At 38.5% G+C, this 72,089-nt stretch overlaps 1 protein-coding gene across 1 annotated transcript; it reads left to right on the forward strand.

The window, feature by feature from the left end:
• Positions 1 to 23,997: 23,997 nt before the first annotated feature.
• Positions 23,998 to 48,882, forward strand: LOC118834525 (carbonic anhydrase 2-like). Its single transcript, XM_036741968.1, has 7 exons — positions 23,998 to 24,568; positions 25,766 to 25,963; positions 36,668 to 36,786; positions 38,673 to 38,765; positions 41,881 to 41,943; positions 42,512 to 42,667; positions 48,078 to 48,882. Exons 1-7 carry the CDS (start codon positions 24,532 to 24,534, stop codon positions 48,198 to 48,200), a joined length of 789 nt encoding a protein of 262 aa, XP_036597863.1. The 5' UTR covers positions 23,998 to 24,531; the 3' UTR covers positions 48,201 to 48,882.
• The last annotated feature ends 23,207 nt before the right edge of the window (positions 48,883 to 72,089 follow it).

Consider the following 72,089-nt stretch of genomic DNA (forward strand, 5'->3'; position numbering starts at 1 on the left):
TAACAGGTTAGAAAATTCAGCTTCTAAGAATACTTAAAGTTTTTAAATTGAGTTTTTAAGTGAGACTTTTTATATTTACTTCATTTTCAGCAACAAAAACTTAGTTTCTAGATGTCTTATAATTTTGAGGCCTATATAATGTCATCAGCTAATACCTCAAGGTACAATATATATGTAGGGTAAAGTTTATTGTTAATGATAGTAAATGCATATTTGAGATAATATTGATCATCTTAGAATTTTATGACTCACTTCTAGATCAAATTAGATCATCACTGTTTTTACCCTGTAATGTAACTGATAAAGAATTTGCACCAGGAGGAGAAGCAGGGTCAGGTCTGCCATTTCTTATTATTTGATTGTCCTCATGTTATTGGTATTATCTCCCATCTGTGTTTTCTTTGTGGAAATTCTTTAATTCCACTTGCCTATTTTGTGGAGCATTACAGTTTAGTTAAAGCAGGGGTTCTTAACCTGGGGTCCATGAACTTAAAACTTTTTTTATAACTGCATTTGGATAAAATTGCTTTCCTCTGTAAGCATGATTTAAAATCATCTATTTTATGCCTTTATTCTATGTATTTAAAAACATTATTCTCAGAAGCCGTCCACAGGCTTTGCCAGACTGCTATAGGGGTCCATCACACAAAAAAGGTAAGAACCCCTGAATAAAGTATGAGAATATAATCTGTATTTTCATTTAAACAGGACGTGCTAACTATAATTCATAGCAATATGCTGAAAGTGGATGTGAGGGTGTTGCTATCAACTCCTACTGTCAGCTTCCACTGGTATTCTCACTTTTTCTTCATTAATGCCTTACCTACCACATATAACCCTTCTTCATATAATGTATGGACAAAGTGAAGACACCAATGTCAATCCTTACTGAGTTACCAAAAGTCCCAGTTACTTAAAACAGCACCAAGAGTTTTGGGATACCCTGCATAAGTAAAGCTTAATTCCTTCTTTAAAAAAAAAGTCAGTAGAAGTTCTAGTATCTTTTTCCTATACTCCAGCAGATAATCCTGCACTTTAGAAATTACTGATCTAACTGAGACTGAAAGATCCAGTGATGTTCCAGAATTTAACCCAATGTTGCAGTAAATGTATTTTTTTTAGTGAACTCTTCTTAAATTATTGGTGGTGTCACTTGTGTAGGGACTCCCCTCCATTTACTTCCCTATCTCATAATCTTTTAGCATCTTTCTAGCTGGTATTCAAGAATTCCTGAGGCTAAAAAACTCAACCCCTTGTAGTCAGCCCTGGTGCTGAACCTGTCCTCACTTACCTAGACTGGTCCTTGGACAATAGACATATCCTTGGTCACTGAGTCCATACTTGAAGGCTTTCTAGCTTGGTAGCTAGTACAAGAGCTTGTACTTCCCTGACATAGCCTTTGAGAACTGAGAGTTGCCTTAACATCATGATGAGTAATCAGTGCAAGACAAATGTAATGAAGTTTGCGTATCATATGTTATATAAAATGGCACTTCTATGTTTTACATACAAGGATATACTTGGGATATATACCTACTTGAACCCCCATGAAAGTTACATTAGATTTGAGTCATATACCGCCTCGAAACCATTGCTCATGAGCTGCCAATGAGGCATTTATTTTGCCAGGTAACCAGGAGATACATTAGTCAAAGCAAAAGAGACAAGCAGAATAGCAAAATTCATGATGGAAATGTTCCTGCCATAACCCATAGGAATATATTTTCTCACATGTTATTAAATGTAGGGAAGCTACATGTGGGAGCACCTCCTGCTTCTAAGGTACTATACCTGATAGAACACTTCTCTGCTTCCAGTGCTGCAGCTTGTTTTCCTGAAGAGCTACTGAGGTCTTCTGGTGATTTCATGAGGCAATGAACTAATTCTTCCACTTGACTGGTGTCTTCTTTTTTCTGCTGCTCTTTCCACGCGCAGTATCTACACTGAGCTTTTTTCTGCTGCCATCTTCTGGTCTCTTTATTAAATGCAGCTGCTAGGATTTCAGCTATGTTAGTGCATAGTCCTTTCTCATTCCTTTCTCTCCCGTCCCACCCAATTCCAGACCCCCAAACAGTAGTTCCTAGTTAGCTGACAAAAACACACCTTAGGCAGCATATTCATCATTTTAAAAAACTGAAATACCCTGCTACCATGGGATTCTTTAATTTTATATCTATAATGTACACACACATATACATACATGCATATCTATTTAGTTATGATCGGAATATATATACTTACATATGTTAATTTATTTATTTTTAGTTTTCAACATTCACTTCCATAAGTTTTAAATTTTCTCCCCCTCCCTCCCCTCCTCCCTTCCCTAGACGGCATGCAATCTGATATAGGTCTATATATACATTCCTGTTAAAAGTATTTTCACATTAGTCATATTGTACAGAAGAATTAGACCGAATGGGAGTAACCATGAGAAAGAAAAAAAAAACATAACAAAACAAAACAAAAGAAAATAGTCTGCTTCAAACTGCATTCAGACTCCGTATTTCTTTTTCTGGATCTGGATGGCATTTTCCATCGTGAGTCCTTTGGAATAGTTTTAGGTCCATGCATTGCTGAGAAGGGGTAAGTCTATCAAAGTCAGTCATTGCATTTTGTGGCTTTTACTGTGTATAACGTTCTCTTGGTTCTGCTCATTTCAGTCAGCATCAGTTCATATAAATCTTCCCAGGTTTTTCTGAAGTCTGCCTGTTCATTATTTCTTATTGCACAACAGTATTCTATTACAGTCATATACCACAATCTGTTCAGCCATAATTGATGGGCATCCCCTCCATTTCCAGTTCGTGGCCACCACAAAAAGAGCTGTTATAGAGAATATATTTTTAAATTCTTATTATATTTTTGGTCTTAGTCTGTGTTCCTGCAAATTCTCTCCCTGCCCGCAAAGTTCCAGAGTTCCACAAAACATAACTGCAAAGGAAATGGAAGAGTGTGTGATAAAAACATTCGATTGAACTCACCTCGTGATACATGCCCATACCAATCACCTTAGGCGCAAGACTAAAAATGGTCTATGTGGAACTGGGAGGGTTGGTCACTTTGCCTCATTTCTCCTAGAAACTAGATGTTGTTCTCCATGTATCATTTGACCAGAATTTAAACAAAAAAAAAATTCATTGAAACAACATTGGTGAGAATGAAGAACCAGGTTAGAGGGAAAAGAAGAATGATAAGAAATTATGATCAGATAAAGGAATTTCAGAGTCCGTTTATGTGGAAATAGAACATTTGTGGGTTATGGCAAGATCAAGGGTGTGAATAGTTTTTGTGTGTAGCTGTGGCAGAGTGAAGGGGTGGTCATGGGAAATGAGTAAATTGAGGAACTGGGAGGTTAAGATGTTGAGGGAATGTCACCATGTATATTAAAGATCCCTAGTAATGCCCATCAATTGGGGAATGGCTGAACAAGTTGTGGTATATGAATGTAATGGAATACTATTGTGTTATAGGAAATGATGAACAGGTAAACTTCAGAATAACCTGGAAAGACTTATATGAACTGATGCTGAGTGAGGGGAGTAGAACCAAGAGAACATTGTACACAGTAACAGCCACAATGTGCGATGACTGACTTTGATAGACTTGGCTCTTCTCAGCAATGCAAGGTTCTAAGATAACTCCAAAGGACTCATGATGGAAAAAGCTATCCACATCCAGAGAAAGAATTATGGAGTCTGAATGCAGATGGAAGCATACTATTTGCTCTCTCTGTGTTTTGTTTTGTTTTGTTTTGTTTCTTCTTTCTTGTGGTTCATTCCATTGGTTATAATTATTCTTTACAACATGACTAATGTGAAAATATGTTTAATATGAATGTGTATGTGGAGCCTATATCATTGCACGCCATCTTGGGGAGGGAGGCGGAGAAAATTTAAAACTCAAAAGCTTGTGGGACTGAATGTTGTAAAATAAAAATAAGTAAATTTAAAAAAAAATAAAGACCCCTAGAATCAGGCCAGGAGTTGGGGAGGAGAGAAGACCATGAGCAAGACACTGAACTCATTGAGGAAGGCAAGGAAGGGCCCTGGAAATAGGTAGGTAACAGCCATCAGAATCTTGATTGGGTGATGAATATGGATTAAATAAACCTCAAAGGAGGAGAAATTACTAAGAAATTACTAAGGGAGAGCCTGGAAATGGCCATAGAGAGCAAGGAATATTCCAGCTCTCCCCACCATGACCAGCAAGTCAGGATAAGGGGAATAAGAGTGAAAGTACAATAAAAATTCTGGAAAGGGTGGCCATGGATGCTGGCCAGAGGAAGCCAGGTGTCAATGAGTACAGGAGGATGAAAGGAGTTAGAAAGGAAAAAGATTTATAGTGAAAACAAGTTTATTACTTAGAATAAACTGGAGATGTTTAGCTTAAGGAAGAAAACTTATCTTGAAGGGAGATACATATTTGAGGGATTCACAAGTGAGAGAGGGCAAAGAGGTAAGTTAAGGCTTGATTTTAGGAAAAACTTACCAATAATTGGTTTTCCCTTTATTGGACACATTCAAACAAAGCCTGGATTACCCATTTTTTTATATACAGGGTGTCACAAGAGTCTTAGTGTAGTTTTAAGCTATTAAAATCTAAAGCTACATTAAGATTTTGGGGACATCGTTTTAGAGAAGATTATTGGTCAAGTATAATTTTGAAGTTGTAAGCCTTTGAGGTCCTACCTATTACTAGCTCTGCTCTTTGGGGCCAAGCTTAATAACAAAATTTGAGATTCTATGCCTTGGGGAGCAATAGAATGAAATGTGGATAGTTCATGTAGGAAACTGTCAGATACAAATCATGAGAAATAGATGATTTTTGAAAACTTTCCCAATGTTGTATTTACATACCAAGAGAAAGGATAAGGTTTTTTTGCCTTTGCATGTTGTTTTCACATAGGACAGTAGATGGCAGCAAAGTAATTTTGAATTGACTATTCATGCCCTTACAGTTGAAATTACAGCTCCAAAACAATGAATCCACCTTAAAAAAACCCAAAAAACCCAAGCCCCACCAAATCAACCCCCAAACTAAAAACAATATATTTATATACATATATACATACACATATACATACATGCACACAAATATATACAATAAATACAAGGTAGAAGGGGGAAGGTAAAGAGGAGAGGAGCAGGCATCTGGAAAGCTCACAAAAGGCTTCATGTATGAAGTAGTGCCTGGAATGAGTTTTGAAGGAAACAAGATAGAGTTGGTTAATCTATAAAACTTTCCTCCTTAATCTTTGTGCTTTCCCTCTGAGTCTGCCCCAATATCTATTCTGTACGCATCTGGTTTGCACATGGTTGTTTGCATGTCCACTGGACTGTGAGTTCCTCGAGAGCAGGATCACTCACTTTTCCTTGTGTCCCCTTGTTCAGCACAGCATTTGGCACATAGTAAGGACTTAATGAATGCTAGCTTACTGACTGGCTAGTTGTTTGGACTTTTATCAATGGCTTCAGTGAAGACATGGATATATTGCTTGTTACATATACAGATGCCATGAAGTTGGGAGGCATGTCATAACTGGTATCTAAGACAATTTGTTCAGGTGGGGCAATGTATTAAGTCTAATAAGGAAAGGGATAGGGACTGGAACTGTGACTTCATAGGTGCAGGAAACTCCCAGGTAGGGACATTTTCTCTTCCAATGCCTGTTGGCATCTTAGAGTTGCGCCAGGCAGTAAGAGGGTAAGTGGCCTGCACAGGATCACATAACCACTATGTGTCATAATGGGGACTTGAACTCAAATCTTTCTAGAGCTGAAGCTAGCTCTACTCACTATGGCATACTGCCTCTGCAAGTCTAATAAGGTTAAATTTAATAGGGATAAATATAATGCCATGTAGTCAGCTTTAAAAAAAAAATCAGCCATCTAAGTATTACCCCGAGGAAGGCTATTATTGTGTTGGTTAGATCTGCCAGAAAGGCTCTATGGAAAGACATAGACAAGAATTACAAGGATGAGTAGGCATGAGTAGGTTGTGAGCTATTCCCATATCAGTAAGATCAGGGATCCAACAAGATATCAAATTATCACAAAAAATTCCCAAACAATCAGAGCAGAATGAAATATCTCACAAGACACTAGACTACCTGTCTTTAAGTGGTGCCTGAATGGCTACTTGTGGGGCATGTTGTACCCTCTGGGATTCCTGCTTAAGGCCTAGGTTAAAGCAGATGACCTCACAGTCCCTTCCTACTCTGAGGCTCTATGATTGTAGTTCTATTTTAAACTTTTCCCTCCATTCAGGCATACGATATTCTATTCCTTACAAGTTTTAGATGGCAGCTAAGTGGCTAAGTGGTGAGCTAAGTGACCTGAGCTCAAATCCAGCCTCATACCCTTACTTAGCTGTGTGACCCTGGGCAAGTCACAACCTCTGTTTGCCTCAGTTTTCCCATCTGAAAATGAGGACGATAATAGTTGCAGAAACTTCACAGGGTTGCTGTGAGAATCAAATGAGAGAATATATGTAAAGTGCTTGGCAAACGTTAACACACTCTGTAGATGTTAACTATTATCATTATCCCCAAATGGGAAGAAGGGAAAAGACATTTACAAACTTAATGAGGCCTAATTGTCATAAATCCCAAGTAAACAAATTTCATGGAAGACTTAAAATAGAGAAACAAGCCAGGAAATGTAATGTAACATCATGGGAGGTATGATAAATATGGAATCAGAAGGTATCATTTCAAGTCCTTTCTTTGTGATTTATTACCTGTAACCTTGGGCTGACATAGTCACCTCTTCTCTCTGGGCCTCAGTTTCCTCATCTGTAAAGCAAAGGAGATGGACCAGATGATCTGTAAGATCTCTTCTAGTTTCGAACCCTATGACTATATTTATAGCTCTTTGCTAAATGTGACATTTCTCATGCTACAGTTAAAGTTTTCGTGTATTGTGGGACCAGGAACAATGGCTGGAAGTTGCAGGTGAAGAGTTTGGCTTGATATGTGAAAAAATGCTCTAACAATGAGAAGGATTTAAAATTCAAATGGGTGGGGCTACCTTGGAACATCTTGTGTCCCCATCGTAGTAGCTCTTCATGTAGAGGTTGGAGAACTCCATGTCAGGAATGTTACAGAGGAAATTCTTCCACAGGTAGAGGATGAGAAGACCTTCAAGGTCCTTTCTAACTTTGAAGGCCAGAATTCTCTCTTCTTAAATCAAAAAGGGGAATAACCTCTCAAACATATACACGGAATCTCACTCTGTTCTTTAAACTCAAATAAAGTGAGAGCTGTCATTCTGTAGGATGGATAAGTGCTACAGAACTTTGTTTGGAAGGAAAGCATAGGTCATAACACTCATCACTCTGCTGGAGGAAGTATACCTTAGTCAAGCATTCACAAAATGGATAAACTTAGTAGGAGAGGTAAGGGGACTATAAATATTTATACTCTTTTTTTATCAGCTCCTAATTATCATCATGACAAAATCATTGGGCTCTCTTATGATGTGAAATGGAAAATCTATTATATTGGTAAACTCAGTGATGCAGAAGGTTTCCTGTCATGTGACTAGTCTGGAACTTGACTGGACCTGTCATGAGATCACACCCTTGAACAAGATAGGCAAGAATGGGCAAAGGAGAAGAGAGCCAGGCAACTATGTGTGTGAGACAGCCTTGCTGGGGGTTCCATAGATAACTTCTAAGGTTATTTCTAACTCTAAATCTATGCTCCTGTTCTTTCTTTCAAACTGGATCATGTCCCTTCCTTTGGGAAAACTTGAATCTGGGGCAGCTAGGTGGCACAGTGAGTGGAGCACTGGCCCTGGAGTCAGGAGGTCCTGAGTTCAAATCTGGCCTCAGACACTTGACACACTTACTAGCTGTGTAACCTTGGGCAAGTCACTTAACCCCAATTGCCCTGCCTTCCCCCCTCAAAAAAAACAACAACTTGAATCCCATCTATATATACAAGGATATTTCATGTACACATTTGCATTTGTGTCAAATGAGTCTTCTCCTTTGCTCATTCTGACTTATCTTTGGATCACCACCAATCATCTTGACTTATGTCTTGCCACTGGACTCCAATGACTCTAGAGGAGAGAGTGAGGCTGATCACTTTGTGCAGCTCTGCCTCACTTAAATACAATTCACTTGTATTCTCATCACCCTCCTGATGTCATTGATCCTCTCTGAGAACAAAGCATGAACAACAGTCTTCTAACTTGTCTCATTCAAAATCTGACTTGATGGACTTGATTGTCTCTTCTGTCTCCAAATTTATGACTCCATGAACCCAGGTCCTTTGAAGCTACATCCAGTCTTCTTTCCACTCTACTCCGGTGGACATTCTAATCTTAGAACTTGCAGGATTTTGTCCATTCACATGGCACGACCAAGGGTAAGTGTTGACTTCAAAGGGCAGTCACAAGAGACCAAAGTTTCACCAGAGCAGTACATCATGGTGAAGCAAAACCCAATCTTAGCCAAGAAAGAGTAAAGTCTTTAAAGGAAAGTAAACATGGACCCAGATTCTCCCCAGTGCCTAAGTCACTCACTGGTAGCAAACTCAGTGCTCAGGGAGACCCTTTCAGGCCATTAAGCTTTGATATACTCTGTACCAACCTGCCCACAAATTGCTTTCCTGTTCATTTAACTCACTTGGAGTTTGGATGCATTCAAGGGCATTTGTTCAAGTGCAATTGCTCCCCTAAGGGCAGCTGAGTGCCTAAGAAATTAGAAGACAGATAAATGTTGGAAAATAAAACAAATCAGCAGTACCTGAACTTATGAACTCTACTCCTGGCTTTGTCACTAAGGAGCTCTCTGATACTTTGCAAATCACTTACCCTCTCTGGGCCTATTTCCTTATCTATACAACGACCAAGTAGAGCTAGAGGACCATTATGGCCCCTTCCAGATCTAAAACCCATGTATACCAATATGTACCAACCTTGGGTTGATTTTGGGCAAGTTCCTCTTGGGGTCCTGGTTTCTGCTATCATAAAGCAGTAATCACAATTCAGGTTGGTATAGCACTCAAAATTTCACAATAGACTGAGAAACAAGCAGAGCCAACAACCAGGACCTTGAAAAAAAATCCTTAAGTTCTTAGAACAGTTCAACAGGCAACAGAGACTTGCCTAGGGGAAGCTCGTGACTTTCTGATAGGCTATCAAAACCATAACTGTTGAGAGAGCAGAGGAATCCCCCTTATTTAGTACTTGAAAGAGGTTGCTTAGGCTTGGACAGTTACTGTGGGAAGGGCAATATGCCTTTAAATAAGAAGTAAAATAGATCATGTAAGGGCATCAGAAATTAGCTCAACCAGGGATCTCAGAGATGGGTGTAGGCATGGATGTGGCAGTGAAGGGGAGTCTATCGGAAAGGCCAGTCTTCAAGTCACAATAGCTACCAAACTTCTGAAGCTTCTCCTATTCAGCCAGCCAGATATGAGTCCACCTGTAGAAATTTAGCAGAGCTGAGCAAAAACAGATATTGGAAAAAGGAAATCCTTCTAGTTATAAAAAGAAACATTCTACACTTCTGAAAGGGGGAGGAAGGGAAGGGCTCAGATAGCTCAATTGCTCATGAAAAGGTGAGTGAGATGATGGACTTACCTCTAGGGCACAGACTATATTCAAAATTTTGTCCCTAACCACTCATCTATATAAGACTCCAACAAATACCTGGGAAAGATAACTGATTGTATTACGGATCATCACTATAAGCAAAGGTGGAATGAATAGGGTCAGAAATCAGCGAGGATTATTGAACAAGAGGATTTGGACTTCTTTCCGTTCCTGCTTAGAGGTGACAGATGTCAGAGCTAATCCTAGGCTAAGGGGTCTTGCCCTTGCTGAAAGAGCAGAGTGGTCAGTTGGTCAATGGACATTTATTAAGCATGTACTTTTTACCAGGAAGTATGCAATGCACTGGCGATACAAAAAAGGGTAAAAGACAGTCCCTGCTCTCAAGGTGTTCACAATATAATGGGGGAGATAACATTCAAACAACTGTGTAGAAACAAACTATAAAAAGGGTAGATTAAAAATAATTAGCATAGGGAAGTCATGAGAATAAAAAAGAATCAGGAAGGTAGAAGGTAGGATTTTAGGTGGGATTTTAAGGAAGCCAAGGAACCCAGGAAGCAGCGTTAAGGAGGGATAGCATTCCAGGCATTATAAGATCCAGTGCCTGTAAGGTATAAGAAGACTGGAGAGGTGGTGGGGGTAGGTTTGAACACCAACTAGAGGTTTTATATTTGATCCTAGGAGTGACAGGGTGCCAGTGGCATTTATTGAATAGGAGATTATAACATGGTGAGACCTGTGTTTTAGGAAGATCATTTTGGTCTGGAGCGAGGAGACCCTTGTGGCAGGGAGACAAACCAATAGGCTACTTCAGTAGTCCAGACATGAGGTGATGAGAGCTTAAACCATGACTGCATTGATGCATGGCAGTGTCTGAGGAGAGAGTGATCATATCCAAAAGATGTCTTTAAGGTAAAATCAGCAGGCCTTGTTGCAGATTGAATATGGGAAGTTAAGAGAAAGAGAAGAGTCAAAGATTACACCTAGGTTGTGGCCCTGGGTGAATGGAAGGCTAGAGGTACCATCAATAGCAATAGGGAAATTAGGAAGAGGGGAGGGTTTGGAGGAGAAGATAATGAGTACAGGTTTAGACATGTCAAGTTTAAGATGTCAAATAGGCGGTTGGAGATGGGACAGTGAAGGTCAGCAGAGAGAATAAAGTCAAATCAGTAAATTTTAGAATGATTAACACAGAGATCTAGGAGAGGGGTGGGGTGGGAGGGAAGTACATAGTATAATTCTTTTTAAGTTCCCAATCCCACCCTTCACCCCAAGTCCTGGGATTGGGACTCTGGCTTCTCAGGGCTTTCTTGCTGGGCTGGCAGCAAATCTGGTTTGGATTTTCCTGCTGGGCTTCAAGGTCATCTTGGCTTGAACTTCCGGGTTCAGTGATTCTGCTGCCTGAACTTAGAAATGAAATGGACAAACAAAAGAAACCAAAACCTCAAGCCTAATTCTTGATCCCACGGGGCCACGGAAGTATCCCAGACGAGAAGGGCATTGTAACACTACAGCTCAAGAGAGCATGGCATTAATCAGCTGAACCAGTGGCTGAATTTGGTGAAAGACTTTAATGGCACATCAAAGACTGAGCTCAGGGAATCCAGTGGATTGACTGATCCAGAAGAGATGCCTTATGTCGAGAAGAACCCAGTTCAGTTGCTGAGCAACCCACCTTTCTCAGCCTGGGAAGCCACAGCCCAGTGGTCAAGCAATCTGCCTGGTCTAGTCCGTCAGCCACTGCCCAGAGGAAAAGCAGTACTGAATTTTATCACTGCGGAAGCTGAGTCCAATGAGGAACCTGATCAGGACCCAAGAGACCTGAATGATCCAGCCCAGCAGAGTTTTGACCCATTCAGTCATGGTTTGGCAGCCTATGAAAAGTAACCCCAGTTGAACTTCATATCCAGCAGAGATAGTATACACTAAAAGGAGCCAGCCCATTTAAGCAGCTCTATGAATCATCTATCTCCAAAGCCAGCTTTAAAAGGATCCCCTCTCCCCACTGAGAAAGAAAAGACACCAAGGCTCTGTATCTCTGAAATTGGTTGTTCCCTACCAAGTCCATCACTACCTTATACTATAAATTTTTACCTACTCTTCTCTCCATGGATGCTATCTGTATTTGTAAAAGAAGATGCCCAAAATTTTGGAGAGAAATGATTTGTAACTACTCTTCTTGCTTTTCTAAATGACATCTCTAACTCCTGCTATGCCTTTCTAAAAAAACTGAGTCTACTCACTGATTGTTAAGGAGAAGCACACCAATGGGGGCCTTTCTGCTACATAATAGGAGGATAGTAACCCATAGTGTTATCCTGAAATCCTAAATTTAATAGTAGGCATCCTTCTGGGGACTCAAACTGCCAGTGCCAGTGTTGTCTGGGGAGTCAGTATTAATCAATCAATCCAGATGTTTACAACCAAGCATTTGTTAAGTGATTATGCTATTCTAGGCACTTTGCTAAACATTGGCGCTATGAAGAAAAAATGAAAAAGTCTTTCTCTTAAGGAGTTTACATTCTAATGAGGGAGGCTAATGGGCAGGTATAAATACATACAGAAAGTATTCCAAATGAATATAAGATAATTTGGGGGGCAGGGTAAGATAAGAGCAGTTGGGGTGGGGGATCAGGAAAGGCTTCACATAAACAGTGGCCCTTACATTGATTTTGCAGGAAACCAGGTATATCAAGCAGCTTGTCTAGAGATGGAGGAACAAATGAATCACCCACTTATCTAGGGGGATCCCCTCTCAGAAATATTCGTTGGTTTCTTGGTGGCCAACCCTGTACTGATAAAATTTTGTGAATTTTGATTATCCAGTGCTTGGCTGACAAACATAAAATCCATCACTAGAAATCTACTTGGAGTCTTCTGGCCCAGCTTGAATTTGTGCTCTGCTGGCTTAGCCTTTAAGAGAACAGGGTTTACCACCATGTCACAATGGTGCATTTGAGGGATATTACTATTATTTTTTAAATCCATAGTTCCAAAAAATGATTTAAAAGGAGAGAGAGCCCTGTACTAGAGAAGAAAATTCTATTCTCAACACTACCTTTCATTTACTAACATACAAACTTATGTAGTAGAAACTTGTCAATGATCTTGGGTCTTTGGGCTATGTGAATGAACAGTCAATCTGGATAATTCAGTTCTTTCCTTTATTACTTTAATCCCACTTTCTTTTTCAATAGCAGTCTCATTATCTTAATTTCTTTTTTAGCCTGTTTCTTCATTTGTAAAATAGGGATAATAACAGCGTCTACCTCACAAGGTTCTTGGGAGGCTCAGATGAGATATTATGCCTGTAATATGTATACAATTGTATATATACAATGTGCTTTGCAAACTTTAAAGTGTCCTATTAATGCCAGCTTTTAGTGTATTCTGCATAATTCAATAAAAATTTTGTCTGTCTCTCTCTGTCACTGTTTCTCTAGCTGTCTCTGTCTCTGTCTCTTTCTCTCTGTCTCTCTCTCCCCTTTCCCTTCCTCTTCAACTATCTGGAGCTGTACTTATGCCGGTGATAAGAGTTATTTGAAAAACATCCACAGGGTATTTCACTAGGGGATAGTGACTACTTCAAAAGTTAATTTGGGTGAGGAATTTCACGGCAATTTATAAAAACTCAACATGAAATTTTCTAGTTTCCTACTGTTGATATTTTCCTTCTGAATTATATTTTTAAAGATTATTTTATCAGGAAGAGTTATCATTTTCCCCTTTAATTTGTTTGCTCTAACAAAAGTCTTGTTGTTATGTTGGGGAGGTACAAGAAGTCTCTTAACAGCTTAATTGATATGAAACATTGATTAGGCCTTCTGAGGGATGGAGAGTTCCAGAGGAATTATGAAATAACCACTGACTTTACAGGAGGATGTTGGCAAGCAGAAGTTCCTGGATTGAGCAGGACAAAAAACACATTGGATAGTTGACCATTAAATTTAAAGAAATACATGCAGCCTGATAATAGAACTAATTTTTCGTGGCTTGAGCCTGGTCAAAATGTTTACATGTTGATAACTGAGCAGCAACAAAAATAAGACAAGGATTAGATGTAGCAAAGAGACAGAAAGAAAAGAAATATTTTAATACATAATCCAAGAGAAATTGTGCAAGACCTTGGCTCTGCCTGCTGAAGGTGAGAGGTTATCGAACTCCAGCATGGTACCTAGCACAACATGGATATTTAAAATATGTTAAATGTTTATTACTAAGGTAGGAAACTGCTGTTTAGAACGTGAGAATTACACCCGTGTTTTCATCACATTTATTAAACATCTCTGATGTGGCTGGTACTGTGCTAAGTGCTGGGAATAAAAGGTCAAAAATGAACACAGGCCCTGTCCTTAAGGAGTTTACAGTCTGTTGGGGAGAAATATACACAGATGAGCAAAAACAAAGTAATGGCGGGGAAAGGGGTAGACCAAAAATCTAGTTCTTATAAATGAAGTAGATGGCTGTGAGAACAGCTGGAACAGCACAAACTCTACCTTTGTAAGAAGGGTAAATGAAAGCACTAGGACCACTACTGATGTGTTAGTGGCTTCAAGCACAGTTCTGCCTGAGCCTATATATTCTGAATATAGATTTCAACATGAGTCTCCTCCTGGGGGCAAATTGGGAAGGGTTCTAGTTGTGAGAGTTAATTTCTTAGTGCTCATTCCCATTAAAATTACGCATTGTATCTGACCATTCACCTAACAAATAAATAAGTGAATAAATATCCATTGACGGTGAAAGACACCATTTGGGGGTTTTCAAAAAATGAAGAAAACTTGATCCTTGTGCTCAGACTTGTGGTGTAATAAGAGAGCTACTGACATAGTGATTGTGAATTGTCTCTCTATTCACTCAGATTACACTCTTTCTCCCTGAGTCTTGGTTTCTCCTCTGTAAAATGAGGGCACTGGACTAAATGACCTCTGAGATTCTTTCCATGTCTACATCTATGATCTCATGATCCTTTCAACTCAGTAGACAGCCTTTCAAAGGTGGTAAGATTTTTTTAAAAAATCATCATATTGCAACCAAGTTCATGATGACTTAGCTTGGCTGGTCCTTAGATGACAAACATTCAATCTGTCCCTGGGTCTGGACTTGAATCTATTTGAACTTGATAGGACCTGACAGATTTTGTGCCTTGCTGCAAAAGTCTTTGAGAACTCTTGCTCTACCCTATGCTACACGGAGGCATCAAAATATGATGTTATAAGACATAAGAGCAAGAGAGGTGGAAACAAAGTGTTAGAGGTACATTTTAAAAATATTTTGGGTTTTTTCCAATTACATGTAAAAATAATTTTTAACCTTTAAAAATTTTTTTTTTACAACTTTGAGTTCCAAATTCTCTCCCACCCTTCCTCCTCTTGTCTCTCATTGAGAAAGCAGGTGAGCAATTTGATAGAGGTTATATATGCGCAGTCATCCAAAACATAGAGGTATGTTTGGTGTATCAGATCTTCACATGCTAATGAGGCAAGTAAAAAGGGAAAAAAATTACCATTAAAAACTGTATTGGTCCCATAATTAAAAATAATACTTTCCCTTTTTCTTGGAGGGCTAAATTTTGTCTTAATGAAACAAACTAACCCACCTTCCCCACCCAAAACCCTGAAAACATAATCCTCCCAAATAGTTCATCAAAACTATATAAAAATAACTATGAATGGTAGGACATGCAAGTGTTCACTTTTATTATTTACTATTTATTAAAAGAAAAGAAGTCTATGTATTTTAACCTTGACAAAGTAGTTCCATAGGTCAGTCAGTCAATAAACATTTATTAAGTGCTTACTATATATTAGGCACTGTACTAAGCACTGGGGATACAAAGAAAGGCAAAAGACAATCCCTGTCCTCCAGGAGCTCACAATCTAATGAGGGATTAGAAACCATTGACATCCGCTGCACTAAACCCAAGGTCTGATGTTTTGGATGTTGTCTTCATTTAGCACTGGATGTCGTCATAAGATATGGGGCTTCATTGTAGCCCTTCCACTATGTACCCTAGACAAGTCACTTAGCCTCTCAGGGCATCACTTTCCTGTAAAATAAAAGAACCGGATGCAGACACGTGCTGAAACCATTTTGAACCCGCCTGAGCTGATTGCCAGATTTTCATTGTGAGTATTTATGCCTCAGAAATCAGCAAATGCTTGCAAATCAGGGCTTGCTTTATTGTTTTGCTGATTTCCTAGAACAATGGTGTCAAATTCAAATCAGCCATTCAATTCTACATGAGCAACCCTGCTGCCCCTTATTGACTTAGAAAGCTAGATATAAATATCAGGTTTGTTTTGTTGTATTAAAAATGATGGAGAAAATGTTAATAATGCAGATAAAATGTGTTATTCATGTGTTATTGTGTTATGCATACATCTCTTTTTTCCTGAGGGAGAGTTGTTAAACATTTACTAGCACTCTCTTGGTTGGATGGTTACTAAGGTCTTTTCTAACTCTTTATCATATCTACATAATTGTGTTGGTGTTGTTCAGTCTTGTCTAACTTTTCATGACCCCATTTTGGGGTTTTCTTGGCAGAGATAATGGAGTGGTTTGCTATCTCCTTCTCCAGCTCATTTTACAAATGAGGAAACCAAGGCAAGCAGAGTTAAATGGCTTGCCCAGGGTCACACAGCTAGTAAATGTCCGAGGCCAGATTTGAACTCAGAAACTCCAGGCCCAGCACTGTATTCAATGCACCACATAGCTGTCCATTACATAATTGTACCCAGTTCCCATTTTTTCTTTTGCTTTTAACAGTAATATTATTAAAAGTAACAAATTCAGTACTTCAAAAGGTAGGTTGGGTCCACAGACACAAATTTCAACCCATGCACACCATAATAGATAGTCTTCATGAGGGGATGGGGCCAGAAAAATTAATCACCCAGTAGCCAAATTTTTGCTCATGAGCCTGAAATTCAGGTAGGCTGTTCTTTAGAATACAGTTGGCACTAAGTCCTCCTCAGCCTACCTGGCCTTGCCCTCTGCTGCTGTACTGTAGCCTTTGAAACCCAGACCTGGCTGTGTGACCCTGGGCAAGCCACTTAAGCCTTTTTGCCTTAGTTCCTCATCTGTAAAATGAGCTGGAGAAGGAAATGGCAAATCATTCCCTTATCTTTGCAAGAAAACCCCAAAAGGAGGTCAAACATGACCGAAAATGACTATACGACATTTACCTTTCAGGAGAAAATGATTGTTGCTCTTTGTCGAGGGTACTGATGATTTCTGCCTCTTATTCTTGGTTCAGTTGGACAATCCTACCTGTAATGGTAAGATAGACTTTTCTATAATGACTGTAATTCTTTTAAACGATTGACTTGATCTTTATAAGTAAACATTTTCCCCTCACACAAGCATTCTTACTGATACAATTTGAGCATAACAAGCATTTTATTTTGTAAGGAATTATTTTTGGAAACATGTATGAAAGTACATCTGGAAAGCTCTGCCTCCTTTTCTTTGCCTGCTGGATTCTGACCCGTCTCTTAGAGTCTAACCCCAGTGCCTCCTTCTAGTACCTCTACCTTGATCGCTCAGTTCACATAGAGCACTTTGCTTTGCACCAGTCTGATGGAATTTTAGGATTATAGATGCTTCATTAAAGCATGAAAACAGAGCACTTATACTTTCACAAGTGATTTTCTATAATAGATCATATCTTCACTGCCATATAACTGACTGAAAAGCACAGAGATTATAAGATGCCGCTGTGTTTATTATTTCTTGATTTTTAAAAAAAAAATTTGCTAGAGTAAAAATAAAGTCTTAAAGTCTACTCAAAAAATACATGTCTTACACATATATTTGCATTTATTAATTATCTATTATGTTCAGGTGCCATGAGGGATAACAACTGGTCAGTCCAAGTACTGCCTTGTTGCCTGTGCAGCAGTGGGATGTGACACATTGAATAGGTTACTGGATGTGGAGCCAAGACAACATGGATTCAGATTCTCCTTCTGACATTTACTAATGATCGATCAATAAACATTATTAAGCACCTAATATGTCCCAGACTGTGTTCCAAGCACTGTGATTACTAGCTGTGTGACCCTAAGGAGGTCACTTAAAATCCTTAATCCTCAGTTTCCTCATCTGGAAAATTAGAGGGCTAGACCAAACTTCTGAATTCCCATCCAGAGCTGTATTCACGGACCTACGAATCCAAAGGCAAGTGTTTGCGCTTTTCCTACATCCTACAGAAGCATATCTTAGCCTCCCAACAAGCCCTTTCTCTCTATCTCTCTGCTTCTGCCAGAGACATTGCCATTCTATTAGTTAGCTTATGAGAAAATATGACCCCCCAAAGAGAAGGCACCCTGTCAGTTTTTCATCTAATAGAACATTTTCTGCCATTAATGTCCAAAAGAATTGGTTGAGGAGACAGGACCACACCCAGATTTTAACTCTGGCATCACAATATCTTTTTTTTTCCTTCTTTCCTCCAATCGTGTCCCTTCAGTACAACTCTTGTTCTATCAGTCAGTGAAAAACTACTTTGCTGTACTATATGGATCTCTCAGGTTACAAGCTCAATACAGATTAGATAATGTACAGGTATATAGTCTTGTTATCTAATAGTATCTAGCCATTACTCATGTTCTTTAATGGGCTGTTGTAGAATTTACACCCATATTTATCAGCTCAGGTGGGGGGAGCCACATCCTGACCCCTTTCTCCTATGAGGTAGGCTAGTTTCTGTATAATGTATTGAAATTATCCTTGAATCTTGATTGGATCAGGGGACTAAAGCCTCAGGCTGTTGCCATTACTTTCTGGTTACCTGAGTTGAAAAAGCATGAGTTACTCCAGGCACTTGCTGGTGTTGGTTGGTGAAAATGATGGGTAATCCAGCCAAGTGAGTTTCAGTCAGCTTGAATGTTCTTTTGAATATCCTACTTCTGCTATAGCTAAGTAAATCTCCTTTTATTGAGGGTTGAATGACCTAGAAGTATCTTATTTTGTTCTACTATCTAATACCAGGGGACTGGCTTGAGTCAGGGTCAGTCCAGAACATCATGCCTTTCTTTAGTTTGAAACCTTGGTTTACTCACCTTTACTGCTGCCACCCTCTCTACACCTCAGTTCCATGTAGGAACTGCTTTCTTTACAGGTAGTTAAAACTCTGTCTGGGTTTCGTATCCCTTGTCTGCCATCCTGTTGAGTGGGAGACAACTTTGTGAAGACTTCACAGAGGGAGAATATAGGAATTATTTTCTTCTTAAAGCAAGTGGAGTCTTGGAGGAATAAAATGGACTAGGGATTTAACCTTGTAGGGATTTGGTTACCCAACTTCTAGGAATTCAGGGCTTAGGACAGTAAGTGACCTCCCTTCTCTCCCTTAGTGCTAGCACTAAGTTTTACCAAATAAGGATATAATGGATTACATACAAGTTGTTTGTTTCCTGCTCCAGGAAGACCCCCCCCCCCCACCTTGTTCCTCCTCTTTACCTTAGCCATATTACCGCCACATCAGCAGCTAGTTGCTAAATAAGGAGATATGTTTGGATTGGCTGTGCTTGATTTCCTGGTTCTTTGTCTAGCTTTTTGCACCTAGATTGTAAGCCCACCTCCCAACCAATGAGAGGAGGGATGGGGGTGGGTGGGAATTTTCTTGCATTAGGGTATATATGTTGGTGCCCTGCCTTTTGTAATTTGCCTCCTTCTGCTAGTCTGTCCAAGTGGAGGTGACACCCCTTTCTCATGAGAATTGAATAAATACTTTCTGTTCTTATCTCAAGACGCCTCTTTGCTTTATAAATTTTATATTGGTAAGGGTCTTGTACCCCACACACTGGCACTAGGTTTTTCTCTTTCTTGGTCACAGAGCTCAACTTTCTTCACGGGATTCTTCTCTTTTATTTCTTATTGTAGCAGCTAGGTGACACAACGGATAAGAGCTCTGGGTCTGGAGTCGGTAAGAACTGAGTTCAAATTCAGCCTCAGACACTTCCTAAATGAGTGACCTTGGGCAATTCTGCCTACCTCAGTTTCCTCAACTGTAAAATGGGGATAATAATAGTAACTTCATCCCAGGGTTGCTGTGAGGAACAAATGAGATAATATTTTAAAGCACTTAGTAAGTACCTGCCTATATATAAATGCTAACTATTAATATAATTATTGTTGTTATTTCAAGATCTCCCAGATAATAACAGGAAGAGCCTGGATTTGAACCCAGGTCCTTTGTCTCCATATATATGTATGTTATATATATACATATATATATATACATATACATATATATACACACACACACATACACATATACACACGTGTATGTATGTATATATAGATACAGAGATATATGTACATATACATATATCTGTCTCCATATACATACATATATGCATACTCATACACATATATATCTTTTCCACTTTACTTCCTGACATCTGATACATTCCTCTCTAACAGATTTGATTTCTCTTTATTGCTTCTTCCTCCCTCAATTTGCATTTCTTGAAAATGTCTTGCATTCTTCACTTCAAATCCTTCTATCTACCCTGGATCAAAGATAGGATCTAGAGATAGAAGGTACTTTGGGGAGGCACTGGCACCTTTGTTATGTAGTCACCTTTCTGCATGGTAAACAATTCTCACTTACTATAGAATATTTTCTTTCATGTCTAATACCTAATACTTAATACCTAATGATTGCTTATGATGCACTAGCTGAATTTATTCTAAAAACACAAATCATCTTGGGCAAGGAGACTCTTCCTCCACACACTGGCAATACTGAAACAATCTTTACCTCATCCACCTTCTCGTATAACCAAATGCATCATGGTATGATTGGGAAAGTAACTCCTAAAACCCTCTAGAATGGAAGTAAAGAGAACTAAACCTCTCTGCACTTGTTTCCTGATCTCTAAAATGATGTGGTTGGAAGAAATGGTCTCTGAGGTCCCTTCTAACATTCAGCTGTTTTACAGTGTTCCTTCTTTTCTTCCTTTTAAAAAAATCTATTTTACATAGTTGGTTTACAAATCAACTACATTTTTACATATAAACATTTTCATATATCTTATTTATGTACCCAATCTTTCTAGTTTCATCTACATATGCTCGTCAAATGATCGTATAAATGTTTTCCTGACTTTTTAAAAAACAGATTTGTAATATTGTTGATAATCTTCTCTTCCCCCATAGTATTTTGCAGATTAGCTTATACACTTACACATTTTTATCCTTGCCAAAAGCTGCTGCATGGTGATCCCCTTGGCAGCAAAGTGAGATAATTGATCCTTCACAAAATAATGTTATTTTTTGAACTTGAGTGTATGTAATGAAACCAACTCATTTGTTCACAACTCTGAGAAGGATTGTGACCAATCCTTCCATTTCACTGCAGTATCCTTATGGCTTTTGATTTCACTTATTGCAAGATGGTGTTTATAGATGTAGTTTAGTTGGGCCAGTAGAGTGCCAGCTGTCATTGGACACAAATAGCTCACATTCAGAGTTAATCTGATGTTTGTAGGTGGTCTAAAATGTGATTTGTAGTGCTCTAACGTTCTTTTCCCCAAACCGCTCCACTACTCTCATCATGAAAGAGGAAGGGACCACACAGGAGTGATGTTCATTTTCTATTATAATTTGCTTCATGGATTATTGAAGTTAAAGACCTTGTGGACAACCCATAGGTGATGAACCTCTCTGTTCTCATGCAACAATCTCAGTTTGTTACCAAGCCATATTCTCAGTCTTTCCAGCTTGGTAGAATCTGCCAAGGCTAGCATTCAGCTGGCAAGCTTTTTAACTGAGCATCACTGTACTGCAACAGGGACATAGGAGCAGGGCTTTGTGGAATGGAATTTTTTTTTTCATTTCACAGAGTGCTTCTTTCTAACATGACACACAATAAAGTTAAGAAACCCTGTTCTAAAAGAAACAGGAAAGATGCTTCTTTATGCTTTAGAAATATTAATGAAGTTCCTTAGAACCCATTAATTGTGAAAAAAATGTTTAATATGCTTCTGGTAGAATAAAATAAAGTTAGCTCTAATCTGATGCACATGTGGGCACTGTGCAAACAGCACTATGAAACCTGACCCAGGAAAATTCCAAGATGAAGTCTGAGATATAAAAAAAAAAACCAAACCATTGAGCCAAATTTTCTCCTCTGCTAAAAGCATGTGACTCCCATTGATATCTTGGTTCTGGGAGAAGTCTACAAATAGCTAGAATTGAGTTCCAAGAAGCTGAGAGGGAGAGGGAACTAGGGAAACAGAGTGAAAAGGTTTATCTGGTTAGTGATTCATTTGGGGAACTATTTTTTCAGTAGTTTGATAAACTCCCCTGCAGAGATTCAATGGAGGAAAATGTTCTTCGTAGGCAGTTCTTTGAATCCTTCTCAATGAATAAATATTTGTGGATGAAGATGAAGAGTTTATTAAGCTTAATATTCTTTAGTAAACAGTTACTACCCAGTTCCACAGAAATAGAGGTATAAGATTTTCACTGGCCCATGAGCATAGACACTATAGGAATTGTGAAAATATATATATATTGGGGAAGAATAAAATATTAAACTTTTAAAAAGCAGAATAGAAACTGCCTATGTATACTGGAACAGCAAAACATAAAACAATTTTTTGAACTTGGTTAAGGGTAAATTAATATCATTTATTCATGATTTCAGGATAATTTTTAAACTATATAAACCATTTCACTTATTCCTCTGAGCCCCCTACTAGACCATAAACTGTAAGCAGGAAGGGATAATTACCTATTTCATGTGGTTCTTTTCCAGTTTCCTCAATCCTCCAACTCTCCCTCTTCTAACTCAATGCTGAACGCATGATAAGCATATAATGTGATTCATTGTGACATCAGAAAACAACGCATTCACAATATAGCAAGAAACACATAGTTTTCTAGGGAGGCATAGAACGTAGAACCAAAAAATGACCCTAAATCATAATGTGATTTATTTAAAGTTGACAGAATTGATGGTATCATCTATCTAGAATTTAAAGGGATCTTACGGCCTATTTTATTCCCTTATTTTGTAGATGAGGAACTGAGGCCTAGATAAGTTAAGTGACTTGTTTTGATAAATTATATAGTATGCCAAGGTTATGCTGCTTCAGATTTTATTGATATATTAATGTGTCACATTATTATTATGCTTATTTTATGTTGTTAACACGTTTTTCAGGAAGTACATTTCAGCATTAAAAACTATGATCATAAATGGCTGTTTTAAATTACACTGTGCAGAAGCAAACATGACACCAGATTTGACTTTGAGAAAAAGAATTTTTCTCTCCTGTATTGTTTTTTACCTTATACCAATTATATTTTTGTATTGGACCCATATATCAAATTCTATCTTATGGAGGGAAACATCTATTTTTCTCTTTTCAAGATAGTCTCATTCTTTTAAACTGATCTTCTGGGAAATAAATTTAGATTCTTACTACATATTTATAGGAATCTTTTAACCATTAAAAACAGGAGGTCAAAACATTCCTATCTCTGTCAAGTCAGTGCCTTTTCTTCAGTGCAACAAAAGTTAATTAAATGACTATGTGTAAATCAATATTGCATAATATAAAGTACTGTTCTGGGAGTCAGAAAAACCTAGGTTCACATACTGCCTCTGACACCTATTGGCTGTGTGACCTTGGGCAACTTAATCTCTCAGGGGTCAGGGCAGTGAAGGTCTGTATTTACATATGTAAGGATAAGTTTCCTCATTGGAGGAATCCTACACCTATGGAAAGCACAGGTCTGAGTAAGAGGGCAAAAACAAAACAAAAGTGTGTAAGGTATAAAAAAAGTGTGCAAAGTACAAAAAAAAAGACCTTCCTATCAAGGAGTTTACAATCTACTAGTGGTGATGGGAAGGAAAGCAGAAAGGTGTTCATACAAGTGCTACATGTATGATGAGAGTATAGGCGAGGTCAAACTGGAGGAAGGGGGCGAGAATCAGAGAAAAGTGGCAAGGGATTTCAACAAAGTAATTTTTAAAAGGAAGACGGGATCAGGGATTTGAGTGAAATCCTGCTGGATTCAAATGCCGAAAAGTGAGTCTCACTTAGCGCCTATAGCACGTGTATAGTGTGCAGAAATGCCGCCCCACCCCCCCCACCCCCCTTTCCCGTCAGGATTCCGGGATCACCCAGCAGGGGGCAGCGCCAACTTGCATTGCTCCCGGCCCCGGGCAGGCAGCGCAGGGCTTTTCAAGGCAACAAGAACTGTATCACCACATGCCCCAAGGTCACACCGCTCGTAGGCGCTCCAAAGCCCCAGGGCCACGGAAGTAAGGCATCTACCTTCCCGGCAGTGGCCCCCCGGACTGGCAGAAGTAGTGGGTCTTGGTCATAAAGCATCTAGACGCAGGACGCCGTAACCTCGGGTCTCTAAATGGGGGAAAATAAAGGATGGTGTGTACCGGGTCTGGAGCAGAGACAACCACCGCAGGGAGGGGGATGGGGAGCATGTAGACGCTTTCCTGCTATGCTCCCCCGCCGCCTCTGCAGCGGCGCTTCGGGTGCTTGAGGCTGAGCCGGGGAACCCTGGCTCCATCCCTTAGCCCGGACCTGCTGCTCCGTGCAAGGGAGATGTCAGCACACCAAAAGAACTGGGGAGCCGGCCCGGAAGGAGGAGAGGAAGGGACGGGAGAGCGGGCCTGAGATTATATAGGGGAGCTTTCCACGCCTTCCATCTAGCCCGCCCCGACCAAGCTCAGCCCCCAGAGATAACATCCCAACTACTGCCCCCTCCCTCCCCCTTCCCCCAAGTCCAACCAGTGTCCTCTACCCCCACCTTCAACCATCTCCTCCCTTTCTGCCCCCACCTCCCGGGTCGCAAAGGGACTCGGAGTTGGCGGGAGCCTATAAAAGCCCATCACAGAAAGAGCCGGGCACAGGCTTGCTGTAACCAGTGCAGAGGTGCAACCCAAGAGCTAATTACTAAACCCTGAGCAGCTTGCAAGACCATGTCCCATCATTGGGGATATGAGCCAGACGTGAACGGTGAGTGAAAGCGTTCGGGGAGCAGGGACGACTTCCTCCCGACTTCCTTCCCCCTCCCTTCCCCTTCAAGCGTCCTCTGCCCCAAATCCCCAGTTCCCCATCACGAGCCAGAGAGGATGATGATGGCTGGAGTAGTGGCTTCTCCGCACTGCACCTGCTGTTTACTGCAGCCTCAGCTTTGCAAGCTAGAGGCTCAGGTGCGCATGGGGATCTACCGGGCGCGCCCCGCTTCACAAGCTTCCCTCCTGCCTTGGGCTCCAGGCTGAGGCACCGGACTGGTCCCCTATCCACTATCACGTTTCCCTTTGGGTCGCTGGGCAACCGGGTGGGTACTGTCGAGGAATCCAATGATCCTGCTCCCTTTCTCCTGGCGAGCAGGGGCAGGGAGGTAAGAAAAGGAGATCTCCCCAAACCCCGCTCCTATTTTCTCCCCTTTTCTCCTGAGATTGCGATGGATGGGTGAAAGTTCCTTTAGTGCCTTTGAGAGCCAATATACTCATCTGAAAGAACGTTAGGCATTGTTTTCACCCAGGAGGCACAAGAGACAGCCGGCACGTCCTCCACGCTGTCTGTGACTCACAGATCTTTTCCCAAGGACTGTCCCATTCCTCCGTGTAGGAGGAGAGCTTCCTACTGGCTGGTTTATTTCCGTTATGGTGTGTTTCTGAGAGTTTTCCTTTCTTGTCTACCACCTTGTAATTTAAGGGTTCATTAGGAATCCGAATGAACTGGTACACGTCTTTGGGTTTTCTGAAGCTTTGAAGGGGGAAGGGAGGAGCGTGGAGGGTGGAAGGGGGAAGGCAGAGTGTCTCTAGGTCCATAAAGGAACCCAAACCGGACACTTGGGTTCAGGAACCATGCCATTTCATTCATAATCAAGAGATTTTATACACGCACACACATATGAAAATGGTTTAAGATGAAATATATGTAAATGCTTTCTTAGCGTTGTAAATGTAAGCTGTCGCTGCTATCTTTACCAAATTAAACAAGTAGTCTCTAATGTCTACAGAAGGCAAAGACCGTGCAGGTGGCGGATCTACAGAGCTGTCCTCCAGCCCCGCTGTCAGCATAGCCTACCTCGTTCCAATGACCTGTTGTCTGTTGCACATTCCGTTAAGGGACTGTCCTCCTTTGGGGTTTGGCCTTTGTACTTTCTTCTCTTAACAGATACACGTGCCTCTTCTCTCATCATAGGGCCAGAATTGTGGCATAAGGCTTTTCCTATTGCCCTTGGAAAACGACAGTCTCCTGTGGAAATTGAGTACGGTAAAACGCAGTTCGACGATGCTCTGAAACCTTTGCAGTTAAGCTATGACCCTTCTACTGCTAAGAGGATCGTCAACAATGGTCACTCTTTCAACGTCGAGTTTGATGATTCCGCTGATAAATCAGGTCAGTCTTTGGAATGTGCGCCCTCTATAAGAGGAGCTTCAGCTTATATATAAGAGGAGTGGGAATGGAGAGAGGCAAGAGCTTCTAATATCTCGGTAGTTTCAATCAAAAGAGATCCAACATAGTTTCAAAAAACAACAAACAGCCTTCTAAAGAGTCCCTAGAAGTCAGCTGGAGTACCTTCTCCTAAGGGAAGCCTCGTGCCAGCACTGCCCCAGGAACCCAAAAAGTACTCAATAAGTGCTGCTTTACCTATTGTTTAGTTGATCCCCTTAGTAGGCAGTCCTCTCATTTTTTTTAAGTTAGTATGTTTATGCTTAAGGTTGTCTTACCCCAGGCTAAACTACTGGAGGGCAGACTGTGGGTTCTTGATGTTTTTTTTTTTTTTTTTTGGTCTTTGTGTGTCTCTAGCAGCTACCAAAGCTAGACTTGCACATAATAAAGGATTGATAAATACTTGTTGATTCAGATTGGCTGATTGTGGTCTCTCGCAATATTTTCCTTCCAAAGTAAAATGACTAACCCATATTCCTTCTAAATAGCCACAAAATACAAATTAATGGCATAGTATATAAGGTATAAGATGCATATTTAGAACTATTGGACTTTTGAAAATTCTATAATCCTAAAGTACATTGAGAATATATGATAATCTTATCAAACCAGCGGTGAGGAGGAGAAAGAAATTGGCAGTCTAGCAAATTTCAAAATTCTTGGAAACATTAACATTTGTCAGTGTGTCTGGGTTCTGGTCTTGGCTGATAAAAAGTAGCACTACACCTATCAGATGTGTGGATCACTTGCACCTAAACCTGGATATTTTTTATATATGGGAACATACATATTGGATGTTACTGACAAAACAGTTACTTCATTTTCTTTGTGGCATAGATATCTACTTATAAGAAATTAATAATTTTAATTTATAATTTGTATTTCTTAGAGTTCCCAACCATAGAGCAGTACACAAACATAGGTGCTTAATAACTTTTTTTTTTACTCTTGAATTGACAGTTGTACTGCTACTTGGGATATTCTTTCTCTCCCTTCCTCCTCTCCTCCTCCTCTTTCTTTTTTCTCCCCTCCTCTTTCCTTCTTTTTTCTCTCTCCCTTTTTCTTCCTTCTCTTTCTTATTCTCCCTCCCTCCCCCTGTATCCTCTTTTCCTCCTTTTTGTAGAAACGGAAACAATCCAGTTTAGAGACAGTAGCAGCCTTATTTGGCTACTGGCTGATTTAACTTGTCAGTGCCCTATTTTCCCAAGTTCTTTCATGTTGTCATCTAGCAAATGCTTCAGGAAATAAATTATCTGTGCCTAGAATCATTTTTTTAGTAGATGGGATAGAAAAGAGGAGAAGGAGGAAGAATGGGAAAAGATAAATTCCCTCTCCACTACCTACCCAATGTGTCCAATGTGTATAGGTACTCCCCTAGTGATTTTAGCTAATTCTTCAGAGTGTTTATTTAATGACCAGACTTTATTTTAGTAGGTATATTTTATATTCAGTAGCATTTGTAAACCATAGGAAGCTCTTTGAATTTTTTTTAAAAATCTTTATTTTGCAGGATTCTTTAGACATTTTGCATTTAATTGGTTGATAAATTAGGAATTAAAATTGATGAATTTTGAATAGAGGAGACTTTTTTATTACCAGGTAAAGAGTATCTTGGCAGTTAGCATATAATATGAAAGTCTGTATCAGGGCCAGAGGCCTGGGGAGTAGTGCGGACATAGAAGGTGAAATGAAATTTCATGATTAAATTGTCTGGAAATGTTACAGTCTCAAGTATCCTTTTGAAAGAGAATGTCTAAAAAAATAGACTGAAATGTGGCTATAATGTGAAGCTATTGAGTTTCTCAAAGATATACCTGAATAAGGGCAAGAGATAAGTATAGAAGTGTTTGCTAAAACTATGAAGCTCATTAGTTGCCAGATAGGCACACAAACAGGCACATACCCTGATGCCTCTCACTCCCCATACATATTCATCATGTTTTCCTATGATACGTTAGAGTATTTTGGTGGAAAGGGCATTCAATTTGGAGCCAGAATTTATGGGTTCAGATTGGGTTTCTGTGTGACATTAGAAGCAAGCAGGTGATTTTATTTCTCTGAGCTTTTGTAAAATGAGGTATTTGGACTGTAATAATAGGTGCATTTATATCTATTGCTGTACATGTTATCTCTTTTGAAAATCTCTAGATAACCTCTGGAATCCCTTTCAATCGTAGATCCTAGGTAGATCTAGGTATAACAAATTAGATAAATTAATTCCTTACTCTGTTCTTCAGACAGCTGCCAAATGTGAGCGTGTCATTAAACCTTCTAGTAACAGCATACATTGCCTAGTAATCCATATAATACATGCATAAAGCATGCTTTATTGAAAGACACACAGCTATATTTGCCAGCCACTTGAAGATCAGAGTAGGAAGTTATTTAACTGTTCATACACATTCAAATTTTAATGACAAAAAGTTTGCATTTGTGTGAGATATGTTGTCATGCAGAGCAGTTAAGGAATATCAGACTTCCGAATGCCCAAATCATTTCCTTATTTTTATTCCCAGACAGCTGGTCAATTAAAAGCACAGATTCCTTTTCTCTATGGAGTCCATAGTTTGGTTAGTACTTTTAAAATATCCTATTTAATAGTGCCCATTTTTCCAAATCTAAAGGAACAAAAATAATGTTTCATAGGGGGTTTTACACTTTAACAAGATTCTATAAATTATAAAATATTTATAATACTAAAATGGAATGCTTCTTTAATATCTTTAATATTTTGTCTACAAATACAACTTTTATGGTGTCTAGATTTCAAATGATTTGTCCTCTCGTGTCCCATTTTTTTTTGCCAGTGGTCTTTTCCTTTGAACATTTACTCCGTTAATTATTAACAGTCCTAGAATTATAGTAAGCTAAAACAGTAAATTTAGCGCACTGCAGTGAAGCCTGGCAAATCTTTTATGCTCTTTTTTTTAACCTTTTATGTACAGTCAATAAATGGTGGCCACTGAACACTAAAGGACTCCCAGTGTTTGGAACAAAAGATGGAGTGCTGGACTTGGAGTCAGGAAGACCAATCTTCCCGAGTTCAAATCTGGCCTCAGACACTTACTAGCTGTGTGACCCTGGGCAAGACCCTGCTCTTTCCTTCTCTAGCTCATTTTACAGATAAGCAACCAATGGAAACAGGGTTAAGTGACTTGCCTAGGGTCACACAGCTAACTAGTAAGTGTCTGAGGCCAGATTTGAACTCATGTTATCCTGACTCTATCCAATCTAGCTGCAGAGCTGCCCCCAGCTTTCTGTATACAGTTGTTTATAACCTTATAGAGTTGTCTAGAGGTACTGAGAAGTTAACTGGCATATCCGTGTGTCACACAGTTAATATGTGTCTGAAGCAAGACTTGAATCAAGTTCTTCCTGACCCAAAGACTGGTCCTCTTTCCACTGCACCATCTGCCTTTCTCATTTACGTCATATATTTAGGGCCCTATGAAAGCACTTTACTTATCTATTGCCTAGGTAACTCTAAGTCTTTAAGTTGCAAAAAAAAAGAAAAGTTGCTGATGCACATTAATTTCTTACCAGTAGTATGCTACACCAATGAAATGACAGCTTTTGTAAATAATTATTATAATAAACTTATCCAGAGCTAGACTCATTGAGTATCTAAAGGGAATCATACTAAAAAGCAGTAATAATCAATAGGCATTAGCAGAAAGATGAAGAACATTCTGCTAAGATTACGTATTAGCATCCAATGATCTATATAAACTTATTACATGACTATAATTTAGAACTTATGAATATTTTTAAATAAATGCAACAGCTATTGGCAAGTAGACTATTTCACTGTTTTGTTAAGCTAATAATTCAGTGGTGGTATTTAATAGGGTAGTTAGGATCATATGGTTATAGACTGTTCCATTTAGGAAAAATGTCACTAAACATATACAAGGAAAACCAATAGGTATCTGCGCATCAGAAGCAAAAACAGAAACTGAGGTCCATCAAAGTAAAAGTCAATCATGCCAGCAAATGGAGTGGTTTCTTAGATGTGAGGTAGACATTGTATGGAACTGAGAATCTATCATGTTTTAGGCACAATTCGGATGGTGGTACTTCTGGAGATCTAGGAATTTCCTGTTCCAACAATGGATTATTACATCATACTTGGGTAGTAAGGACTGGTGTTGTAAAGATGACGTTACATAGATTCATCTGAATCATAGTAAAGTTTGCATTTGTCTCTAAGGCTAACTTAAAGATGTTTTTAAATTATTAAAAATAATTATTTTAACCTTTCATAATTATTTACATTGTGTGTATATATACCCAAATGGCTTAAAAAGTCAGAAAAAATATTACTTTACTTATGTACTTAGACAATTGAATGATTAAAAATGACTTCAAAGTCTTAATGTAGTTCAATAATTTATTTTGTTTTGACCAGATGACATGACTTTTTTTTTATGCCACAACCCATTATAAACATCCCTTTTGTTAAGAGGTTTTTTAAAATGGTGTGTTAACTTTTTTAGATTTCCTGTAAGTCTTCATTTCCTGCATTTAGAAACTCTACTTCATTTGCTTCCTTTATCATGTTGTCTTCTCACTTCATTTTCGCAGTAACATTTCAAACTTAGAGAACTTTTCAATGATTCGAAATTTTCATTATTTTGAATCATCTGAGGCTAAAACTAACTGACTGAGGGTTGAAACAATACTGAATTCTTAATCACTTTTATTATGGTGGTTTAGCTTGGCTGTGTTTCTTTTTAACTGTGGAATTAATAAGCTTTAGTCAGAAGTTCTGGTTAAAACTATTACTCAGTAATCTTATAAACTCCTTTAAAAAACAAGTTAATGAAAAATTGCTAATCCAGTTATAATGACTATTTAAAAAAACTCTTGAAAATGATTCCATTCAATCTGAGATCTTTTGTTAAAAGTTCGATTTTGAAGACATTTTGCACATAGTTTAAAACACAGTTTAACTGCAAGCCAAGTACTAATCTTATAAAATTATTTTGTCTACATTGTTGGGTCAAAGTGTGGATTTCTATTAGTTTAATTTGGGATGCCTTTGCTTAGAGACTTTGATTATTTTAGCCCAGTAACCTGTGTTTTTCAAGAAGAAGAGATAAAAAAATAAGTAGTTTTTACAATAGTTATTATAAAGAGACCAGTTTCAACTACTTGGATCAGGCACTAGTAGTGAACGTACCAAGTTACCATTGTATACTCCAAAACTTGTTCTGAATTGTTTATTATTTCCTTCCAAATATCTCATTGAATCATCAATAAGGGGGGAAAAAGAAGGTTCTGGATGGAGTACCTGAAACATGAGGTACAAACATTCATATGGGGCACATGGTACTATACAGTAATTTGTGTTATTAATTATAGTGCCCTAACCATACATATGGTTCATTATACCCACATCAAAGACTTTATACCTGTATATAACAGCAGTCTATTTAAATTAGGATCAGTTTTTGTTGTTTTTTAAAATTTTGATTGTTTCTCCTTGTAGTGGGATTGATAGACTAATGATTCACTGCTATAGAGGATCCAGTTCAATTCCGGAACATACTTTTTTTAGTTTATTATTTTCACTTTTCAAATAAGTATTTTTTTTAAATTAGTCCGTTCTTCCCACTACCTATCTCGAGTAATTTAATTTAAACATATGCATATATACATATATATGTGTATATATGTATATCTGCATAGTCTGGTAAAACAAAACCCCAAATTAGCCACATAAACCCCACATTAGCCGCACATGCATATAATACATATATACTTATGTATATATACATATACATGCACACGTATATCTCTTTCTGCATTCTGTCTAGAGATCAGTGGTATTCCACATACATATGTTTAGCGCCTAACTACAGCACCATATCTCTAATGTCAAAGACATATCTATACCAAACACTAGTCTGTTTTCTTGGTCTTATCCAGTAGGACACTTAAGACAGTACTTCTGTTTTGACATTTTCATTTTTAGAAAGTTGCCCTTACTATCCAGAAAGTATTTCCTATTGTTTTTTATAATTATTCTTAAAGATTGCTGCTCAAATCGAAAACAATAACCAATTGGGGTTTTTTGTAAGTAATTTAAGTATAACTTTCAGTTTTTCATAGTATTGCCCATTTGTTTAGCAAGCCATGATCCCCTTCATTAACATTTTTTGTTTATGGTTCACAAAGATGTTTTCTTGAGTGTTGGACTTGAGGGACAATTAGTATTCACTGAGGCCTTTAATAATTTATTAGAATCCCCTCTCCCCATACATGCAAAAGTGTATGCACAGGGGGCAGCTAGGTGGCACAGTGGATAGAGAGCACCAGCCCTGGATTCAGGAGGACCTGAGTTCAAATGTGACCTCAGACAACAACACTTATTAGCTGTGTGATCCTGGGCAAGTCACTTAACCCCAATTGCCTCGCCCTCCCAAAAAAATTATATATAGGCTTGCGGAGAATTGATCTAATGGAAATGGAGAACTAACTCTAAGGTGAATTAAACTGTACTTTGAGCAGATATTAGAAAGACAACATGAATACTCCTACAGGCTGCGTGTGCACTTGTCTCAATATTGGTGCCTATAGAGAAAATAAAATGAAGTTCAGCTTGGGCTTTTTGGTTGTAATAATAGCGGCTTGCCACTGTCTTTTTTGAAGCCGATTTCACTTTTAGAATCTCATTTGATTAATTTAGCTGGATAAACAGGTATTCGATTCAAAACTGGAAGAGAGCTGAGTTGGACTATTTCCTTATTTTAAAGATGCAGAAACTGAGGTGCACAGAGGCTGAAGGGACTTGTCCACAGTTAATAATGCAGCCCAGATTTGAGCTTGAATTCTTTTACTCTAAATTCAATGCTCTTCTGCTATATCATTCCTTAGTCATTAAAATTGAATAATAACCTAATAAACATGATGAAAAATAAATTTTTTTTACAGTGGCCTTTAGGCCTCAGTGTATTTTCTGTTAATTCCTTGTGATTTCTTCAGCTTTATTATTTAAAACACAAAATTTGTTCTATCCACAGAATACAATTAGGATATTCTACGTATTTTTAAATTGGTGCGTATGTATGCAAAAACCTTAAAAACCCAAATGAGAAATACTCTTTTTTTCCTTCTGAAATTTTTTTCCTCACCTTTTTGTGTATTTCGTATGTACCAGAACATATTTGTTTTTATGTACTGGAAAACTGAAGGAAAAAATGCAGGGAAACAAACAAAACTTTGTTTACTTTTCACTTTTTGTTTATTGACAGCCTAATTTTTTTTTAGAATTCAGATACCAGACTAGTCAGACTTCTTTGTACTGCTGGTATGTAATGCATATAATTTCCTTATATCTATTTTGCTAGACCCTTTATATGTAGGAATTACTCTGCAATATGTTTTCTTGGACTTACTGAGTACTTAAAAGGTACAGTATACCCAAATGTCATATAGCCTTAGGTCAGCTGGAGCTTTTGGTGCTGATGTTTTCATTTGCATTATCTCATTCCTTTGTAAAGTAGAAAGCCATATATCTTCTAGGGAGCTCATTTGTTTGTATTCCTGTCTTGATTTTGTGGTTGTTTTTTACAAGGCCCCTTAGATTTTAGTTTTAAATAGACAGAATCTCTTTATCTTTCCTCTCTTCCCCCCAGGAAGTCTTTTTTTCTCTGAAATGACAAGAGTTTAGAAAATGTTCATTAAGTGGTCAGAATAGTATTTTTTGGTCATAAAAAAATGAATAAACATGTGCTTTGTGCTGAGTTGCCTTTAACCCAAATACCCTTTACTCTTTTTTGGAATAAAAGGACCTGCAGTACTTTTAAGTGAGTTTGAGGATTTATGTTAATTTACCTTTGGAAGAATTCAGGCATGCTTTGGCTACCCAGGCTGCTGTTAATTCAGCTCCAAGCTTAAAAACAGTTTCTAAGAAACAATCAATTGAATGAAAAGGAGTAGAGCAGGTTCTTGCGCCAATTAAATGATAATCATTTGTTTGTGGGTCTTTCTTAGTTGCAAAAAAGTCTTTAAAATTGGAGGGAATTTTCTAACCTAGAGCAACTTGTTCTGAAAATGATTCCTGGTTACAATAGATAAGCACAGAAAAGTGTTTTAATTATTGAACTTGATTGGTTTAGGATATTAATATAGTCAACTCTGAACTGACATTCACTACTTTTTAATTTATTGGGTTTTTAAAAATTCTAGATAAATGGACAAGGATTTGAAAATCATGCACAAAAAAAGTAAAAAAACAAAACAAAACCCAACCCTGCAATAAGGCTTATTCAGCTTAGAACTTAAGACTAACAGGATTCATCTAAGGGGGAAAATAAGCCTTAGATGAATTAAGGAAGATTGATTGAATCAGCTGCTTGACATAGTCTTATTTAATTCATTTTGACGTGTCAGTCTGCCATCCAACAAGTCTGTTAGTTTCATGGGGGTAACATAAGGATGTTTATAAACAGAATTCCCACATAATGACCAATCAATCCGTCAGTTTAGAAGCAAACAGATTATTACATTGTATATTTCAGAAAGCTAACTTTTAGGTCATTTAAAAAACTCTTGCGTTTTATGAAATAATTGTATTTCGGTTTTGTTTTTAGTATAAAGAATAGCTGATGTTGAAACATAGGCGTAATGTTTCTTTTATAGGCTAATCCTATTATAGCAGATTTTTGTTTGTAGTTGTTTTGTTTGGAGAGATGGTTATTGAACAGAACACACCCAAATTCATGTTTATAGACAGCCATGTTAACCCCAACTGTGTCAGGATACTTTTTTCCCCCAAAGGGCAAGAGGTTTGGGATTGTCAGAATTGGTGCTTTCATTCTTGTAGGATATTACAATCTTGGTTTTTTTGTTTTTTTTTTTTTTTGGAGGGGGGAAGGCAGGGCAATTGGGGTTAAGTGACTTGCCCAAGGTCACACAGCTAGTAAGTGTGTCAAGTGTCTGAGGTTGCATTTGAACTCAGGTCCTCCTGACTCCAGGGCCGGCGTTCTACTCACCCAGCCTCCTAGATGCCCTCAGGATATTCCAATCTTAACTTTCTCTACATCACAATGACAATTTCCCCATTTAGAGAGTGGCTTGTGGGGCCCTGAGAAGTTGAGTCATTCTAGGTCATACATCTAGTAGGTGTCTGATGTCAGATTTGAGCCCAGGACTGGCTGACTCCAAGGCTAGCCCTCACCTACCGTATCTCACTCCCTTTTTCCTATACATATATATGTCTGTGTTTTGATATATACTCAAAGACTCCATTCAGTTCCTTAAAGTCACTGTGCATGCTCCTTCCCTCTGGTCACAGAAAAGACTTCTCTACTTCTCTCTTAGGCCATTCCCTCTACCTGTCCTCCGGATCTCATTTCCTTAGTCTTTCTCTAGGACCTTCTTCCTCCCTGAAGGAATTCCTCTTTTGTATTTTCAATCCTATTACACTGGCTCCTTCAATACCTTCCAGAAAACATGTTTAGGTCTCCCGAATCCAAATTAGTTTCCTTTTAACCTTCCTCTCCTAATCTATCTCGATTTCTCCCCTCTTTCCTGCCAAATTTCTGGGGGGAAATGTCTAACCTGTGTTTCCACCTCTGTGTCCTCTTCTCAACCCCTTGCAGGGTGGCTTCTTTTCTAATTATTTGAGTGAAACTCCTTTGAAATGTCTCCAATGAGACATTTGTGATCATGAGAAATGAGATATTTGTAAAGGACTTAGCACAGTGCCAGGCACACAGTAGGTACTTAATGAATGTGTATTCCCTTCCCTCCCTTATAGTCACTTTCCTAACTGCCAAATTCAGTGACACTTTTTCAGTTCTCATTTTCTCCTACCTCTCTGCAGCTGGACATTAGATTTTCCCTTAGTTTCAGATGCATTCTTTCCTGGTTTCCCTTCTTCCTCCAACTGCTTTCTCTGCCTCCTTTGATGACTTTGTCTTCTTCTGGATGGTTTTAAAAAGGGTGTTCTTCCAGATCCTCTTCTCCTACCTCTCTGCTAGATCTCCTTTGGCAATCTTATTCACCCTGGAGGCTTCAACTCCTTATTAGCTCTAGTCAAATCTTTATCTCCAGGAATTACCTCTCTTCAATTCTCTGACCCACTTTTCAATTGCCTCTAGGATATTTTTCAAAAAAATCTCTTTACTTTTTTCCCCTCTGGGAAATTATGTAAACTAAAGCTTGCTATCTTTTGTTTTGAAATACTTACTTTGTGAGACTTATACTTAACAAGTGTAATTGAAGTAAACAGATGAACTGTGTACCCTACTAAACTGGTCAACACAGGCAAAGATCTGTAAAAACAAAACAAAAATCAGAATGGGGTGAATGCAAAGTTAGTGTAATTGACTTGACTTATTAATAGAACAATAATGTGGGGGAAAACTTGGTCAACTAGTTCCATTTTGAGTGCAGGCTAAGTGAAATATTATTATATAAGCTGTGCCTTTAAGTATCCTACATAAAAGCATTTTGAGTGATTTCTTTAAAAAAAAAACCAAACACAAGCATTAATTCAGCATAGTAGAACAAATCTGAATGAATTTCTTGTTCGCTGAGTAGAAAGAAGCATTACTAACAAGGTAAGTCTTGCACTATAACTCCAGTCGGGGCATGGGAAATTTTTATTATGGGCAGTAACATAATTTCTTTGAATTTCAGTGCTAAGTGGAGGACCTGTGACTGGGAAGTACAGGTTGGTCCAATTTCATTTTCACTGGGGCTCCTCTGGGACCGAGGGCTCTGAGCACATTTTGGATGGAAAGAAATATGCAGCTGAGGTAGGAAAGCCTTTTTTCTTTTAATCAATGTGTATTCAGGAAATGACTCTTTTTTTAAAAAATCCTATTAAAAATTTAAACTTCCACCCTTCGTTGCATCCATGATTTCCTTGCTATACATACATACGTGCATGCATACATGTACACACATATACATACACACATGTATGTATGTGTGTGTATACACATACACACATTCATATATAATCTTGTACTGTGTCCAGTGGTTCATGCTGCAAGCCATTTGTACTTTCTCCACAGGTATAGCTCTTGTTGGTATCCTCTTGTGAATTATCCACCCAAATCTACCAAATGTCCTGGGGGAATTGGAGGATGGAAGGGGATGGGGAATTCTTCTAAATCTTTTGACAGTATGGAGGAAGCAGTGCAACACCCACTGTCCATTTGTGTATATTATCCTTCATTTTCACTATATGACTAGCTGACTTAATTTTATAAATTATTCCAACCTTGCCTTTCTAAATCTTCTCCTACAAAAGATCTTCACATTAGAAGAGTGAGACTTCTTCCTTATTAACAAATAACCCCTACCCCCAAAGTTTGTGACATCACAATGAGAAGCTGCAGTTCTTTTAATTATGTCACCAAGGCTGGGTTAACTGGATTCAAGCAGCCAGATGCACAGTGCAGAAGTGTTAAATTTGGAGTCCGGATGACCCAAGTCCAAATCTTGCCTCAGATGTGACAATTTAAAAATTCTGACTTACCTAATTTCTAGGTAAACTTAAATCAGTTTTGACTATATCTAGAAAGCAGTCGACAAAAACAGGCTCTTTGTACCCTCAAGAGCCAAAGTGACCCAACCTCTTGAACCTTTGATATTTATGAAGTCTTTTGAAAAAGGGGTGCACGTGAGGGTGAAAATCAACTCTGATTGGTCAACAAGAAAATGAATATTATAATGGAAGGTGGGCTGTATTAAAATGAGGATCTTTGGGGTAGGTGATTTGAGTCACCCAAGGGAGACATCAATTTCCATATCATCTGTCTGACAAAAGGGAGAACCAACACTTGGCAGACCTGCTGAGCCAAACACAATGAATGGGAATGTAACCATCAGCCTAAAATTAGAATTTCTTTTACTGTCTGATTAGATCTTGTCCTGGTTAAGTCCCACACTGGTTGATTTCTGCATGAGGAAGTAGAAGAGGGGAAAAACCTTGGTCCTGATTCAATAATTAATTGTTAAATATAAAAGAGAAATACTCATTTCTCACACAGACATTGACTAACTGTGGTTCTGAGAGGTCACAGCTCCTCTTAGCCTAAATTTCCTCTTCTGTAAAATAGGGGTGAAATGCCACCTACCTCTCAGGTAGGGCACCATATAAATTCTAGCTATTATTGGCAACCAGAGGACCTGGGTTTGAATCATTGCTTTGGTATTTACTATCTCTGTAACCATGGGCAAATATGCTGATCTCTCTGGGCTTTCATTTCTTCATCTATAAAAGGAAAGGGGTTGGTCTAGGAATGTCTAGGAATCATCTTAAACTCAACATGTCCAAGACTGAATTCATTATCTTTCCTTCTCAACCAGGCCTGCATAACATGGGGCCCCCAGGGTTTTTGTTGAGTTTTTGTCTTTGATTTCTCAGTACCTAATAGAGGGCCTGGCACATAATAGGTCCTATTAAATTAGGTATTATTAAATTCTTATTGAGTAAATGAATGAATTACTAAATGACAACCAAGAACATATTTTAATCGGTGTCAGTATCTGTTATCTGCCTCATTCCTTTCTTTAAATATTGCTTTACATATAGCCTAAAAGTACTATCATAAGGAAAGAGGCTACTGAATAGGATCACCTTGAGCATTCATTTTGCTAACCCTTGTGTTTTTCTGTCCTTTGATGGTTTTAGCTTCACTTGGTTCATTGGAATACAAAGTATGAGAGTTTCAAGGTTGCTGTGACCAAGGATGATGGACTGGCTGTTGTTGGGATCTTTTTAGAGGTTAGTTGCTTTGTTTAATATTCTTGAAATACATTGAATCATATGTAGTATGGGGGCGGGGGGGCTCCCCTGGTCCATGTTACCTTATATGAGCATATTGGAGAGGTTAGAATGTTTAATGAAAATACTTAGGAAATGCTTTAAATGCTAAAAACTATTGTGCCTGATTATTTCTTTCAAGTGTTTCAAAAGATCTATGATTTCATTAATGTGAGTACTCTTTCTGCTGAGGTGGATTACTACCTGTCCCCCCTGCCTTAGTAAACAATCTTCACATGTTGCTGTGCTTGGAAATATCTGGAGGCCAAGCCTTGATGGTAAACCATTCCTAAAAGTAGCATGCTATAGTGGAAAGAACACTGAACTTGGAATCTGAAGAACAGCGTGTTAATTAAGGCTCTGCCATGTACTATTTTTTTTTTGAATTAGCAAGTCACACTCAGTTTCTTCATCTGTGTGAAGGATGCTAGAATACATATTCTACAATGGATGCTATGTATTAACTATATCATCCACCTGTTGAGACTGTTGTGAAGAAAGTGCTTTGTAAACATTAAAAATTTCTGTAAATTTCTGTATAATTATTAGCCAAGTTAGTTCTCAAATAAAATATTTATTACTGGGCCTAACTGAAGACTTTCTGTAATCTGTTGCTATCCTCCCAGTTACCCAAGCTTACAACTCAGTTATCATCCTCAATTTCTCACTGTCTCTCACTCCTCATATCCAGTTTGTTACCAAGGCCTGTTGAACTCTCATATATGTCCCCTTCTCTCATCTGATATTGTCACTTCATACTTGGACTATTGTAATAGCCTGCTGGTTTACCTGCCTCAGGTCTCTTCACCACTCCAATCCATCCTCCATTCAGCTGCCAAAGAGATTTTCTAAAAGTATAGGTCTGACTGTGCTCTCCTTCCCCCTTAATAAACTGCAGTGACTCCCTTATCACACCTCTTTGACATTCAAAGCCCTTCTTAATCTACCTCTTTCTCCTGTCTCACCTTGCTTTCCTCACCATGTATGCAATCCAGTGACACTGGCTTCCTTGCTATTCCATGAACAGGGCATTCCATCTCTTGGCTCTGGTTATTTTCTCTGGCTATCTCCAATGCCTGGAATGTTCTCCCTCCTTTTTTTTAAGAATTTTTAAAATTTATTTCTCAATTACATGTAAAACAATTTCTAGCATTCATTTTTTTTTTCATCATTTTTCAGTTCCAAATTCCCTCCCTTCCATCTTTCCTTCTACTCTGCCCTCCTTAAGAGGGCAAACACTTTGATGTAGATTATACATATGCAGTCATGCAAAACATAATTCCATATTATATCTTCTCTTTTCAACTATACCTTTTTAGAAAATTATTTTTTATTTTTATTAACTAATTAATTTTTTTAGCTTATAACAGTCAGTTCCAAAGTTTTTGGGTTCCAAATTTTTTCTCCCCTTCCCTCTCCTCCCCACCCCAAGATGGCATGTAATCTGATAGAGGTTCTATATATATCTTCACTTTAAACTTCTTTTCCCAGTAATCAAATTGTAAAGAAAAATTATAACCAATGAAATGAACCATGAGAAAGATGTAACAAAACCAAAAATAAAATAAATTTTTTTAAAAAGAGAGCAAGTAGTTTGCTTCAATCTGCATTCAGACTCCATAGTTCTTTCTCTGGATAGCCTTTTCCATTGTCAATTTTTTGGAGCTGTCTTAGAACCTTGCTTTGTTGAGAAGAGCCAAGTCTATCAAAGTTAGTCATCATAGAAACAATGTGTCTGTGTCAACTGTACCTTTTTTGGATTCCTTGACTTCAAGTTTCGACTAAAATTCCATTTTCTATAGGAAGCCTTTCCCAGTCCCTCAAGTCTAGCACCTTCCTTCTATTAATTAATTCCTATTTATCCTGTTAATAGTTTGTATGTATTTGTTTAATTGTCTTCCCCATTGGATTGCAAGCTCCTTGAGGGCAGGGACCATCTTTTGCTTCTTTTTGTATCCTTAGTGCTTAGCACAGAGCTTAGTACATAGTAAGTGCTTAATAAGTGCTTCCTGACTGATTTACTCTCCATATGCCTAGGGAGAGCTTCTTCCACCTAGGCATAGCCTTCAAAAATTCAGTGTCACCTTCACAGCACAGCTCATCAAAATAAGACTTTAATGGAGAGGAAAAAAGTCCATAAGTGAGAAAACCTTTTGCCCTCCTTCCAGATTCTTTTTAATATCTAAATTTATGGTCAGATCCAGGATTGCTTTTGGATTCAGCATTTTCTGCAGGAAACATATTAATAGAACTTAAGAGTTGAGAGATTATTTAGACCAGGGCACTCTTTTTCCAGAGGTCATACTCATGGAATAAGTTGTAGATCTTCTCCTTTGGATACAGTGCTCCTTCCACTGTTATCTCCTGCTTGGATTCTATCAGGAGTTTAAATGTAAATTCTCTTGATAATTATGCAATTAAGACTTTAAAATAGTAGTTATGCCATGGAATCCCTCTTTGTTTTTCTGCTGATGGCTGGAATCATGTAGTTGGCCTCAGTGCCATAGAGGATAGAGAGCTTGTTCTTGGAGCCAGGAAGACCTAGTTTCAATTCCTCCTTCTGCCAAATACTGGCTCTGGGACAGAGGGCAAGCCACATAGCCTCTCCCAGTATTCTTGGCATCTCTCTAAGCCTTGCAGAGATGGGGCTGACCTACATTGGTAGAAGGAGTTTTCTCATCCATGACTGCAATCAAAGGTTTCTTCTCTCACCCTAGTTGTGTTGAGACATTTTATGCCTCCACCCCCACCCCCAACCCCAATTATCTTCTTTGTGTCCAAACAGTCCAGAATTTAGAAAAAATTTCATCAAAATCATGGGATAATTTCATTAGTATATACCACCAAAGTGGACAATTCAGGATGAAAAGTAAATTCTTAAATTTAATTGCATAATTGGCCAATCTCTACTTCACTTTGGACTTTCTAAACACAGGCCACAATTGTTTGCTCATAAAAGGCAACAAGAAACTCCTGTTCTATGATTCTAATTTTTTTTTCTCCATTGCATTGCTCTGGTAAGTTGAAGCTGGAATAGTACAAACCATATTCTCTTGTTGTATGTATCCTTTTACAGATGGGAGCCGCTCAACCAGCACTTCAAAAAGTTGTTAATGATCTGAGTAAAATTCAAACAAAGGTAAGATGATATCTTTTGGTGCCACCTTAATATTTGTTAGTATCCCATTAGATTTTTTTTTCTGCCCCATTTGGTTTCAGAAAAATCCCCAAATTACTCATCTTATCTGTTTTAGATATAACATATAGGGTTTTGATCAATTAAAATAAAGGTGCAGACTTTTCTTAAAAACTTTAATTCCCAGTATTCAGTGACCAATTTTCCTTTATCTCTAGGTCCTAGTATGATTCTAATCCATGGAAGGGATAAATAAGTATTTAGATTTCCTGGCCATCACTGTGATTTATTCTGTCTCGAGGCCTTGTACTGGATAAAGTCTATTTGATGACCCAGTGGGAAAGATCATGGGTTATTTTAGAGGACTAGATATGAAACAGACATCTCAAATAAAAATCATGCTTTCTTAAATCAAACCAATCCATATTTTCAAGTACTGTTCATTTTCTTTATGTTTTTCAGTAAATATGGACTTTCCCTTAATGAGCATCATTGCTAGAGGAGAGATCTCTGTGCTTATGAATATGTTCCTTCTGTGATGTTTTAAATAGTTTGTTTTCTTTTGTTTAAGGGTGAAGAGTCGGTCTTCACTGACTTTGACCCGGCTGGTCTCCTTCCTGGGAGCTTGGATTTTTATACTTATCAGGGCTCACTGACCACTCCTCCTCTTTTGGAATGTGTGACCTGGATTGTCTTACAAAAGCCCATCTCTGTGAGTCCTGAACAGGTATGGTTCTTATTGATAGATCTGCTCATACCAGACAAGCTAATGGCAGTTTTATCGATAAACAATAAACAGGGCTCTCTGAATCTTAAGAAAGCTCATAGTTTTGATCTAGAGAAGTATCTTACAAAAAGAATTGAAAAAATTCATATGACATGTTATAGTTCGTAACTTTCCAAAAGACTGATGCAGATTTTAAGGTAATCTTAAAAGTATATACATAAATATATATAAATATATTTTAAACCTGGAGCATATACTCAGAGTGTAGAATATAGAAAATCAACCATTTTATAGAAGCTTCATTAACTTCGGTCTTGGCTAGTTTGTAAATAGACTGTCAGGAGCAATATATATTTAATTTCTTGGCACTCACTCCTTGCAAATGTTTTAAAATTTTGTAGTTCCAGGGCATCTTATTGTTTCTAATATCCTGTATCTAATATTCCAAAGTGATTCAGCTTCTTATAACACTCCCGAGGTGTGATAATGTTAGGAACAATGTTATAATATATTATTAACATCTTATTAACAATACCACTTAAACATTTTGATTAATCTGTGATCTTAGAGATCAATGAAAATACATTTATTCTGTATCTACTATGTGTCAGGACTAGGCTAAGTGCCAGAGATACAAGTGCCACGAATGAACCAATCCCTACTCCCAAGAAGTTTACAATGATGTGTATAATTTTGTTAGCAGAGTAAATCATAACCCATCCACATCTTCTCATCTTGCCCAACCCTTGTGCATGTCCTTCACCAAATCTTCCATTAGATGTCTGCCCTGAGTCTCAGAGTCCGTCTAGATTCTGTGACATAATGTGGATACCAAGGGAGTGTGTGTGTGCTGCCTGTTGGTTAACATGTACTCTTGCTGTGTGACTAACCTCCTTCATTTTCTGATCATGCAGCTATCTGAGGACACCTTTAACTAATCTTATCCAGCTAGTATAATCTTGAACAGTAATAGTTTTTCCTCATCCTCTTGGTTTGTTCAGTTTGGATGGTTATAATAGCTGATCTCTTTTGAGTGATTATAACACTTTTTTAGGGTTTATATATAACAGTATTCTAGGGCTTGATGTAATCAACCCAATGTCATTTGCAAATAGGAGTTTCTGGATAATCTCACCATCTATATGGAATGCCTCTTAAATTTGGGTTTGGTACTGGCCATCCTCTATGCCAGGGCAAATACCTTTTTATAAGCATCTACCTCCTTATTTTATGCCTTGGTTCATATCCATCAGCTTGGAATGCACTCCTCATTAATGCTTGGAATGCACTCCTTCCTCACATCTACCTCTTAGAATCCCTCACTTCCTTCAGAACTCAGTTCAAATGCCACTTCTTATATAAAGCCTTTTCTGATCCTCCAAGTTACTAGCCTCCCCTCCTCCCACCTCAGCATTACCTTGTATTTACTTTGCATAAACGACTGTGTGTATATAGTGTTATAGCTCCCTGAGGTTAGGAGCACTGCTTCATTTTTGTCTTTGTATGCTCCTTGCTAAACACAGTGCCAGGCACATCACAGTCACTTCATAAGTGGAAAGAAAGTACAGTGGGATCTTGTATGCTCTGCACCTTTCAATTAATTGTATGACCATAAATGTGAGAGATATATAAATACAATTTACAAAATTTTACAAAATATTTAGAAAAGATTGCCTGGTCCCTTCTCATGTTCTCATCAGATATGCCTTAGATGCATACAGACAGATTAAAGTCAGATATATCATCAGCTTGTTTACATTCCCTGTATTTTTCTTCCTAACCTTCTGCTGACCTTTCTGGCTTGAATCTGGGGTCTTGGTTAGTGCTCGTTTTTGGCACCTTAGTCCTCTTTCCATAGTTGGATAAATCTCCAACTCCAATGATTGATTTAATCACTAGCACCCTCTAAGAGCTATGACAGTAGTGCCATCATGCCCTTAGGGAATCCTAGAGCTTAGGAGACCAGATATGACTGACCTAAAACAGCTATACAGGAAGATTTTCCCAGAAACCAGGAGAGAGTGGAGTAGACACCTTCCACATAACACAGGCGTGAAGTCCTATGACTTGCTAACCTTCGCTTTATATCCATCCCAGTCTTTATTATAGCAGACTTACCTTGAAACCCTTTCCTTCTACTGTTAATTATGAATAATACATCATTCAGACTCTTTGGTGAGCCACTGTGATAGTAGAAAAAATGTTGTATTTGAAGTAAGAGGACTGAGGCTCGAATCCCAGCTCTGCCATTTATTACATATGTGACCTTGGGTATGTCACTTAACCTCTGGTGGGACTCAGCTACATCATCTGTGAAATGAAAGGACTGGATGACATCTAAGGTCCCTTCCAACTATGTGACCTTATGATTCTTGATTCACTGAAGTGATGGAAATGCCTCTACTTCCTAGTGGACTGGCAAGGATGCTGACCCGAGGAGAGAACATGGGTGGGAAATTTGGGAGGGCAGGGCACAATTGCCTTTCCCAGAATTCGTAGATTCTTTCTACCAATGTAACTGTGCAAAATCATTTGACAGGAAGGATGGTGTCTGAACTTATAACTATGGTCGACAGGGTGGATCTGAGTCATGGCTGTTAAAACAATCGGCAGGAGGCAGAGTTTAGCATGGGATGGATAGGAAGGGAATGTACCTGCTATAAAGGGCCAGGGTATTGGTGACACAGATTGAGTCAGAAAAATAGTCAGCTTGCTGATACTTCCTGTATCCTGCTGCTTGATCTGGTACCAGTCTTTCCTACTTGAATTTCTTACATCCAGCTTCCTGCTCCATTTCAGTCTCTTAGATTTTAATGTTCCAGAGAAATTCAGGTCTTGGCCTTTCCACTTGCTTTGATGATGACTGGAATGTTGCTTCTCGTTCTATAAGAATGGAATTTCTATGTGTCACCATCACCATCATCCTCTGTAGTTTCAGTAATTATCCTATTGTCTACACTTGGTAGCCCATGCAAAGAATAAAATAAGCAGAAACTTAGATCGTTTAGAAGAACGGAGTTTATAAAAAGAAGTAAACCCATAGTGAGCTGGATGGGAATCAAAGTCTAGTGGTATCCAGCCTGCCAGAAATTTGTCAAAAGTAAAGTTAGGCAAAAAAGACAAAATAACTTGGGAAAGTACTTGAATGGATGAGCTCAGAGAAATTGTGGTGAATGGCTAGGAAAAAAGAAGGGACCAATCATGGATTTCTGTGAGCAGAGCCAAGAAATTATTAGCACAATGTTGTGGGGTTTTCTCTGACTAACCTTCCAACACTGGAAGTTATATAACAGGTGTCACTGCCTGAATTTGAGGGTGTGGAATTGGGCTCCATACAGAAAAGGAATCTTGTTCTCTAGGGATTTCACACACTCAACATGGGCCTGGGCATGTAAGAAGGGTGAAATAGCCAGAAAGCTTAGTGAATGCTTTTTTATCAATGTAAGGAAAAATCTATATATACCTATTCTTTCAATGTTTTTAATAGAAATGAGTGTTGTAGTTTGTCAAAAGCTTTTTCTGCATCTGTTGATCTAATCCTATGATTTTTAAAAACTTTTATTATTGATATAATCAATTCTGTTGATAGTTTTCTTTATATTAAACCATTTCTGCTTTCCTGGTATAAATGCATTTGGAGCTAGTGAATCACAGGATTATTGGTCCAGAGCTACAAGGGGACATTAGAAGTCATCTAGTCTGATGCCTTTATTTTACTGGCAGGGAGACTGAAGGCTAGAGAAGTGGATACCAGGCAATGTCAGGCAGGCAGTTCTCAAGTCCTCTGACTCCAACTCTAAGTCCTTCTCCCTCACCCCTTCATTGCTCTGTGAAAACATGGAGAGCCTAGAAAAATATTTAAACTTGTGTCAAACTAATCAAATGATACTAAGATGGTGTAACAATAACTCACCTAAGTTTTATATAATTTCTGCCCTGGTTACTTTTTCTCTACTATAGTAGAAATTTTTATGACTTTCTAGGGGCTACCAACATGAAATTCATCATAGTTGACATTTTTGCGAAAGGATGTTACCCACAATGAGGAAGGGGAGTGGAGGAAGGAACGAACCTCAGGAGCACTATCTTTGGAGCACAAATAGGCCTTTCACCGCCCCAGCCCCTGTTTTGATGGATTTTATACTTCAGAAAGTAAAATGGAAAAGAAAGGTGAAAAATGAAAGTTTTTGATAAAGAATGATGATAGCTGAGGAAGTCTTCTGGATGTCTTTTTTAAAATATATTAGTGACTAGTGAACTGAAGCAAGTCTAGATGTGAACCCCAAATAGTCACTGTCAATTTCAGAAACTGGTGTTACAAACAGAAAGCTAGACTAGACCTAATTACAGCCACCTTGTGCAATGAAAGCTGTGACATGTCTGAACTCACCAGAAACTGACCTTTAGTTTAGACCCAGGTCTTTCATGCTTCTCAGTTAGCAGCAGCATTTGAAAGTACATACCAGTTACTGTGAGACATTTAATTTCTTTTTAAAAATTTATTTTATTTTAAATTTATGGAATAAACCAAGCATTTCCATAGCATAGTATATAAAAAAGATGATTGCACATGAAACTGCAAATCTATTATGTACAACCTGCTCTTTCTTTTAAATATGTAATAAAGTTGTAATGTATTTTTTTTCCTTTTTTCCCCTCCCCCCACTAGAGATGGCTACCATTAGACACAAAGATGTATATAAATGTAAAATCATTCTATACATACTTATTTACCAGTTGTCTCTCAGGATACAGATAGCATCTTCCTTTACATGTCCTTTGTAGTTAATCTGGGTATTTATAATCATCAAAATAACTTATTTGCTCAAAGTTCTTCTTAAAAGAATATTGCTTTTACTGTATACAATGTTGGCTTGGTTCTGCTCATTTTGCTCTTCATGCGTCTTTCTAGGATCATCCAATTCATTTGGATTTGCCAATGTATTTGGATTTGCCATTTTAGTGAGAGCTCTGTGGTAGCTCGGCTTCGTTTACTAAAGCATTTATGTAAATTTCCATGCTTGTAGGCGAGCTGCATAAATCACACTGCAGGCTGCATGTGGGCTGAGGGCCTCATTTTGGACAGCCTTGATTTAGTTCATCATTTCTCACAGTAGTATTCTGTCACAGTCATAAACCACAACTAAAAAGTTTCACAGTTTCTTATAAAAGTCTTTTTGTTGCTCTTTGATTAAGTCCATAATACAAAATTTTTAAAAATCATATATTTATTAAGTAGCTACTAAGTACAAGGCACTGTGCTAGGTACTGGGGATTGCACAATTATTGGCAAAGGTTTTGAAGCCTGTGGAAATGGGAGCCTCCAGGTATGGTAGCCCAGTTTGTTCTTGAGTTATACAGTGAGCACCTAGCTGAAAGTTAATGTGGTTGCTTTCTTTTTCTTTTCCAGATGGCAGAATTCTACAACCTTTACTTCACTTCTGCTGGTGAAAGTCCTTCGAAACATATGGTATGCAATTGGCGCCCTGTTCAGCCCCTCCATGGCAGGATAATTAGAAGATCATTCAATTGATGTCTGAGGAAAATGACCCTCTAGCTAAGCACAAATCAGTCTGTACACTGGCAGCATCTTCACTAGTTTCAGTCCTTTTGAAACCATATCTGACATTCTTTCTCATAAAATGTAAAAAGGTTGTAAACCAACTTAAAATGTTCTTAATGTGTAAAACCAATAACCCACAAGTGCAGACCCATGTGCAGTGCTTGGCAAGGTGATGTTGACCTGGTGCTTTGGTGATAGCAATGCTTTTTCTGTGACAAGGAACCAATGATAGGGAATAGAATTGTTCCTTCCTTCCCATATAATAGAGCACATGAGTGTCTAGAGCCGTAAACCCTAAAGCTGTTTTTAAAAGATAGCAAAGCAGAAAAATTGAAGACAAATCTCCAATAAGTGATTAAATTACATCAGTACAAAGGGTAAGAAGACAGAATTAATAATAGAGATTCCAAGAGGTAACATTTAAGATATTGAAATATAATTTTTAAAAATTCTTACATGTTTCTAGTTATGTAATCTTTAAAACAGGGATGATGTTTTTGTGAATTTTGAATTAAGTATTATCTATAAAAACATTTTAATTATAGTTATAATACAGATTATATTTCCATTCAGAGAACATATACCATAACTTAAAAGAAAAAATTAATATTGTATTTTAGATATATGTTGGCTAATAAAATAGATAATTATATTTTGGCTCATAATCTTCTTTATGCTGTGGGCAGATGGGTAAAAAATGGAGAAATGTTTTTTCTTTCAAACTTGTATGTTGTTATAATAAAAAAATTGTTTATGGTTATGCCAAGAAGTAGAGCTAGTATTCCCTGAATGAAAGCACAAAAAAATCACAGAAAAAGAAGAGCTGACTATGACAAAAGCAGCAGGGGAGAGAAGGAGAACCTAAATATCTTTACATCCAATCAGCAAGGTTCATGAAAGTGGAATAGGTCAATGAATTTGCCTGGTAAGGAAATTAGAATGATTCTGGAAAATAAAAAATTCATCACAAGTGCAGAGATGATGGAACAACAGCTATTTAAATACTGGGTGCTTATGTTTCCTAGGTGACAGTGATATACAGAGTCATGGGTCTTGTCCTCAGGGGATTTTCTAGTCTAGCGTAGATGATGTACATACTAGAAACATGAACATGGTATTGTCTAATAATCGAAAGATCTTAGAGTTGGAAAGGACCTCGCGGGTCATGCAGTCCAAGGACCTGGATTCAAATCTTGGTTCTGCTATTTCCTATTTATATAACCTCAGACAATTTACTCATTCTCTCTGGGCCTCATTTGCCACATCTATAAAATGATGGTTTAGACACTGGGTGATTTCTAAGACCCCTTCCTGTTCTAAAGCCTGTCACTCTGAGATTTAGCTTGACCTGTATATGAGCAGGAATCCCTTTGACAAGATCTGTGATGAGGGGTCATCTTGTTTCTACTTGAAGCCTTCCAGTGATGCAGAACTCACCACCTTAGTCCTTGTAGCAAACCCCAAACTGCCTAGCTGTTAACTTAGATCTATTTCTTCTCTCTCCCTTCTGAGTCCTGGCAAAATAAATGTGATCCATTTTCTGCCCTTCTAGTATTTGATATCCTGGGTCAGGCTTCACTCCGTTCACTTTAAGAGTTTAAGTGCAATGAGACATTCAAGGATCATGTAGTGCAATAAAAATGACTTTACTAGAATAATACAAATAGGATGCTCTTTTTAAGGTTCAAAAGATAGCAAAATAGATAAAAATACTTTTCCCTTCTGCTTCATCTTTCACCATAGCAACCAGCCATGTTGGGTCAGAAAGATAGTCTTGGGACAGTGGGAATTCAGCTAAAACCATCTAAACCAACTCCCCCCAACTACCTGTAGGCTGGGCCTTTTAGGCATCAGGTAGCAAGGAAGGCAAATGACCTCCCCATCCCTTTAAAAGACCAGGCCAACTCACAGAGCAAGTAGCCCTCCTTCCCCACTTGCAGATAGCAATTATGCTCCCCTAAGTCTTCTCCAGGTTAACCCTGCAGTTCCTTTCTCTCTGCTTCATATGACATGGTTTTGAGTCCCCTTGTCATGCTGCTCACCCCATTCTAGAAGCTCTACAGCTTATAATTTCTAAAATACAGTGGCCATAATTGAACACAATATTACAGATATTTTCTGGTTAGGGTGGGGCAGCTAGGCAGGACAGTGGATAGAGTTCAGAACCTAGAGTCAGGAAGATCTGAGTTCAAATCTGACTGGGCAAGTCACTTAACTGGATTGCCTCCAACAGAGAGAGAGAGAGAGAGAGAGAGAGAGAGAGAGAGTCCATTTGCATTAACAGAGGTAGTTTCTTCAGTGTAAGTTCTCTATACCAATGAAATAATTCAGTCCAACGGACAAACAAAAAGACTTCAGGATCATCGCCATACCATGGAGTGGTACAGGGGATAGAGTGAAGGACTTTGAGTCAGAAAGACTCCAGTTCAGATCCTGCCTTAGACAATTACTTAGCTATGTAACCTTGGGTAAGTCACTTAACCTCTCCATGACTCAGTTTCCTTATCTGTAAAAAATGAGGATAGTATCATCATCTACCTTAAAGGATTGTTCTGATGATCAAATTAACATGTAAAGCACTTTGCAAAATTCAAAGCACTATGTATTAGCAAATTTAGTTTGAATACAAATACAAGCAAAGATGAGCACAGGATAAAAAGGAGGATCACATCATTCTGGGAGTCCTGCATGCTTGTTCTAAAGTTTGGGGTACATTTCCCATTGTACTGGAAGCTCTTGAGAGCAATCTGTTCTCCACCTAACAGACCCCAGCTTTAGGAACAGGGAGCCCCCCCATCTTCCCTTTTCATTTTTATATACACCTTACTCTTCCCTTTGAAAATCTCAATAGTCTATCTGACAGCTTGTAAGCCGGAGGATTTAAATGTAATATCTTCTAGAGCACTTATAGAGAAAATTACGGACTTTTCTTTCTACCCATGTAGAGTTCTAATTCCAATAATTACATGAAATAGTTAAAATAATAATGCAGAAAATCCATCATTATTGGTGAATGGAGTATTTGCTTTATGCTCCGTAGCCTTTTCCTCAGTTTAGGTTCCGGGCCACTTGACAATAGGCTAGGCAGGAAGTGAAGATTAGGCTGGGTTAAGGAAGCACAATAAGAACCTTGACATATCTGAGATAAGACAGGAAGTCTGTGAGACATAAATTCAGCTTCATCCCCAGTTTAAAACTCCAGAAAAGCCAAGTCAGTTTCTGAACTTCAGTGGGCAGAGGAGCAAAAGAAGAAGAATAAAAAAGGTGGGTAATTAGGGTTAATTGAAACTTTGATGGTAATTGAATTCCTAGAGGACAGCTTCTTTCTCCATTAACGCTTGGCAGGAATGTGCTTATTGTAGCTGAGAGAGCTATGGCCAACATACAGAAAAGGCAAGAATCTGCCGAAAGCAGAACAGCTGAGAAATTCTTGACCTGCCCTAATGATCCTTCCATTCCTCAAAAAATGAAAGAATCAACAAGGGAAACTTGAGGAGGAGCTGCTGGTTGAAGAACTGGAAATGATGAGGCACTATGGGGTTGAGGGGAAAGAGTCCATTCCATCTTGAAATCTGTTATACAGTAGAAGAAAATCTTGAGTGGTAGGACATTTTGCCTTCATTTTGAGAGAATGGTTATAAAATGTATTCAGAGAAAGGGGAGAATGCCTTGTAGTGCTAGATGAGTAGGAGGCCCAAGAGGGAGAAGAAACTCGCAAGAATGAAATTTTGAAGATAAACCAAAATTATTTGAATGAGGAGGAATAAGGACCACAATCATAACTAACATTTATGTAGCACTTACTATACATGCCAGGCAAACAACCCTGGGGGATAGGTACTATTATAATCCCCATTTACGGAGGATGAGGAAACTGAAGAGGTTAAGTGACTTGGCCAGGGTCACACAGCTAGTCAATGTCTGAAGCCAAATTTGAGCACAGGTCTTCCTGACTCCAAGCCTGGTCTTCTATACTATCCTGGTGCATTGCCTAGCTGATCCATCACTAAGAGCATGTGGGTTTTTAAAAATGGCTTTGTCGACTAACGTGGCTCCATAAAGAGTTCACTGACAAACATATTTTAAAATGCCACATACGAGGATAAAAACAAACAAATGCAAAAGTACTAAGAACAAAGAGAGGCAGCCTGGTGTAATTCTCTGGAGTCTGGAAAACCTAGGTTAAAATCCCTGCCCCTGTCACATACTGGCTATGTGACCCTTGGCAGGCCATTTAAACTCTTAAGTGCCCCTGGGCAACTTGCTAAGACTACATTACAGAGCAGGTTGTCACTGCATGGGTGGAAGGAGTTTCCTATCAGGACTTAACATATACCAATAAAACCACAGGTTCAGTAAAAAAAAAATAATAATTCAGAAGCACTATAGCCCCAAATGATCTGAGATGAGAAATTCACGCCAAATATGAAAAAAAAAGATTGGAAAAAAGCTACATCGGGGCAAAAAGAAAAACAAAGAAAGGATAGCCTAGGAAAAACACGGTGAACAGTGTGGAAGAGAGTGCCATGGCAGGGCTACCCTACTCTCATTTCGATTCCCTTTTCTTTTCCCAGGAGAGGAAACAGGATACAACAACAGTAATTCACAAGGGAATGGCATCTAGGTGGTGCAGTGTTCACAGTGCTGGACCTGGAATCAGGAAGATCTGAGATTAAATCCAGACTCAGAGACTCACTAGCTGTGTGACTATAGCCAAGTCATTTAACCACCATCTGCCTCACCCTCTCTAATCTGTAAAATGGAGATTAATAATAGCATTTATTAAAGCTATTATTTGCATTAATAATAAATAATAATTAATAATAATAGCACCTACCTCCCCCGGGTTGTTGTGAGAATCAGAAGAGATAAAATTTGTAAAGCATTTTGAAAACTTTATAGCAGTATATAAATGCTAGCTGTTATGAACAAAGAAAACTAGTTAGCAAGATAATAAAGAGATGATGAGTATCTCACAATCCTTGATGAGTTCAAGTCATCAAGGCCTAGAAAAACTAACTGTAAATTTGGGTATTGAAAAGACTGGCAGATATGATATATGACAAGGAGCCTATGCTCTTTGAAGGCTTGTGGAGAATGGGAGAAATGCCACAAGGCTGAAAACGGAAAAAAAAACATCTTTAGGAAAAAAAAAAGAAGAGGGTAGATTCTACAAAAAAAATATCCTGGCAAAATTGTAGAATGTCTTATTTAAAAATGACTGATTTGTGATGATTCAGAAAGTAAAGCAGGGAGCACTACGAGTCAGTATGGATTCATCAAGAGTGGGCTGTGCCAAAATGTGTTTTGCACGACTACACATGTATAAGCTGTGTCAAATTGCTTGCCTTTTCAATGAGGAGGGAGAGAAGTGAGGGAGACAATTTGGAACTCAAAATTTGAAAAAAGAATGTTAAAATTGTTTTTACATGTAACTGGGGAAAAAGTAAAATATAAAAAAAAAAAAAAAACAACGGACCATGCCAAGTTAATGTCATTTGTTTTTGTCAAGGTCAATAGACTGGTAGATCAGGGCAATGTTGTGAACTTAGTACCTAGAAATCTCAGCAGAACATTTAACAAAATCTCTCATGACATCCTTAAAAACCAATAGAGATGTGGGTGAGGTGATAGTACATTTAGGTAGATTCGAACCTGGTTTAATGGTAACACCTAATAGGTCAATGTCAATTATATAGAAGTGTCTAGTGGTGGGCTGTAGGGATCTGTCCTTGACTCTTTACACATTTCAATGCAGTGAGTGACCTTGGACTTTCTAGATTAAGACGTTGACTCTGGAAGAGAGAATGAGGCTGACAACTTTGCTCAGCTCTGCCTCACTTAAATCCACTTTGCAAGCAGACCAAGACAACACCCTTGTGATGTCATTGGTCCTCTTCAAAAATGAAGAAGGAACAACAACTTCATGGTTCAATACTTTAAATCAATGACTTAGATGAAGGCATAGATAATACACTTACCAAATTTAGAGATGTCATAAAGCTGGGAAAGAGGGTTAACACATTGGATGATAGAGTCAAGATCTAGAAAAAGACCACAACCTTTGGAAGAAAAACTAAAAATGGAAATCCTTATTATTAATCATTTTCAAATCAGTGCTTTGAAACACTTGTGATTTATTTAATTCCTTTCTTCCTCCACTGTATGCAGGACAATGTTTGTACCACTGTCTATGGTGACATGCCAAGCAAAACATGGTTATTTTGGATATCATATGTATGCTATTGCATTTCGGTCATCTACCAGATTATGGCATTTAAATCTGGAAGGAATCTAACAGATCATTCAGTGAAATCTCATTTTACAGATGCAGAACATAAGGCTCAAAGAGTATATGTAAATTGCACCAGGTTATTGAATGTAATAAAACGTAGAGTCAGGATTTAAATCCATTTCCTTTCTTTCACATCCAGCACTTTGTCCAATGAACCATAACTCTCCTTTTCTGCACCTCTGCTTTGTTTCTTCCCTGAAAGCTGTGAATGAAGTAGTTGAAGCTAGTAAGATGCAAAACAGACATTTTCAGCATTTTATTTTCCTGGCAAACACCTGTCTTATCTTCCCATAAGGACCTTGTTTGTCACTGCAGAGTCAACCAATCCAGAGGTAACTTGCAAATGAAATTCAATCTTTCTCTGTTGCAATTGCTTCTCTGCAAAACAAACAGATTCTGAATGGTGTTTGGAGTGAGGTTTGTTTTGTTTTTTTTTAAGAGGAAGTCAGCGAGTGCTCATTCCCTTTCAGTGAACCGTAGAGGGCTTTTTTAGTTCTTCAACCACTCTTTGGAGAGTTCACTTTGGGGATAATTTGCAAGCAGACTGGTGTTTAGGCTTGTTTTTTAACTGACCATTTTTTAGAAATAATTTACCCCATAAAAAACAACTTTCTTATCCTAAGTTGGTCATTTGAAGTAATTGCACCAATAAGGACTGAAAAGCAATTTATAGGAAGAATAAAAACCTTAAATTACTAAGGGGATGAAAAAGACTTTCACCTGGGGCCCAGTTGCGTTGTCCCAAAGTGACCTGAGAACGTCCCTCCAAGATGGTACCAAAACACACTAGTTATCAGCCAGAATTTGGTGAAGGGGACTAGTAAGAAATAAGGCTGGAAATGTAGGTAGGGACAAAAGAACCTCAAGCGGTATGAATGAAGTCTGGATTTGGACTTAGACTACAATCAGGGTTCTAGTCCCAGTTCTGTCCCTTATTACCCATATGACCATAGGCAAGTCACTTAAACTCTTTCTCTATAAAATGAAAGGATTGGATATCTTAGGCTCCTTTGAGCTCTAAATGCCTAAGTGTTGGAAATGTCAGATTAAGGAATTCTAGGTACAATGGGGAGCCACTGAAGGTTACATCAAATGATGCTTTAAAAGTTTCACAGATGGCTGCTATTTATTAGAGGCTGGGGGGCTTGGGGGTTGGGGGAAGCTTTGAAGCAGAAGGGCCGGTTCCATTCATGTGGTAGAAAAGAAAGAGGACTTCGTCAATCAGAAGCAGCTACCTTCTCCCTTCAGCCATATTGCCCCCTTCTCTCATCTAGAACCTCTTTTCAGAACATCCATTTTGAGGAAGAGCCTGGGATACCACTCTTCATTCTTAGGACTTGGCCACCACACAAACTTCCCCTCACTCCCTCATCCCCACATTCAGATCTCTTTTATATGTTCTCTTTTCCCCATCAGAATATAAGTTGCTTGTGGGCAAGGACTTTCTTTCGGCTTGTATTTATGTCTCTCTTACTTAGCCCAGTTCATAAAACCTAGTAAGCACTTTATAAATGCTTACTGAGTTGTTGATTTGGAGTTAAATAACCTGGTTATAAATTCTAGCTCTGCTAATTCCTAAGCTGGACAAGTCACAACTTCTGTGGGCTCCAGTTTCTTCATCTGTAAATTTAGTTGACTGGACTAAATGATCTGTAAGGCAACCTCTAGCTCTACACCCTATAACACTGCAAACAAAATATGGATTCAGTGAGTCTGTTTGAAATAAAACCTAAAGATTTCTTTTCCATCACACAACAACACTGAGGCCAGACCTAATGAAAGGCAGCATAACGTTATACCAGAGGTCAAAAAGACTCGGATTTGAATGCCTTCCCAGATACACCCTAGGTGCATTTAATATGACCCCATTGAAACCTCAGTTTTCTCATTGGTAAAATGGGTAATAATATCTTCCTTATAGGTTTATGTTGAGGATCCTATGAGATAATGTATGGGCAATGTTTTGCAAACCTCTGAAAATCCCTAACAATTAGGTTAGGAAAAATTCAGTTTGTATGATTGGTTCAGAATTTTCAGTCATATTAATCACTGATTGTCCACTGTGGGTTGAATTGACTGCCTAGAGATCCAAACCAACTGTTAAGATGACTGACTGAAGACATAAAGGCAGCCAGGTTTCTTCCAGGAATCTATCCATCACTGAATCTAAACCAGTGGGGAATGTTGATGTTTCCTAGAGCTGTACTGAGCCTTCCTGCCTCCCATCTAGGTAGGTGACCTAGTATGAAGTGTTCAGGGTCGATGAGCACCTCTGGTGTGAGAGCTGCTCATCCACCTTTGGTGTCCACCTGTCATTCACCTATCACCTGTGGTTCTAAGAACCTGTAGCATGTGCAGTGGTCACACCCCAGTAAAACCATCTTAGCAGACAGGCTAAACCAGGTAAAGGGTAACTGACAGGTCTCAAATCCATTGGTGAGTTAGGGGGATATCTGTCCCTAAGCATGTGAAGACTTCCCCCAGTGGAATGGGCATATGAGGACAATTTATTTCAATGGCCAGGAAGGCAGCTGAAGCAGGCACTGTGGAATGCTTAGAGCTTGGTCAGACATTGAAGATACCAAAGTCATCCACTGCACCCCAGGCCATCGCCAGCGGTCTTAACTTTTGTCCTGCCACTGGACTTTGATGACTCAGGAAGAGAGAAAGAGGCTGACCACTTTGCACAAATTTGCCTCACTTGGGAGTCAAGACATCACCCCATGATGTCATTGGTCCCCTTTGAAAATAAAGGATGAACAACAGCAAGAGGTAGGTTACCTCATGGTTATAACAGAAGGGATGATTGATGGAGGTCATTCAGGAAGCACTGATCTCTACATCACTGCAGAATTTGGCAAGGTATTCTGGTGTCAGCATAGTCCCTGGAATGGAGATGGAGATGTCAGCTACTGACAGCTCCTCTTACTCTCATATAACACTCTGCAGAGTTGCCTCACCACTCTATGATCTCAGACTTGGATTTTTCCCAAGCAGCTTGCCCTTTATTTACACTGCAGAAAGCCCTTCAATCTGTTTGTTAAGCTCTCTATTGCATACCTCTCAGGTAAATTTACAATGGAGTCATCAAGTGGTTGCTATAGCTAGATTGTCATGGCATGTTTTAAAATGCGTTCATACAGAAAGAAATATCGTGGAAGTCTCATGCCTGGAGTGTACTTCAAGCTCTCTCTCCCTTTCCCACTCCCCTCTAAGTCTGTTGAAATCCTTCCTTTTGTTTAAGATCAGATACCAAGGTCTCCTGCTGCCCAGGACAAAAGTGATGTTTCCCTCTTTGAATCTCCTACAGTACTTTGTAGCTTTCTTATACATCTCTATTTTATTTTGTTAGGTGTTCTTTTCTTGCCTCCACTAATAGATTATAAGCTCCTTGAGGGCAGGGATGGGGGTATTAGTCATTCATCTTTGTGTGTACAACACCTAGTGGAGTGTATAAACAATAAATGTTTGTTGAGTTGAATTGAATTCAGTTGAGTTTCTGAATCCCCATTCATTTATTCTGCACCACTCATTTCTTGTACAAATAAGGTTTCCAGAGAATCTTTGTTCTGGCACCAAATTGAAAACGTAAACATTAATGAAACTACACTCATATGGTTCGTGGGTCTCTTGTCAAAGCTAATTTTGTTAATGCTCAATCTGAGTGAGGCAGTAGAGATCTCCTATGCATAATCCATGTTTCTCTGACTTCCTTATTTATACTGAGGCTGTAATTATGTCAAAATTCTTTTTCTGTAGAAGGGCAAGGTAATTCTTCTAGAAAGCAGAATGTAACTCCTCACAATCAGTCTATCTCGTTTCCAGTAATCACAAGAGCCAACAGAACACCAAACAGCTAAAGGAAACCATGTATTTTACATGACATAAGTAGGTGGTGAATGAGTTTGGCTTCCTCCCTCATGTAGAGAGCCAACTGAAAATATAAGCCAAAATGTGAGAATACCCTTGGTGTTCCATAAGCAAGCTTTGAAGACATCCATGAGGATAACACTTTGCAGCTCTTTCTCATGATGGCCACTAGACCACAAGGAGACCAATTTTCAAACATCCATTTGGAAATGGGATCTAGAAGGCAGAAACAGAAGATGTTACATGGAAGAGCTACATAACTTGTCCTGCTTTACTCCCTGGAGTAGAATGAGTAGAAGTTACACAGAGGCAGATTTTAGCTAAGTATAAGGAAAAACTCCATATGTATATATATAGTTCTGTAAAAATAGAATGAACTGTCTCAAGAAGTAGTGGGTTCCCTTTATCCTCCATTAGACCTAGAGTCAAGTCCAACCTTCTGCTCAGATGCTAGTGGCAATAGCTAAGTCCTTTGACCTCTCTGAGCTTCAGTATACCTATCTGAAAAATGGGGATAATATTTGTAAAATTGACCTTTTTGAGCTGTTGTGAAGGAAGTCTTTTTTTTTTTTTTTACCTCCGAAGTGCTTCATAAATGTGTTATCATTATCAAATCAGGCAGATATTAGATCAAAGGTCTCTACAATTTTTTGATCATGTACTCCCTTGGTGAAAATTTTTTTTGCATACCCCCATTATGTTTATGTTTATTTACTTATGAATTGCATAATATACCCCTGTACTAAGTTATTTACATTATAAAAATATTTTTTAAAAAAAGAATGAGATACAGAGGAAATATTTCATCCTGAAGTCAATAAAGAGCCACTGGATTTTATTGAGTATAGAAGTGACATGATCAGACCTGTACTTTAGGAAAGTCACTTTGGCAGTTATATGGAAGACTCAAGTCAAAGAGACTGATTTAGAAGGCTTTTTCAGTAGTTCAGGCAAGAGGCGATGGGACCCTGTTCCTGGGTCATGATCATGGGAATAGAGGGAAAGGAACAGATGTCAGGGATGTTGGAGACATAAAACCACAAAATTTGGCACCTGATTGGATATAGAAGGTGAGGGTGAGTGAATACTTGAAAACTGTGAACATGGTAGACTTGGAAGGATGGTGATCCTTTCAATAATGACAGGAAAGCTTAGAAGAGAAGGTGAATTTTTGGATAATGTAATGAATTCTTCAATAAAGATCATAACCCACTATTAGATTGACTGTTCCACTAAAACCAAAAAGAAGGAAGGCAGGGCTCTTACTGGTCACTGCCCCAGAGTATAGAACTCAATTACTAAAGAGCAGTTTGTGGCATCCATGGGGAATGGGGAATGCTGGGGATAGGGCAAGGAATTTTACCTACACAGCTGCTATTAATGCCTGAGGGATGGTTTGGTTGTAACTTCTCTAAGGGGCCAATGTGAAGGCCAGCAGTGAGAGGAGTCTGAGTGGGATACTATTGAGCTATAATATGTAAAGGGAGTGGTGTAGGTCTTGGAAATAAGCCCAAGATTTGCTATTGTATGAAGAAAATGTTGTGACCTGACTTTCCATCCTCTGACTGGTTGGTCACCCACCCTTTGGGATAATGCCATGGCTCCCCTATGGTCATGCCACAGCTCCCCAGGGGGTTTCCACTAGACCAGATAAGTGACTTGTCAGGAATATTGTGCAGGTTATTCCTGTCCAGGGAAAGAAAGATTGGACTAAAAGACCTCTGAGGTTCTTTCCAATTCTATAATTCTATGAAGATGTGGAGCCAAATCTGTCTTCTGGCAGAGATCTTATAAGTGATAAAGCTAGTGCTAACCATCAGCATTCCTGGGAAATTTCACATGAAATCGTATTCCTATATTTCTTTGTAAAGTAAGTCAGCTCTAACAGGTTCTCAGGAGATGGCGTCTGGGTGAATATCAGTAAGATAGCAAACAGCTATTTGAAATTTCAAAAGACTAGGGCAATTAAAGACTTTAAGCATGGAATTTACTTGCTCCTGTGGCGGTCCAGATGTTGATTCCCCTCCTGGGTCTTTTTGTCTTTTCCTTACAAATATAGCTGAGCAGTCATTCCCCCTTGGCTCTCTTATCAAGAGTGAAACAAGTGACTTCAGGGTTTTACAAGTAAATTAGTGCCCTAACTCAGATTGACAATCATCAGAGTGATAAACAGCTTTTCCATGTTATCCTAATAGACTGTTGAATATGTTATTAAAACATTTAGAAATATAAACAATTGTTCTAGTAATTTTGTAAGTGGTGTTTACATGCACACAGCTAAAAAAATATTGCCTGATGATAACACTGTCAAGCCATTTCTCTCTGTCCCCCATCAACCTCCAGAAACAAAGGAAACAAGTGATCTGTGATGAAGGTATTTTAATTAAGATTTTGTGGCATCTCATCATTCATAGAAGTTCACAGTACATATGAGACAGAATCTTATCTGGGATCAACACAAGACTAACTGTAGCCCCTGGTCCATAGACTTCCTTTCTATCTCTTCCCCTGACACCATTCTCCATGCTTAGAATACACATATTAATGACCTTCCTATAATCCTGACCTTTCAGTTTCTAAATCTTTTGAACTGCAACAACTTCCTTTTCCATCCCACTATAGTCACTCATCATCACGCCCATACTCTGGACCTTATTCCTCACTTGGCACTGTACAACTCCTAAGATGCTGATAAGTCTTTTCACAGCCTCCTGTCTTCTTACTTCTTTTGCTCCCTCACTTCTGTTACATTTGCCCTGAGTAATCATCATGTCCTCGGGTTCCTCAACTCCTCCCTATTCTCCCAATTCATTACATTTAGAGATAGCTAAGGGGCACAGTGGAGAGGGTACCGGTCCTGGAGTCAGGAACACCTGAATTCAAATCTAGCTTCAGAAACTAACTAGCTGTGTGACCCTGGGCAAGCTATTAAACCTATGTTTGCCTCACTTTCCTTAACTGTAAAATGGGGATAATAGGAGCACCAACCTCAAAGAGCTGTTGTAAGGATGAAAGGAGCTAATATTTGTAAAGTTTTTAGCACTGTGCCTGGCATATATATAAATGCTTATTACCTTTCTTTCCCCCTTCCTTTCTTTTTTTGGCTTCACTTGCTTCCCTACCAAACATTTTGTATCTTGTATTTACGTCAGTGATAACTATCATTTTATGATCCCTTGTTGCCTGTGACCTTCTGTCGAGGGTGAGATGAAGTCCAGGAATACAGGAACCCTAAGATAGGAGTTCCTAGACAGGGTCATCAAAGGCTGGGTACCTCTCAAGGACCAGAGTACTGGAGAGGGTCGGGGCCCTCTGGAATGAATTCATGATTTCAAGCATTCTTTAAGTCAAGGTGGCAAAGATTTATTATGCTTTTCAGCAGGCAAAAGTTCTTAGGCAATCTGCAACCTTATAGGGCTATAGGTAAAGTTTATGTTGGTTAAACTTTAGTAAAATATGTTAATTAGGTGATTCAGGGAGGGAATAGAGAGGCTTAAGGAGTGGTCAGTTCTTGAAGGAACAAGCACTTTTTGCATCTACTGCACAGGTATCTTACCCAGAGTTCAATGGGGAATAGCCCAAAGGGGGGCTACATAGAGGTATAGTTTTAGGCCTGAAACGTCACTAAGTCAATTAATGGTTAGGGCTGACTGGGAAATATCCAGGGTGCTCCCATCAATGTCTTGTTAGAGAAGATAAATGTAAGGAGTATACATTTGTCTAGGTCTAGCATGCATATGATAGGCCAATGAATAGTAAATATCTCTATGACCCAGTACATGGTCAGTTCAGCCAGTACACGGCTGGTTCAAACTGATATATTCTATAGGTACAACTGGCCACTGTATCCAGAAGAGAGATAAATGTTTTGCTAGGGCATGTTGTCCTGTTTTGCTAGAGAGAAACTGCTAGGGATAGTGTTTTGAGGCTAGGGAGAGATGTGATTTTGGAACTGGGGTCCAAGCACAGGCACTCAAGCGCCCCATTACTTCCAATATCATCATCCCACTAATTCCCAACCTGTAGTAATCCCCACCATCCAATTTCTTTGCTCTCATTCTTGTTTTCAGGCTGCTAAACATTGCTAGGAGAAGTAATGAAATTTTGATGAATTAATTCAATTATAAATTAATGCTTTCTAACCTCAGCTGGGCCCTGAGTACTGCTCATCAATCCATTTGTTCATATTTAATTGACTTTCTTTTACATTTTCTACAAGCATAGTTGCAATCTTTCCCCCTAGTTCTGTCATGACCCCTGTGATATACCTCCCTGGTTTTCATTTACTTACCTGTAAAAGTAGGGAATTGGAATTGGTGATATCCAAGGTCTGTCTCAGCTATAGATCTATGATGCTATAAGTCTTTAAAAGGAGGGGTGGGGAACTTGTGGCCTCGAGGCCACATGTGGCCCTCTAGGTCCTCAAGTGAGGCCCTTTGACTGAATCCAATTTCACAGAAGGCCATATGTGGCCTCAAGGCCGCGGGTTCCCCAATCCTGAATTCTTTCTTTTCAAACTCACGTCTTTCAACACTCAAACTCATATCAGATGATCTTGCCTCCTACTTTAATGAGAAGATTGAGACCATCTGACATGAACTCAGTCAACTTCCTCTCCGAATCCCACGTTCACATCTCAGAACTTCTCTGTTTTCACCCATCTTCCCCTTCCCTGCATTTCAGATAAAGAGATGACCTTACTCCTTGCTCAGAATAATCCTTCTTGTAAGGTTCTGGAGGGCAGGTATTGCTTCATTTTTGTCTTTGAATTCTCTGTACCAAGCATAGTGCCTAGCATGTAGTTTGTTGCTGTTGTTCAGTTCCTTTCAGTTGTGTCTGACTTTTTGTGACCTCATTTGGGGCTTTTTTTTTTTTTTACAGAGATGCTGGAGTGGTTTGCCGTTTCCTTCGCCAGTTCATTTTACAAAGAAGAAACCGAGGCAAACAAGGTTAAGTGACTTGCCCAGGGCCACACAGCTAGTAATGTCTGAAGCCAAATTTGAACTCAGGAAGATAAGTCCTCCTGATTTCAGGCCTGGCACCCTATCCACTGCCACCTAGATGTCCCCTAGCATATAGTAGGAAGTTATAAAGGCTTTATTGACTGATTGTTTGATCTCCTACCTCTTTTAGATCCCTGCTTATTCTTTCATGAATCTCCAGTCCTTTTCTGTTATCCTTGGCTCTTTCCCCTTTGTTTGCTAAGTGTTTCAGTCTCCCCATCCTAAAAATAACTCATTGAATCTTCTACCTATTCATGATACTAGCCTATTTTGCTCCTTCATTTTCCTGTCAAAGTTTTTTGAAGAATAATTTACACTCAATACCCCTATTTCTTCACCACCCACTCACTCCATGGTATTGTAATCTGTCACCATTCCCTACAACCTCCCTGAATCAGCCCTCTCAAAGCTTACCATTGACAGGTGGAACGGATTTTTTTCTACTTCTCAATTTTCTGGATATCTCTATACTATTTGATACTTTTTACTCCTTCTCATACCCATCATTTCTTCATACTACCCGTTTTCTTGGTTACTATCAACTATAGAGGATAACAACAGAGGATAGTTTGGAGATTTTTGAATTTGAAAGACACTAGGAATTAAGGGGACTGGGAAAGGATTTGTGTAGAAGGAAGCCAGGAAAGCCAGGACACAGAGAATTCCAAGCATTAGAAATAGCTAGTGAAAATTCATGGAGCCATTCATTAGAGGAGGAACCAGGAGATCAGTATCATTGAATCACAGAATATATGGAGGAGAGTAAGGTGTGAGAAGACGGGAGAGGTGGGAAGGGGCCAGGTTATGAAAAGATTTAAAAGCCAAACAGAGGATTTTGTATTTGATCTTGGAGGTAATAGGGAATTGCTGGAGTTTATTGAATAGAAGAATGACACAGTTAGACCTGAACTTTTGGAAGATCAATTTGACAGATAAGTGGGGAGAGACTTAAAACAACAGTAATAAAATCTAACACGTACATAGCACTCTAAAGTTTGCAGAGCATTCTATCTACGTGATCTAATTTGATTTGCACAATAACCCTGCCAGTAGGTGCTCTTCTTATGTCCATTTTACAGATGAAGAAACAGACTGAGAGAGGTGATGTGACTTGCCCTAGCCAAAACAGCTGGTAAGGGTCTTTTGATTTGAATTCTTTTCTTGACTCTAAATCCAGCATTTTATATACTATGTGACCTAGCTGCTCAGGGTAATTTGAGTCACTGGTAGGTAGATGTTCATTTGCACAGAAAAAGACAGTGTTTTATTGTGGATGCATTTGCAGCTGGCTTTCTTGGAAGCATGTTCTCTAAGCCATTTGTTCAATAAGTTATTCATAAGTAAAGGCAGAAATAACTCCAGTGGCAAAAATTAAGCAAGTCTTAATTGTTCCTTCATAATATCGTTAGTATACAAGTTTCTGGGAAGATAGCCAGTGTACAAGTTACCATCTTTAATAATTCACTCTTTAAAAAAAAATAAAAGAGGAGTTCTTGTACCAGCACTGTTTAGTGGAAAGAGTCAGAGGACATAGGTTTGAAATCTCCCTTTGCCATTTACCTGCTTTGGGATCTTTTTAAAGTATAGTATAGACCTTAGGCCTTTGGTTCTCAACCTTGGGTCATATCCCAAATTATAAACTTTCCTATGATCTAAGTACACAAAGGGGCATTCATCCTGGGCCACCCCTAGTTGTCTGGACCTATGCCCTGCCACCGGACTTCGACGACTCTGGAGGAGACAGCGAGGCTGATGACTTTGCCCAGCAAGTCACTTAAATCCAATTCACATGTAAGTCAAGACCTCACCCTCATGATGTCATCAGTCCTCTTCAAGGTGAACAATGCAAAGCTGTGGAATGGGAAACTTCTCTCTGGCCTTAGTTTCCTCATCTGTAGAACAAGGGCTTTAGACTAGGGTCCCTTCTAGTTTGGAATCCATGATTCTATAAAAATTCTTTGTGAAGTATTTGAAATAGCAGTGAAAATATGGCAACTTTGTCTTTTTCCAAATTTGTTTGAAATGTTTTACTGGCATTTCATTGTCTCCTTTTCCCCCTAGGAGTTATGCAAGAGCTTGTAATAATAATTCTCATTTTAGAAATGTGGAAGTTTTGCTTTGTGGGTTGAACTACATGGTGCTATTCCTTGATCTTTTCCTATGTTCTACCACCTTCATCTTCTACCACAACACAATGTACTTCCCTCACATGTCTAACAATAGAAATGATTTCCTTTTTTAAAAGCTAGCTTAGATGCCACCTCATTAAGCAAGTCTTAATTGTTCCTCCATAATATCGTTAGTATACAAGTTTCTGGGAAGATAGCCAGTGCACAAGTTACCATCTTTAATAATTCACTCTTTATCTAACATGTATATAGTGCCCGAAGATTTTCAAAGTGCTTTACATATATTATTTATCCTCACAATAACACTGTGAGGTGGGTGCTATTATAATCCCTATTGGAAGCTGAGCAAAGTTAAGTGTCTTGTCCAGGTTTATACAGATAGTAAATTCAAGGTGAGAATTCAAACTCACATCTTCCTGATTTCAAGTTGGACACTTTTTCTACTCTTGCTGAAAAAAATCTCTCCTTCCTTATATTTTTTACAGCATAATTACTTTCTGCCCTTATATCATATTTATCTATATACATGCTTTATCCTACATTACATTAAATTCCTTGACAGCAGCGGTTAGTGTTTTTTATATTTGTACCCCCAGCTTCCAAGTCAGTTTATTGGACATACATGCTCAATAAATGTTTTTTTGAATTTTCAAAACTTGAGCAGGTATAGGTAAGGTCAATGGGCAGCTAGGTGATACAGTCCATAGAGTATTGACTCTGGAGTCAGGGAGACTCATCTTCCTTAGTTCAAATTTGGCCTCAGACATTTACTAGCTGTGTAACCCTAGGCAAGTCCCTTAAGCCTATTTGCCTCAGTTTCCTCATCTGTAAAATGAGGTTGAGGAGGAAATGCCAAAGAACTCTAGTATCTTTGCCAAGAAAACCCCAAATGGGAAAACAAAGTCAGACATGACTGAAAAATGACTGATTCAATGAACATGTTTATGCTAGAAATCAAGGCTGCTTTCCATTAGGGAGACTAAGGCACAGAAATGTGGAAAAATTTCCTAAAGCCACAAACCTAGTAAGAGGAAGATAGAAGATTCAAACCCAAGACTTCTGACCATGCATCTGAATGGCCTCTTTTCACTTTATAACACTCTCTAGTCTTCTTCAGGGAAAATGTCCTTAGCTTCTTCCACTATTTTTTCATAAGAAATGGTTTTGAGTCTGCTCACCAGGGCTCTGCTGGAGGGATTGTTAAATTTTCAGCATGAAAATTTACACCTCAGAAATTAGCAATCAGGTAAAAAATCAAGGCTTGTTTTGTTGTTTTATTGATAGATAGCCTTAGGAATGGGTTATTTGTGTGGATCAAACTGAAAAGCATATGCACATACATTTCCCCACCAAAGCCAGGCAGCTAAACTTTTGCCAGTATTTGTTGCTCAACAAACATTACTGGAGCTTATCAAGAGTGTAGTAGGAGAAGTGTCAGGGAATAAAGTCATCATGAGACTGAAGGTTAGTAAGAATAGTAACAACTGGCATTTATATAGTACTGGAAGGTTTGCTTAGTGCTTTACCTCCATGCACTTGATGGAGCTTCACAATACCTCTGCCCTTCACCATTCTGTTTGCCCCCCTCTGTCAAAGGTCTTGTTAAAATGAAATGCCCAGAACAAAACAAGAGATATGATCTGCCCAGCTCAGGTACAGGGCAATGGTTACCTCTCTTGTTCTAGATAATCTGATTTTATTCATGATGTGTAAGGTTGTGTTAGTGTTTTTGGCATCAGTTTCTGATTGTTGACTCATACTGATGAGTCCATTCATATTGAGGCAGTCCACTAAAACCTCTATGTTCTTTGGACATAAATAACTGTCTAGACAGACATCCCTGTTCTGTACTGATACAATTAATTTTTAAAATAAGTTCTTATTGATGTCTCCTATTGTTTTTTTTGTTTTTACTGTACCATGCTTTCTCTCGCTACTCCTCCTCCCCATGCCAAAGTCATCCCAAATAACAAATAATGATTTTACAAAAAAGAAGAAAAAAAATCAGCACAACTCATCATTACATTGAAAAAACTCTGAAAGTATGTTTGTGTATTGCACTTGAGAGCTCCCACCTGTGCAAATAGTTGGAGTGGGAATGTCTTCTTAGATCCCTTTGGAACCATGCTTGCTTTTATCATTTCACAACATTTACTTTTGATTTTTTTTCAGTCATTCTTTACATTGTTGTAGTCATTGTTCATGTCGTTTTCTTGGTTCTGCTTACTTCACTGTGAATCAGATCATGAAAGTCTTTCTATGCTTTTCTGTATTCATTGTATCCATCATTTCCCAGAACAGTAATACTCCATTACATTCCCGTACCACAATTGGTTTAACTATTTTGTAATCATTGCATATCAATTTTATTGTTGATTCTTTGCTATCACAAAAATGCTGCTATGAATAATTTGGTATATATAGAGACGTTCTTCTTATCAATGAATGGCCTCCTTGGCAAATAAGCCTAGGGTATAGTGAGTATAGGGGTAACAGCCTGAGAAAGAACTGAAGGGTGAAGGGACTGGAGGTCACAGTGTGGATGAACGTCAGGGTTTGGGGTTTTAAGGTAGAGGGAGAGGTGGAATGGAAATGAATTAGCTCCTGAGTCAGGAAAGTATTTGGATTCCTAGCTGAGGAAAAAAAATGACATTTAGTCTCTGCTGGCCCTTAGGTGTGTCTTTCAGCTGATTTAGAAATTGTAGGTAGGTCTACCTAACAGCTCTGGGTCAAAACTTTTTGTTAAGTTGCCCTCAGTCAAATAGCCATATAGCAAGTGTATGGCTACCCAGGCTAAAATGAACCCCCTTATACATGGGGTTAGTCATGGGGTCTGTGGCCCTCATTGAAGAGATGGAAGAGACAATTTTATAATCAAAGCTAGATCAAAGATCTATCTAGCTACATTTCTGCAAAGGACAATAAAAGAGTGAGACAGGACAGCGTAAGAGAATGGACAAATTTTTGAGAGAATGTAGGTACCTCAGAGAAAGGTGAGGTGGAGGGCCACATCCAAATCTTTGAGTCCTTAGATATGGTTAAGCAGTTTGACTTAAGTAGTTTTGCATACTTCTACAGCACTAGATTTAGGAGCGGAAGACCTCAATTGAAATTTTGGCTCTGATAGTTTCTACCATGTCATCTTTAGCAAGTCTTAATCTCTCTGAATCTCAGTTTCCTCATCTATAAAATGGAGATAATATTACTTGAACTACTTTCCAGAATGATTGCGAGGACATACTTTATAAACCATTAAGTCTGACATAAAAATGAGCCGTTAGCATTATACTATTTGTTCTTAAGCAATTGGCATATTTCTTTCTTATTTATCATTTGATCCTGAATATTGGTTAAAAAGTCTATTGCACTTTAACATATTTTGTTGACTCTTGTTCATTATGACCTTTAGCCACTCTATGACTATCTTTATAGGCCTGTGAGACTCCTCTACCTCAACCTTCTGTGCCTTTTCTTTTTACACCTGGGCTCATCAGAGAGTTGCCAATGACGTCACATAAGTCTTTTGAGATAAGTCTTACTATACCAAGACTTTATTTTTGAAAATCTATACTTTTTGAGACATTTTCTCTTTTAAAGTCTCTGGTCATAGGATCATAGCTATCTATGATATATATCTTATTATTGACCAGTGCTCTGCTTTATCGCTAAATCCAGAATGCCTTGGTTATTTTCTCTCAAGGTTCCCCTCATTTCCAACTTTACTAATGAATTCTTCCTGCTACTGAAAACTCTGTCCTGGCTAAAAGTTCACCTCACTATTTTGTCTATCTTCTGACATACAAAATCACAGAATTTCAGATTTGGAAAAGCCCTAAGACCATCTAGTCCAAAATTTACCCCAAAGTGCATCCCTTCGTGGTCGTACAGCCTCCCTCCAGTGAAAGAAATCTCACTACTTCCCAAGGCAAAATACTTTTCATATTTATATAGCTCTAACTGCTAGAATTTTTTTTCTTTGTATTAAGCTTAACAACTTCTTCCTGTTGCTCCCAGTTGTACTTCTGGGGTTAAGTAGCACAAATATAATCCACTTTCCACATGGCAGCCTTATGTAAGGCAACTATCCCATACCCCCTGAGAACTTTCTTCTGCAGGCTAAATATATTTGGATCCTTCTATTTATCTTCATATGGCATAAACTCAAGACCTTTTCTCTGGATATTCGTGAGATTATCTATGTTTTTTTTTTCCTAAAATATGGGGCCCAGAATTGAAAACAGTAATCCTAATCTGCTCTGACCAGGGCAGAGTACCTTGGGAATAAAACTTCCTCATTGCTGGAAATTATGCTGCTCTTAATGCAGATTATATATCTTCTCCTCTTTACTTCCCTCCTTCCCTTCCTCTCTCCCTCCCCCTTCCCTTCCCTTCCCTTCCCTTCCCTTCCCTTCCCTTCCCTTCCCTTCCCTTCCCTTCCCTTCCCTTCCCTTCCCTTCCCTTCCCTTCTTCCTTCCTTCCTTCCTTCCTTCCTTCCTTCCTTCCTTCCTTCCTTCCTTCCTTCCTTCCTTCCTTCTCTCTCCCTCTCTCTCTCTCTCTCTTTTGGTTGGCAACTGGCAACTCATATTGAATACAACTAAACCTGCCAGAACTTTTTTCAAACAAACTACAGGCTAAACACACCCTCCCCCATTTTTACTTGCAAAGATGATTTCTGGAACCCAGATGTAAGACTTTACATTGACCCTTATGACATTTAATCTTATTAGATTGAGCTCACTCTTATAGTATTGACTTAGCAGCATTTTATACCATTGTATCCCACTGTAGATTTAGATCCAAAAGGGATTTTATAGGTGATCTTGTCCAACTCCTTTATTTTACAGATAAGAAAACAAACTGAGAGACTGATTGACTTGCCCAGGGTTACCCAGGTAGTGAGTGACAGAATCAGAATTTGAACTCTAGTCTTCTAACTGCAGTCAGAGTTTTTCCCTTGCACCAGAAGCTTTACTTTGAGCAATATCTTCCCAGAAGATGTCTGGGTAATTGAAATTCTCCATCATACCTATATTTAGTCTTACGATATTTTCGTGATATATATCAGGATTTCATTTAACCATTTCTTCCACTGCATTGGGCAGTCTGTAGTATACTCCCACCATGTCACCTCTATTTCTCTCATTTTGTCCTTACCTACAGAGTGTTCCATTGTGCTTTTCCCCTTAGGTTTATATTGATTGGAAAAATCATTTGGGCTTCCTCTTGTAAGGAGTGCTACTGACTCTACTGAGAGAATTTTATAGAAAACCTACTACACTAGGGCCTTCATGTTATTTTATCAAATCCTATCCTAAAAATAGAAATCCTTTATGTAACACACTCCCTAGTTCCTACTATTTCATGTTACTCTAGTAACCTCATTTTTACACTGAGACCTCATCTTTTTGCTCAGACTTCTGTCCTTGCTCACACATGTCCTCTTGCCTGTCAGTCTCTATTAATCATTTTTGGTTCTTTTTTGTAGAAAGTATTTAAAGGCGAAATGATGAAAATAGTAAGTAGAAGGATGATCATTGATTGTCCTATTGCAGTGTTCTGAGAGTGTCGTGTTAATGTTATTGACTTAGCAAAATAATATCCCAAATTAGTTAAAAAGGAAAAAAATGTTAAAAAGTCATATTCAATTGTGAATTGCTTTAAGTTAGATGAGGTACTGTGGCATGAAGAAAAGAATACTGACTTTGGAGTCTGAGCAGCTAGGCTCATATCCCCAGTTCTGCTATGTGTCACCTATGTGACCTTCGGCAGGAAACATAGCATACATGGAACTTAGTTTCTTCATCTATGACATGAGGGTTGGACTAAATGATTCTAAGTTCCTTTCCAGCTCTAAATCTTCAGTCCCATGATTATATTTACATGGTTCAGTTTTTAAAGAGCATCTAGTCCTACTGCCTTTTTTATAGATGAGGAAACAAACTGAGAAAGATTGAATTAAAATAAGAATTCTATGTTGGTCAGCATTTGACTGGAGGAAAAAAAAGGTTATTTATGGAGATTGTCATTTAATGAGAGCTCTGCCTTACTATAACACCTCATGGTCTTTTCTGTGATGATATCTTATGGTAAAGATGACATTGTGCCAGCATGATTTAGTGTTTAGTTTTATTTTGAGGCATAAAAAACTCAAAGATATAGTGGAGAGGAAAAATTGAGGAAATATATGCTGAACACAGGGTTATATGTTGAGGTAGGGTATATACCGTGAGAAGTCTCTATTTGTTACAGTCACAAGTAGCAAAGAAGGTTTTAGGGGGTCTAACTGTTATTTTTTAAATTCAAAATCATTGCAAGAGAGTCCTTTTATTTTTCCTGGACCTGATGACCTGATTGAGAGTTTTGGCTTTGTGTCTATATACCTAAATTGTCACTTTCAGAGTGCATTTGCATAAACCCAGCCTTTTAAATAGCACATATTACTGTGGGACTTTTTTCATTCAATTATTCATTCAATATGCTTCTATTGAGTATTTATTATGTTCCAGAGATTTACAAAGAGAACATAAAGATGAATAATGCATAGTTCCTGTCCTCAAGAAAC

The sequence above is a fragment of the Trichosurus vulpecula genome, chromosome 1 (genome assembly GCF_011100635.1).
Source record: "Trichosurus vulpecula isolate mTriVul1 chromosome 1, mTriVul1.pri, whole genome shotgun sequence".
NCBI lineage: Eukaryota > Metazoa > Chordata > Mammalia > Diprotodontia > Phalangeridae > Trichosurus > Trichosurus vulpecula.

Excerpts from the sequence above, each read along its gene's own strand:
- LOC118834525 (XM_036741968.1), top strand. The coding sequence starts at position 24,532 with ATGTCCCATCATTGGGGATATGAGCCAGACGTGAACG. Across the intron at positions 41,944-42,511 it reads TGAGTAAAATTCAAACAAAG|GGTGAAGAGTCGGTCTTCAC; the intron begins GTAAGATGATAT and ends CTTTTGTTTAAG. Across the intron at positions 42,668-48,077 it reads TCTCTGTGAGTCCTGAACAG|ATGGCAGAATTCTACAACCT; the intron begins GTATGGTTCTTA and ends TTTCTTTTCCAG.